Source organism: Lemur catta, chromosome 6, assembly GCF_020740605.2.
Source record: "Lemur catta isolate mLemCat1 chromosome 6, mLemCat1.pri, whole genome shotgun sequence".
Taxonomy (NCBI): Eukaryota; Metazoa; Chordata; class Mammalia; order Primates; family Lemuridae; genus Lemur; species Lemur catta.
This window is the reverse complement of record NC_059133.1, coordinates 37,681,898-37,742,845: the sequence shown is the minus strand read 5'-3', so window position 1 is coordinate 37,742,845 and position 60,948 is coordinate 37,681,898. Positions and strand designations below refer to the sequence as shown.

At 39.6% G+C, this 60,948-nt stretch overlaps 1 protein-coding gene across 4 annotated transcripts; it reads right to left on the bottom strand.

Annotated features, from left to right (window-relative positions):
* Positions 1–277: 277 nt before the first annotated feature.
* Positions 278–54,230, bottom strand: CSRP2 (cysteine and glycine rich protein 2). Of its 4 annotated transcripts, XM_045553324.1 has the most exons (7): positions 54,118–54,230; positions 52,384–52,572; positions 10,915–11,027; positions 8,008–8,176; positions 2,856–2,985; positions 1,078–1,171; positions 278–591 (listed from the first exon to the last, which is right to left on the bottom strand). In XM_045553324.1, exons 2-7 carry the CDS (start codon positions 52,392–52,394, stop codon positions 515–517), a joined length of 594 nt encoding a protein of 197 aa, XP_045409280.1. In that variant the 5' UTR covers positions 52,395–52,572; positions 54,118–54,230; the 3' UTR covers positions 278–514. The 4 variants fall into 4 exon arrangements, with proteins under 4 accessions (XP_045409280.1, XP_045409282.1, XP_045409279.1 ...); XM_045553326.1 differs by lacking the exon at positions 52,384–52,572; XM_045553323.1 differs by lacking the exons at positions 52,384–52,572; positions 54,118–54,230 and adding an exon at positions 25,304–25,381.
* Positions 54,231–60,948: the final 6,718 nt, after the last annotated feature.

Below are 60,948 nucleotides of genomic sequence, written 5' to 3'. Positions count from 1 at the left end.
TGCAGTGGGGCAGGAAGGAAAGAGATCCTGTACTGCTGAACACCAGCTCTGAGCAGAAATGGGGATGCCTGTTACCTACTAACCCTCCCTCTCTCTTGAGGCGTACTTGCCAGCTTAAGAGAGACATCCTTTTCAACACCTGTTATGCAGACATTAACCTAGTGAGTCACTGGGTTGAGGGGGTTGATTCTCTTTAACAAAGTGGAGGCCTAAATGATTTTCTACTAACTGAAGACACAGGCTCCTCCGAAAGGTTAATTAAAAGACAACACACACATCAAGCTGAAGTTTTATTTAAAATGTAAAAGAAATGGTTCTTGAAAATGCTGGTGAATAAAGCAAAGGGATACAAATGTGCTCTTTTCCTACAAGTTAAGCAGCCTATCCAAGTAGAGGGTAATATACAGTACTTAATGCTGGTAGAATTTCACAGTAGTTTAGTGTTAGAAGATTATCTGTGCCTAGATTATGAAGAGATTCTCAGTGTGTGATGCTTAGTTCTGGGTTTACACCTTTACTGGGCATGAACAAGAGCTCCTGCTCCTTGGCCATAGCCAAATCCCTTTGGCCCAAAGTTCTTTGCGTAGCATCCTACAAAAGAAAAGGGAGAGTTAGTGCAAGTCCGTTAAGCTTTGCTGTCATTGCTTAAGACCCACTCAACAAACTACTGGCAATGTCAAAGAATTTAAATCATTTAAGATGTAGAATGTGCCATGTAGCAAGTATCTTCAAGCCATGAAGGCAAGTGCCAGCATTCTAGTTCCAGTCAGATCAGTTACGTATTTGTCCATTACTTTCATACAGTCATATGCTTTGCTTAAAACATGAAGTTGAAAGATAACTATATGGTGTTTTTGCTTATTTGTGGGGGAGTTTTAACTGATTAGGAAGTTAAGATTATCTGTGGTTCTCTGTCATCTGTAAGCATCTCTGGATCTTTATTTTCCAATAGCCAGTGACACCTCCTTGTCCCTATTTTCAGAGTATTTTTTTGTTTTTTTATGCTGGTGACATTTCATTAAACAATAACCAGTGTAGGATATTCATATAGATAGCAATAAATGAAACTAATTTTACCTTTACAATAGATTTCACCTTCTTTTTCAGTCAGAGTTGTTGATTCAAGACTCTTCCCACACTTGGCACATCGAAAACAGTTTTTGTGCCAGGGCTAGAAGAGACAAATGTGTTAGCACAGTGGAGAAGCCTGTTTCCTGAAGTATAATTTAGATGTGTGGCAAACAGTGGCTCAGGAAGAGCAGCCCAGAGCAAGCTTCTGACTTCTGTGGTTCAACTCCAACTTGAAGAAACTAGCCCTCCTCACTATCTACGTTCTTGGTCACCTACAAAAGGGCTATTGCCACAAGCCCAGTCTGCTCCTTTAAAGACTGCCTGCTTTCCGGCTGAGAATACTGCAGCTCAAAGAGGTTAAGTGGTAACTTCTCCAAATCCATGCACCTAACTTAGCATCAGGTATCTTGACTCTGTTTACTGCTTTTTTCACTACACTGAATAAGTGGCAAATTCCAGGGTTTTTTTTTTTTATTTCAGCATATTACAGAGGTACAAAAATTTAGGTTATGTATATTGCCCATTCCCCACCCCACCCCGTCAGCGCTTCAAGCGTGTCCATTCCCCTGACTGTGCGCAGCGCACTCATTGTGTAGGTATACACCCATCCCTTCTCCCCCCACATCTGCCTGACAGCCAGTTGGTGTTGTTCCCAAATGTGCACTTAGGTGATGATCAGGGAAACCAATTTGCTGGTGAGTACATGTGGTGCTTATTTTTCCATTCTTGGGATACTTCACTTAGTAGAATGGGTTCCAGCTCTATCCAAGAGAACATAAGAGATTCTATGTCACTGTTATTTCTTATAGCTGAGTAATACTCCATGGTATACATATACTACATTTTACTAATCCACTCATGTATTGATGGGCATTTTGGTTGTTTCTACATCTTTGCAATTGTGAATTGTGCTGCTATAAACATTCGGGTGCAGGTGTCTTTATAGAATGTCTTTTGTTCTTTTGGGTAGATGCCCAATAATGGGATTGCTGGATCAAATGGTTGGTCTATTTGTATCTGTTTAAGGTATCTCCATATTGCTTTCCACAGAGGTTGCACTAGTTTGCAGTCCCACCAGCAGTGTATGAGTGTTCCTGCCTCTCTGCATCCACACCAACATTTATCGTTTTGGGACTTTTTGATAAAGGCCATTCTCACTGGAGTTAAGTGATATCTCATTGTGGTTTTGATTTGCATTTCCCTGATGATCAGAGATGTTGAGCATTTTTTCATATGTTTGTTGGCCATTCTTCTATCTTCTTTTGAAAAATTTCTATTCATGTCCTTTGCCCACTTTTTGATAGGGTTGTTTGATTTTTTCTTGCTGATTTTCCTGAGTTCTAAATAGATTCTAGTTATCAGTCCTTTATCGGATGTGTAACATGCAAAAATTTTTTCCCATTCTGTAGGTTGTCTATTTACTCTCGTGACTGTTTCCTTGGCTGTGCAGAAGCTTTTTAATTTAATCAGGTCCCATTTATTTATTTTTGTTGTTGCTGTGATTGCCTTTGGGGTTAAATTCTAGGTTTTTAATAGTCTGGCCTTTTAAAGTTAATGTTTAGGAGCACTCCCAATGAAAACAAGTTTCTTTTTATACATAAAAGTAATTTGTCAAATAAGGACATTGCTTCAAAAAATTAATGATTCTGATGGAAATTCATTTAAAAGTTTGAGACAAGGCATTTATAACACATAGCATACCTGAGTGAGTGATGTGGCAGGGTTAGAGGGAAAAAGATGAGAGAGGAGTCATTCACTGTTACTAAGTCAAAATAACACTTTACCTTTCCAGCTCCAATTATCTTCTCAGCAGCATATACGGAGTCCCCACATCTGGAACACTTCTCAGCACCTCCGTATTTCTGGGCAAATTTAGAAGTGTTTGGATTTGTTGTAGGCCTGTGAGGTTGAACACTTGTGGAAAGAGAAAAAAAAAATAGGCAAGATATTCTACAGGGTGCTCACAAGTCCACATGCAAGGAACAATAGCACTCTGGGACTTGGCTACTGTACTGTCTCAGGCCAGAGCCCTCTGCAGGCCAGTATAGAGGAAAGAATAAAGAAGAAACTAATCTCAGGTGTCAGCCACAGTTATTACTTTAATCAATTTATGGGTTCATTATTACTACAAAAAGAAAGGCCCCAAACTTAACTATCTGTTTCTCTAAGTCTACATAGAATTTTCATCCCCAGTGCTAGCCTCTCCAATAAGCAATTGTTAGCTTTATAAAAACCTACCAGAGCACATGTTTTTATTCCAGATTCATATTATTAATCACATCTAGCTTTTTTACTTCACAGGAGACTGAAAAATCAATGTTAAGCAGTTAAGAAATTCTGCAAATAGGTCAGTTGCCTGACATAGTCTATAAGAAAGTTCAGCATGTTTTACAGATTACTTAATTTCCTAATATATCTTAAAGAGAGAAAAATGTGAATAAATTACTTTCTTCATGGGAAAATATTTTAGAAAATTTGCCTATTACTATGTGATCTGTTTACTTTTTCTCTGGATAGAGTGGTATTTTTGTCACTGTTTACACTGGGTCACTGGGTAAACCATACTCCCTGCTCTCAGGAATTTTTTCCATTTAGTAAAGTAGGTGTACCTGCTATTTCAGAACACCCACTGGGCTTATGAGAAGACGTAAAAGCCCTTTTAGATCTTATAAATTAATTGAGCTTATCAACAGCACTCAGCAAGTGGCAAGTAAGTGTCAGTTTTTCCTATTGGAAAAACAATGTTTTGCAATTCTGAGATCAGCAAGAAGGTGAGTCTGGCTGCAGTGGAGGGAGGGAGGGAGAGAGCAGTGGGCAATAAGGCCAACTAGTAACAAGGTGCAGGGGGTTAGATTATCTGGGGCTTTGAAGACCTTTGCAAAGACTTTGGCTTTTACTATGAGGAAAAGGGGAAGCCATTCAAAGGTTTTGAGGAGTGAAGTGCTATGAATTGATGTAGGTATTACCAAGATCATTCTGTTGCTCCATTGAGGGAAGACTGAAGGGGGAGGCCAAAGAGAGAAGCACAAGCCTCAGAGATCAGTTAGAAGTCTGTTGCCATAAACCAAATGAAAAATTGTATTCACTTGGACTAATCTGGATTCTAGATAGGTTTTGAAATGTAGCTGTAAGACCTGATGAATCCAATCCTTTTAGACTTCATTGGCTGTAAGATGTGGGAAAGAATGATCAAAAATTTTATTCTGAGTAACTGAGATTGGAGCTGCCATTTGCTGAGAGGGGCATGACTGGGTAGAGCAGTCTGGCGGCGGGTGGGGGGGTGTATCAGCAGCTCAGGTTCGGATGTACAAGTCTAGGAAGCTCATTAGCCTTTCCCAGTGGAGATATCCAGTAGGCAGCTGGATATGAGAGTCTCGGGTTCAAATCTGAGAATCACAAGCAGACAAACCTTGAGACTGGAGGTGCTCCTGAGAGAATAAATAGAGAGAAGGTACAAGGACTAAGCAAGCTACTTTCCTCTGCCACTTTTCTATCACAGACCCTTGGCAAATCTAGATAAAAGTAACTACCTTATTTCTCCATGAAATCACCATTTTTGAGGTCTCAACTGTCTGAAAAATCTGGTCTTGTCACTTTCCCACTTCACACCTCCTGCCACCCAACCACTCCCCCCAGTAAAATTTTCCTAGTTATATGCATATTTAAAATCAAATAAAATGTTAATTTAGAAATACTGCCTTTTCATAAAACAATTTTTTCAAACATTTGACATGTACCTTCAATATCTTCATCTCCATTATATCTGCTTTTTGTTGTTATTTAACAGTTTTCTGCACTTCCACCTAAGCTGTTTAATATACAGCATTTTTTTAATCACATTTGATGTGGCCACTGGAAATTTTATTCTGAGCAACAAATACCAATTCAAAGTACTAATTCACAGTATAGTTTTCTCCAATTTTCCTTAATGTAGATGTATTTTCAAAGAATCTTCACAACCTGCTGATACACTGTAGTTTTAAAAATGATTAAGAGCATATCAATGATAACTGCAAGTGCTGGAGATGAGATTCCTGAGGAAATTTTCCAAATCTGCCAATCATCACATTAATAAGAACTTCACATGGATTATTACCTCCCATCTGCCTTCTAACAACTTCATAGGATAATTGTTACGTCATATTACAGATGACAAAATGGGAGCTCGATCTTCAATAACTTACTGAAGGACTAGAGCTTTAGTGAATGGCGAGCCTGAACTGAAAAATGCAGGTTGGCTTCAGTGAAAGGTTCTTGAGCACAATGCTGCCTCTCTGGGAGATCCTCGTGAAGACGTTTATTACCATTACACATGCCACAAGGGCAGTCCAGGCCACAGGCGTTCAGTCATTAAGAAAGGCTTCTTGGTCTGGGCAATGATTTTTTTTGGATAGGACCTCAAAAGCACAGGTAATAAAAGCGAAGACAGACAAATAAGATTACAGCAAACTAAAAAGTTTCTGCACATTAAAGGAAACAAAAGTAAAGAGACTACCTACAGAATGGGAGAAAATATTTATAAATTATTCATCTGATAAGGGGTTAATAACCAAAATATATAAGGAATTCAACTCAATAGTAAGAAAGCAAATACACCAATTAAAAATAGGCAAAAGGCCTAAACAGACACTTCTCAAAAGACATACGATAAGCAACAGGTATATGAAAACACACTCAACATCACTAATCAGGGAAATGCAATTCAAAACCACAATGAAATATTACCTCACTCCTGTTAGAATGGCTACTATCAAAAAGACAAAAGGCAACAACTATTGGTGAGGATGTGGAGAAAAAGGAACCCTTGCACACTTAGTGGTGATGTAAATTAGCACAGCCACTACAGAAAACAGTATGGAGGTTCCTTCAAAAGTTAAAAATAGAGCTACCATATGATCCAGCAATCCTACTACTGGGTATACACTCAGAGGAAATAAAATCATTATATCAAAGAGATCTGCACTCCGGTGTTCCCTGCAGCACTATTGACAATAGCCAAGGTATGGAATCAACCTAAGGGTCCATCAACAGATAAATAGATAAAGAAAATGTGCTATATATACAAAATGGAATACTATTCAGCCATAAAGAGAGAATGAAATCCTGTCACTTTTGACAACACAGATGAACCTGGAAGACATTGTGTTAAGTGAAATAAGCCAGGCACAGAAAGACAAATACTATATGATCTCTCTCATATGTGCAATCTAGAAAAGTTGATCTCGTATTAATAGAAGTGGAGAATAGAATGGTGGTTACCAGAGGCTGAGGTTGTTAGGGGAGAGGGGTCAAAGGATATATAATTACATTTAGATAGGAAAAATAAGTTAATAAGATCTATTGCATGGCAGGGTGACTACAGTTATTAACTGTATACCTGACCCTTTGTGTCCTCATCTATTAAATGGGGACAAAATATCTACACCTCAGAGTTACTGTGAGGATTATACAGAATGAAGATAAATGTTCAGCAGACAATAGGCACTCAATACATATTATTATTTCAGCCCAGTCAAGCACCATGTTTCAGATCATAAACTTTGGAGTTAGAGTAGGTTAAGTTCCAAGCTCTACAATTAACTAACAGTGTGACTTTAGGCAAATTACTTGTTACTGTCTCAATTTGTTCTTGAGTAAGACAGAAAATCCTAACTTTGCAGGATTTTTTGTGAGGATTACAAGAGTTAACATATGTTAACATTCTATAAAGTCTGGCACAATTAATGGTCTTGTCCAAGGAAAGGCTGTTTTATTGGAGTATTATACCAATTTTGACCTCTTCAATATAAAATGGATATGAAAAATATGAAGTTCAAATAGGGAAATTAACAGGTTAAAAATAGGACTTAAGAGGAAATTCCAAATGAAGTTAGTCAGCCTGAGTATGAAATACTAAGTGAACATTAACAGCACCTTGACACATTGACTTTGATACCAGAGCCTTTAAAGTTTAACACTAGTTTCTCAAAGAATCAAAAACAGAAAATAATTTCAATTTTTAGAGACAAGGTCTTGCTACATTGCCCAGACTGGTCTCTAACTCCTGGCCTGAAGCAATCCTCTGCCTCCGCCTCCCAAACTGCGGGGATTACAGGAGTGAACCACCACACCCAGCCTAAGTAAGAATTTTAAGTTAGAGAAAAGTAATTTTTTTTTTTTTTTTTTTTTTGAGACAGAGTCTCGCTTTGTTGCCCAGGTGCCGTGGCGTCAGCCTAGCTCACAGCAACCTCAGACTCCTCGGCTTAAGGTGATCCTACTGCCTCAGCCTCCCGAGTAGCTGGGACTACAGGCATGCGCCACTATGCCCGGCTAATTTTTTCTATATATATTTTTAGCTGTCTATATAATTTCTTTCTATTTTTAGTAGAGACGGGGTCTCGCTCTTGCTCAGGCTGGTCTCGAACTCCTGACCTTGAGCAATCCACCCGCCTCGGCCTCCCAGAGTGCTAGGATTACAGGCGTGAGCCACCACACCCGGCCGAAAAGTAATTTTTTGATGAGGAAAATTCTTACATGGAAAGAGTAACAGGAATTTTCATTGACTGTTTAACTGTACATGAGAAATGCCTCTCATAATTCAGATACTACACTGTCACTACTAAATGACAGATTTCTCTATCATTTAATTTCATGACATCTGGTCTCTGAAGTGCTGTGAAATGGAAGTAAATTTAAATAAACTGCTTTTTAAGAACATGACTCCTAGATATGCCTTGGAATGCTATAAAACCAGAACTAAAAATAATAATTTTGTTAGGTACAAAACTGTCAATATTTTGAACTTAAAGAATAGTCACTAGTTTACATTGGAAAATTAGTCACTTTGTATTTGCTTAGTTTAAACTAAAAATCTGGAAACTCCCAGGTTCCTGTTCGCCCTGCAACATTAATTGTTGTAACTCATTCTTAAAGGTACCAAACAATCTCCTCTCTCACCTCTCTGGCTTGATGCCCAGCCTTTCACCACGGTCCATGTTGAGCGTGCCAGCGCCCTGGCCATAACCATAGCCTTTCGGCCCATACTTCTTTCCATAGCAGGATTTGCAGTAGATCTCTTCATCGTGAATTGCCACCGTTGTGCTATCTAAATTCTTCCTGCAAACCACTGGGGCGGGAGGAGGAGGAAAAGTTAGACTTTAAACATGTTCCAAAGATGCCTTTTTCCTTAAAATTGGTGGCACAGACACATGGTCTACACATGGTAACAGCTGAGGCACTCTCACATTCCTAGTTTATCCCGTGGTTTCCCAAAAGCCATGAGACAGCCAGCATCTGGACTGGTCAGCTACAGTTGAGGATTATTGGCCTTTCTCCATGGATATGATAAGTTGTTTCTGAATCTTAATATCCAGAAGCCTCAAACTTTTAATATGATCTGCCTCTGTCTCAGAGATGGCTATAATTACAGGAACAAAAGGAATAAACTAACAAGGACTTGCTGGCAACCCTCACTCTTAATCTTTCAGCCTCTCCATAACCAGATCTTGTTAAATCACAACGTCACAAAGAACAAAAGCGTAGCTCAGTGCCTTGGGGGAGTTGCCTGTGGAGCGCTTCATCCCCAAAAAGCATCCTCTGGGATAAAAACAGCTTTAAATCCAGAATTCTAGTTTTCATCACTCATCTAGAATGGGAAAAATATTCTTCTCTCAACTCCCCACCAGTTTCTCTAGCAGTGATAAGTATGTCTGAAAATTGTCAAGTGGTTTAAAGTCTGCGTTTGTTTTCCCTTCTGTCCCAAAGGAGAATACATTCTTTCTTGATGGATTTCTTGCCACAAGACATTTCCACATATCCCACTTCATAAAACTGCCAAACATCATCACGTTTTATCCAGACATTATTTCACGTTCTAAAACTTCAATTAAGCTCTAGGAAAAGAAGTAAATTATGAGGGAACTCATTGGTAGCACATTCTGCAGCCAGAAAGCAAAGATTAGAATAGTTGAAAAGGGGATCTTTATTTATTTAAAAGAGAGAGGGAGAAACAAAAGGAGGGAGAGAAGGACAAACGGAAAGACAGAAGGTGTTGGGGGGAAGATGACAAGCTGGCTCGTTTTAAAATAAAGTTAAATTGGGAAGGTTCTACTATCTTAAAGTCGTCTGTGGTAGAATAAAATGACACCTACTCTGGAACCTATCTGTGGAGGCTCAAGTGCTGAAAGATTTGACTAAAGCTATAGTTAACCTAAAAACATACACTGCTGAGGGACAAATACCCTTAACAGACAGAATAAATATAAACAAATATTAATGTAAGAACTGTTTTGAAAAAAACCTGTATTAACCAAAGCAAGTTTACATACATGAAAATGATACTATATAACTACTCCTCTCTTCCCAGTCCTCATCCGTATTCTCTGCAGTAAAATTCTCACAGGTCTGCAATCTACTCTGCATTATTTCCTTAAAAGCTTTAGTCAGCAGAGACAAATATTAGGAAGGGTTAGTAAAAATGACCATTAAAGACCTTGACATTTAGTAAAACACTGACTTTATTATGGTGTAGACATCATGGCTCAACCTAGATAGATAAAACTGAGAGCAATTCCTAAAGTCTTGCATTTTCTCTGTTTCCATCCTTTCTTGGTTACAAACCTGCCTGTTGAAAAATAGACTCCTTTAGGAAAAAAAAAGTAACTTCTGAAAGTAATGGTTAAACCAGATCTTTTAAGGAATAGTAGCTATTATGAGGAATACATAGCAAACATTCATATCTAGTATTTCTATAATATTTTTTGTAACTACAACTTTCTGTTATCTGTTTCTACTTGTCTGTGAAGCAGTTACACTATTAAAGAGGTCCAGACACCTTGAATGCTGGCTCCTCGAGGGAAGAGAATGATTCAAATTTGGGGGATTTTTCTGAAGATTTTTTTCTTACAGTAACCAAATTTATTTTTAATATATGGTTTCTTACAGCAGTTTTCACTGTACAGTACTACAGATAAGGCAAATATCTGCATGTAGGGATGGGTTCCTCCAATGTAACAAATCCTTCAATAAAGAAAATTCTGTCATTTGAATCAGATGACTCATGAAGAGCTTTCTTAAGCTGCTACTATACTGTTTCAAAACTAAAGACAAAGTTGTCATTAGAGGGAATTTGTGGGTGTTGGGGCTTCTCTCTTGTTCTGTTTCTCTCATTATCAGGTATTTACTGTCTTTGGAGCACACAGGCATGTGTTGTTTTATGTCCTACTTCCTGTCTACACCAGACACTGGTCATTTTCCATCTATAAACAACTCCTAATTTGCCTCTATGGGACTTTCATATCCTCTGCTTCTTTCCCTCAAATTTAGAATATCAATAACCAGGAATAACCCTGAACATTTCACTACCAGAGAAAACAGAATTTGAGCTCCTAAGTACCTGAATTTTAGTTATCAGTGTGGCAAGAAATAAGCAAGAAGGTTTCAAAGAGAAGGAACCCAGCCTGAAAGAGAAAGCTGGGGTGGAAGAGGAACGATTCATTTATTCAAAAACTGGCACCAAGACTTACAGCGCGCCAGCAAGTGTGCTCCACTACGTAAACGACACTGCGTAAACGACACTGCGTTCTCAGGGAGGCCGGGGAGACGGACGCGGCCCCAAGGAAAAGCCAAAAGGTGAAACAGAAGCCACGCGCTGTGGGGACGCGCAGGGAGGCCGCGTGTCCTGGGCCACCCCTGCTGGCCTTGCCTGCGAGGCTCCGTGCTCACAGCGACAGAGGACAGACAGGGAAATCCACTCGTGCTTCCATAGTAATCTTTGCTAGCAAAACCTCCATTTTTCCTTAATTAGGTAAAAATAGTGTACTGACGCTTTTTACACTCAAAGGCCGAGCACAGGGAGCTACTTACTGCACAGAAAGCAGCAGCGGTGGAAGCTCCGGCCGTCGCACTGCACCTCCTCCGCGTGGTACACGGTCCTCCCGCAGGCCCCACACTTGTTTCCACCTCCCCAGACAGGCATTCTGAAGAAATAAAGCATTTGTTAGAATGTCCCTGTGCTGGTCTTACAGCTCCCTAGAGGGCTGTTTAAACCCAGGGACAGCTGCAGATTTTGTTTCTTTAGGAACTGCTCTAACCACATCTTTAAAGGCCTGAGTTCCTCCAAAATAACCTCATCTCTTCCCCCAAATTACAGCTCTTTGATTAGGAAACTCTGGCTTGTCATGCACAAAAATTTTTTTTTTCCAAGACAAAGGACCTGCATTCAATAGAACAGTACAGGTCACCAGGCACAAAACCAACTATGCCACTAGAATCCACAGGAGTTAAGAAAGAAGTGTGGGGAGTGGAAAGGCAAACTTGCCCCCCTCCCCAACAACCCCAGTCTTTAATGAACTTTTTAAAAAAAACTCAGCTGAAGATCTTACTCTTGGGTGGAAGTTTTTATTGCACGTTTAATTCACTGTAACAACACTAAATTCTTAACATTTAACATACACAAGCTATGACATACTTTCTAGGGAAGAAGAAAGTGTGTTGCCCCCAAAGAACAAGTTTTACATTTGTCTGCTAGAGTTATGCACAATTATAACATAAATAGTTGTGTCTGTGACTAGCACGACAGCATGCACGGAGCCTGGCTGTAACCACAACAAACGTTCATCCAGATGGCTCCGATTTAGTTTCTGTGCTTCTCTAATCCCAAGGCCCAGCAGTCCAGCCAACAGTCACTGTTCCCTCTCTGGCAGGTCTGTCAGGCCATGCAGACTCTGCTACCAAGCAATGTGAATTGTCTGCCGAGCGTGTAGGAATCAGTTTGAACAACGTGGCCTGATGTGATGGGCAAGGTGGAAGTTTAAATCCTGGGCCATCTCATTATGATACGAGGCAAAATTTTCTCATCACCCTTCTCAACAAATTGGTCTGCCTGGACACAGCTGAGAATGCCTAGTTTTGAATGGCAGCTTCCTCAAGTGCCCTAACCAGTACAGAAAGTTGTCCTGCTACGGAGGCATGTTATGTCTGCCCTGCCCTGAGTGGTAACTAAGAACAGCAGAACAATTCCGCTTTCCCCACTGCCCTTTTCAGACTTCTGTGGAGTGGTGCTTGCAGGCCTTGCCTGTCTCCTCCGATGAGCTGTTTGCCTCTCTAGGAAACAGCTGGGTAAGAAAGCGGAGACCTCAACACTCACTCAAACCTGGCTAGAAAAACAAGGGAAAAGGAATGTTGCTCAGTAGAAAAGATCGAAGAATCTGCAATCTTTAAAATAAAAAGGGGGGTGGTAAATTCTCCCCTTACCCCATTAAAATGATCCATAACCCAACAATTTCCTGGACGCTAAGTTGAGGCCTTTCCAAAAGACAGATCTGTAGAATTAATGACGGTGGCGGGCATCCTTCCGGCACACAGTATTCTCTTCCCTCGTCCCCAGATTTTCTCCCAAGGAAGCAACCATCTCTATCTTAGTCCATGTGGTTTAGAGAAGTGTTTACTAAAATGTGGTCTCCTGGCTATGCTCCACCTTGCTTACTACCAATACAAGACCAAATTCAGGTGACTTAGAAACTTCTATACAATCTTATGCAACAAACAAAAATCATGATCAGTGAACTCATCTTGTTGGACAGAGTCAGAGAGTCAGTCTGTACTTCGAAATTATAACAAAAATAATAGTCCTTTACCACAGACAGTTTGAAAAGCACTGATTTAGATGGTATTGTCTTAGTCTGTTTTGTGCTGCTATAATAGAATAGCTCCAACTGGGTAATTTATAAGTAACAGAAATTTATTTCTCATAGTTCTGCTGGCTGAGAAGTCCAAGATCAAGGCAGTAGAGGTTTGGTGTCTGGTGAGGACCCAGTATCCACTTGTAGGATGGTGCCTGCATCCCCTCTGGAGGATGTTCCTCACATGGCAGAAGAGCAGCAGAGAGTGAACCCACTCTCACAAGCCCTTTCCATACTGGTATTAATCCATTCATGAGGGTGGATCCTTCATGACCTGAACACCTCCAGTTAGGTCCCACCACCCAACACTGTTGCATTGGGAATTAAGTTTCCAACACATGTACTTTGGGAGACAAATTCAAACCATAGTATTCTTCCCCTGGCACTGCAAAATTCATGTCTTCATGCTCAAAATACATTCATTCCATCCCAGTAGCCCAGTAGCCCCCAAAGTCTTAACTCATTCCAGCATCAACTCAAAAGTCTAAAATCCAGAATCTCATCTAATCAGATATGGGTGAGACTCAAAGCATCATTCATCCTGAGACAAATCTCCCTGCAACTGTGAGTCTGTGAAATCTAAGAAGTCACATGCTTCTAAAATACAATGGTGGGACAGGCATAGGATAGACATTCTTATTCCAAAAGGGAGAAATAGGCAAGATGAAACGGATAACAGGTCTCAAGTCAGTCCAACACCCAACAGGGCAAACAACATTAGATCCTAAGGCTTGAGAATAAACTTCTTTGACACCATATCTGCTGTCTGTGCACACTGGGGTAGGGGTTGAGCCCTCAAGGCTCCGGGTGGCCCCACCCCCACAGCCTTGCTGGGTGCAGCCCACTGGGCTCTCACAGGTTGGAGTCAGGTGCCTGGAGCTCTCCCAGGCTGGTGCTGAATGCTGGTGGCTCCACTGTTAGGAGCTTTCAGAGACACCCCTGCCCCATGGCTCCACTAAGCACTGCCCTAGTGAGTGCTCTCCGTGGGGGCTGCGCCCCTATGGCGCTAGTATCATCAAGGCACTTATAGAACTACAGATGGAATTGACTGAGCTCTCAGTAGATGGCCTTTTAAAGTCATTGTTTGATGCTAAGAAAGATCCAACTGAAATATGGAAAAATGTAGAATTCACACACCTTCAGAAACATGCCCGAAAAATGCTTTCTTGCTTTTCCACCACTTATTGCTGCCAATCTACATTCTGCTACCTAACCCAAATCAAGATGCCCTTAAGGTCACAAATGACCGATACCCATTCTAGAGGCTCAACTGAAACTGCAGACCTCCATGCTGCAACCAAATATTCAAAGGCTTTCCAACAAAAAGCAGACACAACAAAGTCTTTAAAATGTTAGTTAACTTTAAAATTAACAAATAGTTTTCATTTTTTAATTATTAAGTACATAGTTAGATTTTTTATAAAATAATGTACATTTTTAAGTATCTCTAATTGACATTTCTTGAATGTGGCCTTATTTGATTATAGCTAAATTAAAGTGGCCTTCCAACATGAAAAGGTTCCCCACCCCTGGTTTAGCTCTTTTGAGCCCCTGAATTCAACTGTGCTTCATCTTAGCCTGCATACCTCAGTTAGGTGAGCCAATAAATTTCCTTTTTAAGTCATTTGGAATTGCTCCTTGAAACAAACAACAATACACACACACAAAGAGATATGATTGGTATTACTCGTTATTACTAAACTGTTGATTGGAATTTGCAAACAGTCTACTTCTCTTATCCAGACGGGAACAAGGTAATTTCAAGGGTCCACAAAAGTTACCAGGCTTACTGAGAAGCCATCTACATAGGATCGATATCTTGCAACAATGGGACAGATTATCAAGCTTTCCTTCTGTACTTGTATAAATCTTATATTACCTTCCCAGGAGACAGGTGCTCCATTGTTTAAATCCAGAATGAAACTTGACTGTCACTGTAAAACCTAAGACACAAAGGCTTAGGTCCAGTAGCCTGCAATGACTTGAATTTGGAATGCCATTAGTGATACTGACTTTGCCCCTGGCCTCCAAAGTTACCTGCATTATGGAATGCTCATGGATGTAACAGACATCTGCTGTAAGTTCCCAAAAGGCCAAATGTAGGCCTATAGGAATGACACTACAATTACTTATACTGCACCCCAAGTATCAGCTGGCTCTTGAAATACTTTGTTGTTGAGGCATTTCTATTATTGAGGCATTTCTCGTCATACTGCTAGATTAACCAGGAACAGAAGAGAAAGGATCTAAATAAGCTCAATCAGAAATGAGAAAGGAGATATTACAATTGGCACCACAGAAATACAAAACATCATCCGTAAATACTATGAAAATCTCTACACACATAAACTGGAAAACACAGAGGAAATGGACAAATTCCTGGAAACACACAACCTCCCAAGACTCAATCAAAAAGAAACAGAACTCCTGAACAGACCAATAATGAGCAGCAAGATCAAAGCAGGAATAAAAAAATCTGCCAACCAAAAAAAAAAACCCCAGACCAGAGGGATTCACAGCCGAATTCTACCAGACTTACAAAGAACTGGTGTCCATACTGCAGAAATTATTTCATAACATCAAGGAGGAAATCATCCCCAACTCATTCATGAAGCCAGTAGCACCTTATACCAAAGCCAGGAAAGGACAAAACAAAAAAACAAAACTACAGACCAATATCCCTTATGAATATAGATACAAAAATCCTCAATAAAATACTGGCAAACTGAATTCAACAGCACATCAAAAAAATAATCCACCATGATCAAGTGGGCTTCGTCCCAGGGATGCAAGGATGATTCAACATACGTAAATCAATAAACGTGATTCATATAAACAAAAGCAAAAACAAAGACCGTATGATCATCTCAACAGGTGCAGAAAAAGCATGACAACATCCAGCATCCTTTCATGATTAAAAACCCTCAACAAACTAGGCATAGAAGGAACATATCTCAAAATTGTAAAAGTCATATATGACAAACCCACAGGCAGCATTATACTGAATGGGGCAAAGTTGAAAGCATTCCACCTAAGAACTGGAACAAGACAAGGGTGCCCAGTGTCACCACTTCTATTTAACATGGTACTGGAAGTCCTAGCCAGAGCAATCAGACAACAGAAAGGAATAAAGGTATCCAAATTGGGAAAAAGGAGGTCAAACTACCACTTTTCACTGACAATATGATCTTCTACGTAGAAAATCCCAAAGACTCTACCAAGAGACTCCTGAAATTGATAAATAAATTCAGCAAAGTCTCAGGTTACAAAAATCAATGTACCCAAATCAGTAGAATTTCTATATACCAATAATTTCTATATACCAATAACACTCAAGCTGAGAGTCAATCAAATCAAAGACTGAATACCATTCACAATAGATACAAAGAAAATAAAATATTAAGGAATATACTTAACCAAGGAGGTAAAAGATCTCTACAAGGAAAACTATGAAACACTGAGAAAGAAATTACAGATGACACAAATGGAAAAACATATCATGTTCATAGATTGGTAGAATCAAAATTGTTAAAATGTCCATACAGCCCAAAGTGATTTATAGATTCAATGCAATCCCCATCAAAATACCAACATATTTCACAGATCTAGAAAAAATAGTTTTGTGCTTCGTATGGAACCAGAAAAGAGTCCAAATAGCCAATGCAGTCTTAAGCAAAAAGAACAAATCTGGAGGCACCACATTACCAGGCTTCAAACTATATATACTGCAAAGCTATAGTAACCGAAACAGCATGGTATTGGTACAAAAATAGACACATAGACCAATGGAACAGAACAGAGAACTCAGACGTAAAATCATCTACCTACAACCAACTGATCTTCAACAAAGCAGACAACAAAATACACTGGGGAAAAGAAGCCCTATTCAATAAATAGTGCTGGGAAAATTGGATAGCCACATTTAGAAGAATGAAACGGTATCCCTCTCTCTCTCACCACTTACAAAAATTAATTCAAGACGGATAAAAGACTTAAATGTAAGGCATGAAACCATAAAAATTCTAGAAGAAAATGTAGGAAAATGTCTTTTCTAGACATCAGCCTAGGCAAAGAACTTATGACTAAGACCCCAATGACAGTTACAGCAACAACAAAGGTACATAAATGGCACTTGATTAAATTAAAAAGTTTCTGCACAGCAAAGCAAGTAATCAACAGAACAAATAGACAACATACAGAATGGGAGAAAATATTTTCAAACTATATCCAATAAAGGACTAATATCCAGAATCTACAAAAGCCTCAAATCGGCAAGAAAAAAAATAAACAAAACTTAAAAACTGGGCAAAAGATATGAACAGAAGCTATTCAAAAAAGATATATAAATGGCCAACAAACACATGAAAAAATGCTCAACATCACTAATCATCAGGGAAATGCAAATTAAAACCACAATGAGATATCACCTTACCCCTGACAGAATGGTGTGGATGCAGAGAGAAAGGAACACTTACACATTGTTGGTGGGACTGCAAATTAGTACAACCTCTATGGCAAAGAGTATGGAGATTTCTTAAAGAACCAAAAGTAGACCTACCATTCAATCCAGCCGTCCCTCTACTGGGTATCTTAAAGGAAAAGAAGTCACCTGCACTCAAATGTTTATTGCAGCACAATTCACAATTGCAAAGATGTGGAGTCAACCTAAGTGCCCATAAACTTACGAGAGGAATAACAACATGTGGTATATATATACCATGGAGTACTACTCAGCCATAAAAAGAAATAAATTAATGTCTTTTGCAGCAATTTGGATGGAACTAGAGACCATTATCCTGAGTGAAGTATCTCAAGAATGGAAAAACAAACACCACATGTACTCTCTAATAATTTGGAACTAAATGATGGACACACATGGCACAGAGAGAAGTAAAAGTCATTGGCAATCAAGAAGCGGGGAAGGGGCAAGAGGGAAAGGGTAAAAGCCTACGCAACAGGTACAATGAGCACTATTTGGGTTATGGGCACACTTATAGCCCTGACTTAAGCATTATGAAAGCTATCTATCTAACAAAAACCTTTGTACCTCTTAAATATTTTGAAAGGAACAAAAAAAAGTAGACTGTTAATATTAACCTGGTATTTTCCATTTTCACACATACTTACTTTGGAGCAATGATCAATAAGGAACCAGATTATTCACAAGACTAAGGTTAGACTAGATTGCCTTTGAATTACATTTAAAAATGCATTTTTAAAAACCTAACTAATTACTTTGTTATTTTCTTCTGTGTCATTGAAGAGCAGCATGGATTTTTTTTTTTAAAAAAAAGGGGGATCAGCTGGGTATGGTGGCTCATACCTGTAATCCTAGCACTCTGGGAGCCCGATGCGGGAGCATTGTTTGAGGGAGCATTGTTTGAGCTCGGGAGTTCGAGACCAGCCTGAGCAAGAGCAAGACCCCAAGAAAGAAATTAGCCAGACAACTAAAAATATATAGAAAAAATTCACTGGGCATGGTGGCGCATGCCTGTAGTCCCAGTTACTCGGGAGGCTGAGGCAGGAGGATTGCTTGAACACAGGAGTTTGAGGTTGCTGTGAGTGAGGCTGATGCCATGGCACTCTAGCCCGGGCAACAGAGCGAGACTCTGTCTCCAAAAAAAGGGGGGGGGATCTCTTCCTTTTCTTTAAGGGTAATTCAGGGTTACTTCAAATTCACTTATTCTAAGTTACATGTAATTTCTATTGTACAAGCTATACCAACCAATGACAATGTGTTAGCTTTTCAGGAAATACCTATCAGACTTCCATAACATTCAACTTACTATGCTACAAGCTTCTTCCCCTCTAAAGTGAGGGCCACATTTCTGCATTCCCCATACCATGTACTAGAGTAGTTGGCATATATCAAAATATTTAAAGTTCTATTCAGTTTAAGGGCTTTCCTAAGGATTTCTGAATCATCTTTTCTGTGATACAGGGAAGGTTCTATTATAGCTAATATCTTTCTAATATCTAATGATAGAAGGAGCATCCTCAGAAAGCTTCAACTGGATTTATGTTTTCTTTTTTAAGATGGATAGTGGGTAGCCGGGCTTTCTTTGTGTTTTTCTCTATTTTGTATGTCTGAAATATTTCATAATGGAAGGAAGGAAGGAGGGTAGGCAGGTTGAATGGGCTAGACGGACCTGGGTTAACTCTACTATTATAATAGGTGTACAACTTTGGGCTTAGTTTTCTTATCTTGTAAATGGGGAAAGGTAGCTCTCTTTACCCACAGAGAGACTGTAAAGATAAAACAAGGTAAACAATGTCTTGGCAGTTCCTTGCCAGTAAAAGCTAGCTTGGAGATGGAGAGGACAGCTCATGCCCTCCATCCTGCTATAAGTACTCCAGTAGGAAAACCCACTGACCAGCGCCTAGAATATAGCTGCAGAACAACAAACAGTGTAAAGAAAAAAACTTAGCTGATTAGGTGCTCACAAACCTTCCTTTTCTGGGCCATTAAAATGTACTGCAAGTACAACAACAGTTCTACTTATGGTGGTGACTGTCTAAGAAATGAAGTTCAAATTTACACTTTTAGGCTGAACCCCTATGGACGTTTTCTGAATTTGGCAGAAAGAAGTGTAATCTTCCATTTCTGTCACTCTTGGCATTGCTGTGCATATAAAAAAAATGAAAAGCTTCATTTTTCTTACAAGCCTTTGGCTGCACTACTCCGCAACAGCTGCCATTAATCACAGCAAACTGGATTTGCATGAGCAGTCTGGGCTGCATGCCTTTCCCAAATCCTGTGCGTTAATTTACAGAATGGTAAGAGCAAATACAAGATCCCACTTCATACATATCTTAAAAATAGGGCAAATTCTGCTTTTTAGTTTTGTTCTTTGTTTTTCAATGTCTGAAAGAGTTACATCACTAGGATTTATCCACTGCATTCAATTAAAAAGCTTGGTTTATATCTGAACACCTAAGTGCAATTTCTCCTTGCTGCTTCTCCCCAGTCTAAGATACCACCCAAAATTCATAAGACTTTAAATCTAAGTCATCTTGTGGTACAGATATCTCATTCTCTAGATAACCAACTGAGAGCAGCAAAATGACCGCATGGATCATTCTCACACCACTAGTGCTGCATTTACTGTCTTACTTTAGAATCTGAATGACCTGAATCCATGAATTTCAAGTCTACATGTTGCCACAAACAGTTTATCTGCTCTGATACTAAAGGTTTGGAGTGAATCTATCTATAAACCCAGATTCTAAATGCTTCCAGAAGCTTTGACATTTTATTACTACATATAGAGCTTTGTTATTACTCTAGAACCTGGCTGTAATCCAATTTCCCAAAAGGGAGAATTTATTATAAACCAGTCTCATCTTGAGCCACATCCAGGGAGGAGTTACTTGTTAAAGAATGTAAATTAGTAGCACTGTGCCCAATTACAATGATTTTTAGCAAGGCCAGGATTTGAGACCTGTAGTTAATTGGAAATTAAGATTTACTTGACACCTGTTCTAAAAATTTTTTCTTCTGCTACCCAAATTACCTGCTTAGTCATCTTCTCCTACTGAAGTGAATGCCGCTGCATCAAGGACGGACTCTTCATGTCGTGGTGATCAGCTACATATTCCACTAACTTCTCCTACTGAAGCCAAATCCTCAACCTGGCCTTTAAGACAGCTCAGCGTAAGGGTAAACTAAGAGTATAGGTTTTGGAGTCAATGTAGTAGTTCCCTTATATGTAAGATAAGGATAAGAGTACCTTCCTTACAGAGTTAAGAAAATTTGATGAGATAAAGCTTGTAAAGTAAGACTCAATAAATGATAGTGTTTGTCATCAATATGTAGCAATGTTCAACCTTTGTTATCTGTACTCATCTTTCCCTACTCATCTCATATATCCATTCCTTCGTTATGCCCCTAATCCTTCCCCATCAAGGCAACTGACTTACCTCCTTCCCTCATCCAGCTAACTTCTGACTTAATTTCTGTATCTCATGTAATTCTTCTAGCGTGGAGGCAGCTTATAAGCACTGTATAATGTTTACTGTTTATGAAGCTCTCCTATAAATGTATTAACTCAACATCTTATAAGCCTTATACTGGGTTAGGAGCAGAGGATAAAAGGGATATAAGGAAGGGCGACTTTCTCAGGGAGTTCTACTCTAGTGATAAAAATATGTGGACAAATAATGGCAATATAACCAATGACACAGAGGCATGCAGAAAGGGCTTTCAGAAGTGTGCACAGTTTACTTTTAGAGGCGTGGCAAAACAGTTTCATCGTGCAGATCCACTGGTAGATTCCTGGAAGTATGTTGAGAAAGATACTAAAGTTTAGCCCAGGTTCTTCGTTAAAGAGTATTGTGATTAATAATGTTTGCCATGGAACCTACAGTACACATGCCACCTCTTAGACATTCCTGGTATAACAGAAAGAGTGTGGAGCTTAGAATCAGACAGACATAAGTTTGAAAGTCAGTTATCAGCTCTGTGATCTTGGCCAAGTTCCTTAATCTCTGAGTCTCAACTTCCTCAACTGTAACTTGGAAATGGATGAGAACTATCTCACAGGTGGTTGCAAGGATTTAATGAGGTAACAGCTGTAAAGTACCTGGCAAAGCCAGTACTCCACAAACACCGGCTTCCTTTTCCTTCAGAAGCACTACTCAGCATGAATGTGGCCACCAAGTTCAGTTGTTAAGTGACTCACTGAGGTCACCGATCTCCAAAAAAGCAAATCAGGCTTACATTTTGACTCCAGAGCCACAAACTGTCCCCAAAACGCACATATCTGATTTTCTGCAAATACCAAGGGTTGAGACTATTCAAGTCACCTGAGAATTGTCTGTCCTTGAGTTATCGAATTACATGCACAGGACAGCATTCCTCTCTGCTCAGTCTTTATCCATCCGACTAGCAGTCAGTAAGTGGCCTCTATGTGCCAATCTCACACCCAAACTGCTGCTTTCAACCAAAACACTCTCTACCACTCCTCTCTGCTAACTTAAATCTAACCTCACTACAGACGGAAACCTCCCTTCTATCTAGTAAACTTTCCTGTGTCTACCTCTGCCTCACCATTCTGACTAATTCTATATCCTGTTACCACTTATATCTTCAACTTGGAGTACAGCAAACCCCTTCACACAGATTTGGATCACTGCCTAGCAAGCCCACATTGTAATTAAAATGCAACTACACTTTACACTTGGGAACCCTGATCCTGGGCATCTGCCACTGCAATCCACAGTCTGTGCAAACTACAAGACATTTAATTCTTCAAACAATTTAACATTTGTATGATTTTTATATGGAGTCAGACCTAGACTTCTATGCCAAGACTACTGTTCATTTGCCAAATGATCATAGGTTGGTTTTTGATCTGCTAGTTCTCATTTTTAAAATGAAGATACTGCCTTATGATATAAATAAGCATTTCTGAGATTAAACACTACATTCAAAACACTTAGAATAGTGTCAGCTACATGACAGGTAATAATTACAAATACTTCCATGAAGCTTAATACATGCTTTACTTATGTTAAGTAGTTTGTTTATATTAACTCACTTAATCTTCGTAACACCTGAGATAGGCATTATCACTATTCCCATTTTCTGAGTGGGGAAGCTGAGGCATAGAGATATGAAGAGACTCAAAACTATGAAACCAAAACAAAATTACCAATTCAACTTAAAAATGAATTTCAATAAAATTCAAAATTATTTGACTGACCTTTTGCTAAAACTAAACCACTGCTAGATTTACAAATATAGTAAGTACTGACCTGTATGGCTATGACACAAGTTCTTTTTAGGTTAAGTACTTCCTGGATGGCTGTGTGCTGGATGAGGATTCAATTCTCACTTCAGTTTTCTGTTAGAAGTACTGTGAAACCACCATGAAACTTTCTTTCCTATAGTGAACTGGGAAGTCATTTGGCACTAATATATTACATGGTGTCTGTTCTTATTAGCCAAAGACAATTAGTAGTACTGTTGGCACAATGAGACTGTAAACAAAAAAGCAAGAAACCTAATATCCTTTGCAAATGATTCACAATATACTTCTATTGGTTCTTCCTCTATGACTGACAACAATAAAATTTTTAACAATCAGAAACTGTGCTTTGCTCCTCCACAATCCAGATTAAGAAAAACTCTCCTAAATCAAGATTATTAATCCAGAATCCACAGATTCCTTTTAATTCTGGGGATCGGTAAACTCAGTGCCATGTACTTTACGTAAGGTCCTTAAAAACATTTAGAAAAGGGGTCCAGAGCCTTCCAAAGAGGTCCGTGACACAGTAATAGAAACCCCCACGTAGGTAATCAAGACCCTAAGGGAGTCTGGGGATCCGAACCCAAGAGATGACAGGTGAATACCAGCTCGGGTAGAGTGCTTTGAGGAAACCTGTGGATATTAGCAAAGGGAAGAAAGCTGGCCTCCAGGCAAGGCCTAGGAGATACTGCTCAGCTCTCCTGCAGAAGAGACTTTCACTGATAGCCATTTCCCCATATATTCAACAAAGTGCACAACTTTGTCTAATTACAAGGAACCTCCCCCAGGCTGGACTGGGCTTTGTACAAGCATCAGCATGCCTTACCGACAACTATGCAAGGTATGTTCTGTTACACCCATTTTACAAGATGAAATACTGAGGCCAGAGAATACACTTAACTTGCCCAAGGGCATCAAACCAATGGGGTGCTGGGGCTGAGATGGGAATTTGGGCCCTTCTTGCCATGCTATGCCTCCTCTCCCATAGGGGGCTCTCTCTCCCAGGCTCATTTGATTCATTTCATTTTTGACACAAGAAAAATTAGAAACGCAGATCTACACAGCTATTTAGTGGCAGAGTTGCATCTGAACCCAGGCTTTTAAAACTCATTTATTTTTGTCCCCCCTGTCTCGTCTCTACACCAACATTCTTGTTGTCATAGAATAAAATAGAATTTCCCCCAAATCCAAGAGATTTTGGAATTTCATCAGTACTGCTTTCAGCATAGTATTTACCATTTACCAGCCAGTATTTGGTGAATACATTTGGAGGAATTCATTAAAAATTTGGAATGACAGAAACGTTAGATCAAATCTGCTAATAAATATCTATTGCTTGAGTCAAATTACATTTTTGTTTCCTACAATTGCAACCTTATTCGCTGCTTTCTTCCTGCATTCAATTCACTGATATTGGCTCTCGTCCAACCACGCCCAAGGCACCCAAGCAAGCACTGCGAGTTCCAAAGACTCACGGGATGTAGATCCTGCCTCAACGGTAACAATGGCACCAAAAGAGCAAAGGAAACCAGAATGCAGAGAAAGAACGCTGAGAAACTGATAAAGTACCGTAGCAATCATAAAGAGCGATGACCCAGGAGGTATGGGGTGGGGGGGTCAGACCAAGGAATACTTCACAAAATCGGTTGAAGTTTAGTATGCAGTTTTGAAACTACATGCGATTACCCCCTTTCAAACTCTATCACCCAACTCTTTCTTCAAAAATTTGAGTCAAAGTATAACCAACTTTGCGGTTGTTGGCATTTTATAAGTAGACCTTTAAAAGAGATTAATTCGAAATGTCAAGAATTAAACAAACTATTTTCAATGTCCGGGTTAAAAAAATTATTACCCAAAATAAAAAGATTTTCTGTATCGCAAAGCATTCATAAAGTGAAAATATGCTTGGTCTGCAGACTGCAAATAAAACAGGTTAAACATTTCGGGTAACCATGTAAACAAATTTCATTCAACAAACGTTCTGGCTCAGAAGCGGTCGGGGATCCGCCGGCTTGGAAACCCCCCGCCCCCTCCCTCGGTGGGTGCCTACGTGGAGCTCTCGAGTCCGGTCCTGGAACCCAGCATGGGATTTTCGGGACCTGTCGCAGAAATTCACAACCGGGCATTCTTGCATCCCCCTTTGTACCTGAATGGTAGAAAGTTCCAGAAAAAGCTAGGGGTGACCGATTGACGTTTCACTGCGGCTCCTTCCACACGAAGGCTCGGTGCTTGGTGGGCAGAGACCACCCAGCAATGGTGATGCCAGGAGCACTGCACGGCGGCAGGGGAAGGACTGCGGGCTCGGCGGGCGTCGGAGTCCCCACCTCAGCCCCGGCCCCCGAACCTGGGAAGTCGCCCTCTGCGCGCACCACAGAGGGGACCCCGGAACTCGCACACCCCCTCTCCCAGCGGAGAGAGAACCGGCCGCCGGAGGAGGGGACCCCGGCTTCCAAAAGGCGGATTAGCGGCAACGCGACACTCACGACCCCGCCTCTCCCCCAGAGAAACCGGTATTGAGAAATTTAAAGGTCACTCAGGATTATTTACCTGCCTCGCGGGTCTGGGATCCGAGGCCGGGGCCTGGGCTGCCTCGGGGAGAAGGGCAGGTGTGTTGGGGGGGACTGTGGGGGGAAACCGGGGCGCAGGGGTGGGGAGGCTGGCTGGGGGCACACATGGGGACCGGGATGGGGATGCCGGGGGAGACAGGGGCGCACCGGCTGGACCGCCCGGGGAGCCCGGGAAGCGGTGGGAGACCCCCTCCCCCGGCACCGGCGGGGACGCCCCACCGGCCTACTCACTCGGGTCGGAGGCGGGAGCACGCACCGCGGGCGGAGCTGGCGACGCCGGGCCGAGCGAGGGCGCGAGCAGTCCGAAAGCTGCCGCGGGGCGCGCGCCCCGCGCCTTTTAAATAGCCCCTGTGGGCGTGGCCTGCGCCCGCGCCTTTTAAATAGCCCCCTGTGGGCGTGGCCTGATCCCGCCCCGCCGCCCGCCCCGCCGCGCCCCTCGGATTCCCGGACCGCTAAGCGGCTGGGGCGTCGGGCGGGAGGGGGAGTCGCGGCCGGGCCGGGGACCTGGAGACAAAAGACAGGACTCCCGCCTCTTCCTATTGCTTCCCGCCCGCCCGGCATCTTCCCACGTCCCGGGACCTCTCCCGCCGGCCTCACCCCTCCCCGCCGGCGGGACCCTGCGGTTTCCAGAGACTTGGAGAGGGGACTGCCTCACCCACCGGCGACGCCGGGCGGCGGGGCGGCCCGCTGGGAAGCAGCCCCGCAGCCCCGCCCCGGACCTGCCCTCCGCGGGCGCCGGCCCCCTGTCGGGGAGGCTCCGGCAGAAAACTGGCCGAACGGGGATTTCCACCCCCTCCCCCCTTGCCTTGTCCTTATAAGTAAACTCAACCTGATTAACCTCCCTAGCGGACAAATATCCTCTGGTCGGATTTCCAGTTTCTGGGAATCTGCAACTTTCCTGTTCTTAAATAGCAAATTCCTCATCTAGACTAAATAAATGACGTTACGAAAACGCTCTTCCCACCACCAGGGCAGGGCACACGTTGCTGAGGGGAAAGAAACGGAAACCTGCGCGCCAAAGGGCCCTGGGTTTCCTTTGCTGATGTCAGAAAAGCCTGGGATGCCAGGGACATCCGAAGGGACTAATAACTAAGCTACAGGGTGATTTACTGTTTTAGATGAGAAAGAAAATAAACAGTGCAAACTGGATCTGGTTCTAGGCCTCCTGATGACCTCTCCTGCCAGGAGCGATGGTCCCTGAGAACTCATACCTGGGGACTGGGGAGCTGGAAAAGGCGGTACCCAAAATGCCCCCATGCCACAAATGCACGAGCTCCGGTCCAAAGCTTCTCAACCCCCACACTATTGACGTCTTGAGCTGGATAATTCTTTGTTGTGGGAGGCCGTCCTTGCCTTGTAGGACGCCTCCACTCACTAGATGCCAGTAGTACCCTTCCCCCCACGTTGTGACAATCAGAAATGTCTAGACATTGCCAAATGCCCTCTGGGGAGGGAGGGCAGGAAGCATATATCTGCATGACAAAGTGCAGACCTGGCTTATAATATTTGTTTTATTTTATATGCTGGGGCCAATCCAGGATAAACTCATTATAATAGCAGCCTTATTCTCTCCACCAAGTCCTGTAGGAAAACACATAGTGATGATTGACACCTCCTGATATTGTGGCAGGAGTCTGGAAGTATTCTTGCCTGCTGTGAGCTTTCCTAATATGGGCAATAGTTATTTCCATGATATCAGCTAATGTAAGTGACTTAACTCCTGAGCCAACATGAAAATTCTGTTCCTCAGATTGCACATTTTTTTAGCTCAGCTACTTATTTTTTCTTGCACAGGTTTGTGTAGTGCTTCTACTAAGTGAAACTAAATCAGTGAATTTCACTGCAGCACTGGCTTTGAGCAAACCATTGTCCTTTCTCTCCTACCCTTGAGTTCTTCTCAATGCCTCTCTGTGGAAGGGGCCTCCCAGACCTGACCTGTTTTGCTTTCTGTAGGGCTCACGTTGTCCCTGAATTCCACAGCTGCATCTTATCATTTGAACTTGGGCTTGCTTCTGACCTAGAAGTTATTTCTGCTATATGTCCCCGTATGTATTTGTCTCGGCATCTCACAGCAAGTCTGGGGACGACATATACAACATTGGATTTTGAATAAATCTGTTTGTATTTAGTTACCAACACTTTAAAAATATTTTTATTTCCCTCTTCTTTAAACATTTCTTTAAACTGTTGACTCATTTACTTATGAACATGAGAAATTCTTTAAGTTTTTTTAGACAGAGTGTGGGCTTTGGAATCAAACAGACATGGTTTCAGCATACAGCTCTAGCACCTGCTAGCTCTGTGAACTTGGGCTAAGTACTTGACCTCTTTACACCTGTTTCTCTATTTGTAAAATGGTGATACTATACACTTGTAGATTCGTTACGAGGATTAAATCAGACGATGTATGTAAAATGCCAAGCATAGGGCCTGGCACGTGGTAAATACTGAACAAGTGATGTTTCTTATGTTAAGCAAGGATATCTTGATGTCCTTTTCTGACTCTTGAGAAAGAAACAGAAATTGTGCTTTGCTAAGCACTCATCTTGTGTTACCTTCTCGAGGGTTTGGTAATAAGAAGGTGTGCAGTGTTTTCCAAAACAATTAAGAGCCTTCAGTACAAAGCATTTTTGTGCCTGGGGAAGGGTTACTGGGAGAAATTTGTCCTCCTGTAGAAGCATACACCCTTCTTAATTCCATAAGGTTCTAGTCTGTTTGACACCTTCAGCATTGTAACAGGCAAAATTGCAGGTTAAATGTGTCCAGCAGGTCGATTCTTTTTCCCACTCACAATGCACATTATACCTGTAACAACTTCATTCTCTGGAACCCATCAACCAATTTCCAGTCAAGGTCACTGTCCAAAGGCAAGTTGAACCAAGGCTGCCTTTCTCCCTGACCTTGTACTGCAAGCTTAGATTTCTCAAATATTTTTATTATTTTTATTTCATGCCACTTTTTCTTCACAAAACTCTGAATCAAATGAGTGTGACTACAACCATAAGGCCTCTTTATTTTATTTTAGGGCAATAATTTCTTCCCAGAAGCCAGCTGGGTTTGGTGACGAATTTTTTAGTCTAAAAATTTTACTATGAAATAAAAGGAAAAAATAAGTTCTCATTTTGCTAATCTATACACTTAATACAAAAAGAAGCAGCTGTTCTACTTTAGCTCTTAGCTAAGATTTAGCCTCAGTGGCAGGAATTAAAAATTATTCATACTCAATACTCTGTGATACATTATCTGACGGAGAAAAGAGATTACTTATGCTTACATTTTGAAAGGTAAATTAGATTGTTCTTGGTATTTGTCATAGTTGCTTTGTTAAACTTGCCATAAACTGTACTTCTTCATACTTGCTCCATTTCCTAACTCACTTTCTCGAGAAGGTACGATTTTCCTTCAGTGCTGTTACCTTTTATGACGGTGTTATTTGTGGGTTCTTGTCAGGCAGAGCTTTCTAGCTTTTTGAGCTCTACTTATGCTTTTGATTATAGCAGAGGTGTTCTAGCACTGCTAGTATAAAAAACACTGTTAACTTTAATCTCCTAGACAGCCCATTCTATCTACCTTATTTTATTCCCTTAAATGCCCTATTTCACTTTTCTCTCTTATATTCAGCTGGTGACATTGCCTTCTTTTCTCATTGGCGTTCACAGCCACCAGGCCACGTTTGCTCACCCTTCTTCCACTCTGCCTGGAAGCATCCAGGTTTTCTCCCGTGTTTATATTTGCTGTCCCTGAGCCTGGAGGAGAAGGTGATGCTCCCACTCCTTACCAAAAATAGTCACTCTGCTTGGGGTTTTTGATCCATTTCTTGGGCATTCTTTACAGTTGTGCATCGCTTAACAAATGGGGACACATTATGAGAAACGTCTCATTAGGTGATTTTATTGCTGTGTGAACATAATAGAGTGTACCAGCATAAATCTAGGTGATACGGCCTACCACACACCTCGGCTACACGGTACATTCTGTTGCTCCTGGGCTGCGAACATGTACACCATGTTACTGTACTCAATACTGTAGGCAACTGCGCAGTGGTAAGTATTTCTGTATCTAAACGTAGAGAAGGTTCAGTAAAAACATAGCATTATACTCCTATGGGACCAGCGTTGTATAAGCAGTCCATTGCTGACTGAAAGTCTTCATGCTGTGCATGGCAGTACTCCCTTGCTCTTCAATTTCTATGTCTCTACTGTTTCCTTTCAGGTGACAAAAATGCTCTTTTCCCCACATTTTAAAAAACTGACAAAATTCTGGGAGTGAGGGGAAACACATGACCTAAGCCCATTAAATCAGAGTGAATCTCAGGACTCTGCTGGGGTGCTGAGACGGAACCATGCTCACTTGTTCTGGAAGGTGTTACGTGTACAGAAGAGGCCTAGAGTTACTGCCAACATTTTTGCTAGTTGAAAGCGGCCGACGATGATTTGGCACAGAGAGGACAGAGAAATGGAAGCAGAGCTCTAAACAAACTACTTACCAAGTTTACCTCCCTGAGGGATCCTTTCATTGGCGGAACAAATGAGTTTCCATTGTTGTTTGATCCATTTTGAGACAGATTTTCTGTTACCTGCAGTTAGGACTACCAATGGATTGTGGTGGTTTGAAACTATATCCACGAGTTCTTTGATAGTCCTCCTTTTAACAGGTAGAATTTAATTCATTCCCCTCCCCTTGGGTGTGGGCTATTTAGTGACTTGCTTCTAGAAAATATTACTAGAATAAGGTGTATGATTATGATTCTGAGACTAAATCAGAAAATGTTTTGTGACTTCCTCCTCATTCTTCCCCCTACCTTCCTCTCTTATCCCCTGCCCATCTCTCTCTCTGTCTCTTTCTCTCCCCAGCCCCTACCCCTCACTTGCCGCAGGGGAAGCCAGCTGCCATGTCTGGAGGACACTCAAGCAGCCTATGGAGGGCTCACATGCTTTGGCCAAAAGTCCCAGGGGAGCTGAACCCTTCTGCCAACAAAAATATGAATGAGCTTGGAAAGAGATATTACCATCCTGTCCAGCCTGGAACTGATTCCAGCCTTGGCTGACACTTTGACTGCAACCTCGCAAGAGGTCCTGAGACTCTCGCTGCCGTCATCAGAGAGTTCCTAATTGCCTAACCAATTACCATTTTTTGGTCCTTACCCTACTTGACCTCTTGGTTATTGGACAACATTGAATAAACATATGATTGCGTAAACATTCACAGAATGAGATATTTTAGTAGAGTTACACTTCTGAAATTTCACACAAATGTTAACTTCTGTCTTTCAGTACTGTTCTAATGAGAAATGGTAATAAATTCTCAAAGCCACAACCACTAGGAAGCATAGTTTTTCCCCTAAAAAACTGTACTGTGAGGACCAGAGGATATTAGAGGATGCATTAAATGATTTTTTTCATTAAATGATTTTTTAATTTCACTTATGATAGGAAACACTAGACACTTCAGAAAATTTAAAGTGTACATATATTTACTTTCCAACTTTTACACAGATTTTTTATTCTTGCTGAAGATTATATAAAAATAAATGTATATTTTATCCACCAAATTTCAAGAAAGATTTTAAAAATTTGCAGTAGTGCTTATCCAAAAATTTTGGGTTTTCCGCCTGTTCAGGAAAAGACTAACTGGAAAATAACTCTAATTTAGGATTTAAAAATTAACATTTAAGTGTATATTTCATTTTAAATGTAGTTAATGAGATTCCCACATGTATCTTGATCTTTGAGCAAAGCTCTAGAGAAAACCTCATAAAAATTTCCACTTAAAACTCTATGTGTGTGTGTACGTGTATGTCTCTGGGAAATGATGTAAGGAAGGTTAACTAGATTTTGGAAACAATACACACTGCTATAATTGATAGGCACTTAATTATTTATGGCATATGCCTGCCAGGATTTTTGTGTAATCCTCACATGTGGGATTAAAAGTCATTTGTAAAATGAAACTTTTCTTGTAAAAGAAAATAAAAACTGTCATGTTTCTATAGCTCTCACCTCATAAGAAAAGTGTTGAGCTATAGGAAAAAGGTTAATGCTTTTTTAAAAAAAAAAAGTTTGCATAAATTCTATATTTATATCTTTATAAGGAGTGCTGGCTTAGATTTTACTTTAAACATTATTGCCTTACACTGTACCAAAAACAGTTCGGGAATACCTAATTCCCATTCCTAATTCTTAAATAATGTCATATGTTGAAAGACTCAGCTTTTGATTTATTTGTCCCTATGTTCACTTCAATTATAAGATTTGGAGCACTGTTGCAGAACTAAACTCCAGTGACCTGTTAATGGCTGGATATGAGCTCAAATATATACACTATATATAAATATATCTATACACACACATGCACACATGCATGGACCTGTAAAACATCTAGGTTCTCTGGGAAAAAGCATTGGGCTATCTTGGAGTGATCATCCTCCCAAAATCAGCTGAAAAATCATAAATGAGGAAGAGCCAAAGTTCATGCCACTGGCTGTTCTTCAAGCCAACAACATGTGTTTCAACCAAATAACTAACTATTTATTGAATGTTCCTCACATGTCAAACATTGTAGAAATATTTTTGTGGTCCATACGACAGCCTTGTAAGGTTGTTATCTTTCTTTCCATTTTACCTATAGGAAAAGTGGGACTTGTGAAAAGTGAATAACTTGTCCAAAGCCACAGAACTAGCAAGTGGCAGAATTAGAATTCAAGTCCAGCCTGGATTCAAATCTCGCACTCTTTCCACTACTGAATGGGGGCTTTTAACAATGATTCTATCCGGTTATACGAGAGGAGTGAAGAAAAGTACCTCTACTTGAAGACACAAAAGACTTCTAGCTCCTTGGGAGCAAGTCTTTGGGCAAACCAAACATAAACCTTTCCAGTGTGAGGAGACCCCCACAGCATAGCTGATTGAAGTGAAGGCTAGGACAAGTCGTGCCCTACTTGCACAATCCTAGCTGGTCTTCACCTGGGGAGTGGGTCTGGGGACAGGGCCTCTGCTGAAGGGAGGTGGGGGTGGGGGACAAGAAGGGAACATGAAGAGGAAGCAAACACATTAAAAAGGCATTACACTTTGACTATCCTCATGGGGTGAAAGCCTGCCAGATGATGGATGAGCTTGTCACATTATGCTAACATAAAAATACCAAAGTCTAACTCAGAGCATAGCCATTCTGTCCCACCTCCTTTTTTGGGCATAAGGGTGGCATAAATTCCTTATACAAAACAGGAATGAGGAGACCTGCATGTGGTCTTGCCTCTGCCACTACCTATCTGTGGAAGCTTGGGTGAGTTATTTAACTTCCTGAGCTTAAATTTCCTAAGTCTAGCTAGTTATTCAGGTCCCATTTAGCTCTAGAAGTCTACAATTCTAATAGTAGCAGCTATATGGTATTGTAGGCATGTATTTTTTGACAAGGAAAGGTGTTCACATGCATCCATCAGGGTTCTTAGTTTCAGATAACAGAATTTCTGAGAGGGTCAAAGAGCCAAATGATGCTATAGAGTCAGCATCACTGCCTGACCCCAGCATGGCACAGTTTTAAAGGAGTCCCCATTGCTGCCTGTGTCTGGCTCTCAACACCTGCTGTGCTGGAGCCTGGGAGTAGACCTCCTGCTTCAGCTGCTAGAAGATCTGCTGTCACTGACTATGGCCAAACCCTTGTGTTGCCCATTGGCCTCCCAAATCTGGCTCAGGGATCTTCCATCAGGGCGTGGTGGAAACTAGGTTATATGTGGAACCCAAGCTGCAAGGGAGTCTTGGAAATGTGTAGCTTTCTATCCTTTGGAGAACAGGAAGCTAAGTTCAAAGTGTGAGTGGTTGTTAAGTGAGTCTGTGCGCAGTGTCTGTCACGTCATGTTATTAACACATTGCTGTGCAAAAAGTTGGGGGAAAATAGTGTGCACACTATGTGTCCATTTTTTATATGTAAAAAATGTACTCTATAAAAAAGTCTGAAAGGGTATACACGAAAATTTTAATAGTGCTTTGTTTTGATCAGAAGGATTAGTGTTTTTTTCTTCTTTTTGATTCTCTGTATTGACCAATTTTTCTACCATGAATATTACTTGTATAATTTCTTAAAAGAATGATATTTACTATTTATGTGCCTATGATTCTACCTGACATAGAGGTAGTGTCCCCGCCTTTTTGTGTCTTGCTGATGTCTGCCTTCAATGTACAGAATTAGACCTTGAAAATAACTTTAAAGGGCATGTAAACCATTATTCCAATTCAGCTCATGTTATCAAACTTCTAGATATTAGAACTAATTTCTTAATGGAGACTCAGACAATATATTAATAATAATGTCAGGGAATTATCTGAGGAGTCTCTTTTTTTCTTCCTCGGAGTATCTTTTTTCACCCTTATATCGTATCTCTTGTTGCTTATATTAAAACAATGATAATTTTTTATGAAGTTCATAGTGGTATTATGCAGTTTTGTTAATAAGCAAAGATAAATTTGAATTAAAGATAATTTGCATGATGATCACACAGTCTCATCCACAGGAATGGTGGAAAGAGTGAAAGATGAATGAAAGAAAAAGCTGGAAACGGAGGGGAGGACTAGACAATATGGGTCTTTGAACTATGATCAGGAATATGGACTCAATCAAAATCATGTTCCCTCAAATCTGTTCATGGGTGCTGATATTTTTTCTAACTAGAAAATGCTAAAATATATTCAACCTGTTGCTTAAACTTGAAGCCTTATTTTGAACTTGGAACAGTACCTTATGAGATTTCTAAATTGATACATAATTATAATTCATAAAACTTGGCTTAAAATAATTTGATTTATTTAGTGCCACAGAGAATGCTATGAACTATTTATCTAGGTGTTAGATTTCTATAGTGTCTTTATTCTGCAAATTCTCAATTTGATTAAATCTAGTTTTCCCAAGCACCTGCTGTGTGCACGGTATATTGCTAGGCTCTGAGGGATACAGCAATTAAAGAAAGTTTCTGCTCTCAAACAGTTTACGGTTTAGTTAGGAGAGCCAAGACATTCACAAAACCCTCCAATACATAGTCTAATGAAGACATATTATAACACAGGAATAAAGGAGCTCAGAAGGGGATATGACCTTGATACAAGGATGCAAGAGCAGGTATGAGAGTGGGTAAGTGAGACAGTAAGAGAAAGTGGCTGATAGAGGATACAGTATCAAGCCAGTCACCAGTGTGGCTGCGTGGAGCTTAATCTCCTGGGGAAACTGGGAAAGGACATTGACACAAACTTAGCGTTACTCTACAAAAGGAGCAAAGAGGCTGAGGTGCTTACTTGCCAAATTCCATCAGTCTTGAAGCAGGGGCTTTTCTGGAGGGAGTTACTTTTAGCATTTCTGATCTGCCAAATAAGCGAGCAGAGTGGCTTCCTCCAGGTTGGGAGGAAATCCTCAGTCAGATAAATACATACTGTGAGCACTGATGGCAAAATTGGAGTCATGTGGGTGGGAATTAGCAACATATGCTGTAGAAGGAGGTCAATTCTTAGGATATAGGGACGTGGAAATCTAGATACTTCAGGAAGGATGTGGTTCTTCAACTGAGGCTTAAAGAAGTAGGACAACAGATACAAGGAATAGTTGGAGCAAAGACCCAGAGAAGGCAAAGTTCAGGACACTGTAGATAACTAACATAATTGGTACAACTATCTTGTTTATTTTTCCCCCTATGTCATTCTTATTTTTATTACCGCCTAGCATTTCATTGTGTTAACTCACTCTTTGCTTAACCATTCCCCAGTATCTAAACATCTAGCTTGTTTTCAAACTTATTATCAAAAATGTTCATTTAATCGATAAATATGCATTGCCCAGAGACAAAGGTGAGCAAGACAGATCCAATACCTACTCTTCTGGAGCTGACGTTTCAGTAGGGGACACTGTTGAAACATGAAGATCAGTCAGGCTACAGTAGTTCACAAGTGGTACACAGTAGTTCTCCCTTGGGAGAACAGGCGAGTGAATCCGGTGGCTGCTGTGAGCTCCTGGCAGGCAGCGCACCAGCTTCTTTACATTTAAAACCCCTATAAATATCACATTATCTTGCACGTAGTAGATGCTGGGTGAAATTTATTAATTATAGGAGAGGATCCCTAAGTAAAATGTGAAAGGGGTATAGAACTTTAGATTCTGATAAAAGAATCATTGTAATTTGCAGCACTTTTTGCCCTCTATAACTTTCTGCATGTCCTGAGACATAAAATCTATTTCTCAGATATTTCCTTCTGTGGGGTCTTTAGCTTGGGTGGAAACACTTCCTGGGAATATGGCCAGCCAAGTCTGCATCTCCCTTGCTAACATCATAATACATAACGAAAGCTCTTCTTTAAATTCTAGAAGCCAACTTTATTTACTGCATGACTGTCTTCACCACCTGTGACTTCACAGAAACACCTGCCCAGGCTTCTGGCTTTCTCTTGAATTATATCTCAGAAAGCAGTTGCATATATAATATTTTATCTTGGTAAGTTTTCTCTCTCACCAGAACAGTTCATGAATCACATTTTATGGTTTTCGTGTACACTACAGGATAAACTTATTGTCATATAGATCCAATTCCCTGCCAGACTTAGGAGGTCACTTTTAAAATTTATCCCCAAACTCCTATTTCCTTGCTAAGACCCACTTTTCAAGATCTCCTCCCAACCCCCTGTTTTCCTCTTCTTTCTTTTTCTCCCCTTTCTCCTTTTCCTCTTCTTCTAATTTCTATCACCAAAACCAACAGCTTAAATTTCTTTCAAAGCCATTTTCACAAATCAAATAAATTTTTATTACTAGAAAAAATGAGTGATGAGCAGCAAACTAGGAAAGCCATATTGGGGTGTGCATTGTGGGCAGTGGTGGGTTCATTCTTCATCAGCTGAGTGGCTCCATCCCCTAGTGTGCCACCTTGTCCCATCAGAGTCACCAATTACGACAGCAATGGAGCTGCTTCTGATAAATAGCTAACATTGAAAATAGTAAATTTACAAATGCTAAGGGAGTCTCCTCTAGTATTTCCCAAACTGGCTTCAGAGGAGCAGAAGAGTTTCTCAAGTTGCCAACAGGTGTCTTACAAAATAAAATGGTTCTGTTGTCAAATAAGTTGGGGAGACACTTCAATTTCTATCTTCCCCTTGGAAAGTTCATAAGACACACTAATGTAACAGCTTCCTAACCTTATTTGACTATACAAACCTTTCACAAAGCACCTATTAAAAACCTCATAAAGTACTAAATTTATGAAGAGTATCATTTGTAAAAATTGATATATATGATTTCTGTGGAGTTGATTTCCTTGATTTACCAGAACAGAGAACATGAACAGCATCTTAGTTCTTGTTCTCTGTGTCTGCCAATGGACTCAAACAACAATATATAATAAGTACTTATAATTGTGTTTCTATGACTAACAGATTTTCTCTTAACTATCAATGTGGTTCACACTCTACTGTTGATTTGTAGATGAACATCATCTGGGATATTCGTAATTGACTAGTTTAACACAGTGGTTCTCAAAGCGTGGTCCTGCACCAAAGGCTTCTGAATCCCCTGAGAACTTGTTAGAAATGCAAATTCCCAGGTCCCACACTTACTTAATTAGGAACTCTGTGGGGAGCAGCAATCTGTATTTTAACAAGCCTGCCAGTTAATTCTGATGCATGCTAAAGTTTGAGAACCACTAGTTTAACGCAGTCTAAGACGTTCACTTTCTGCTCAGAAAGGATAACAAGGACCGGATTTACCCCGGTACCAGAAACAACTAAAAAAAGGGACAAAGTATATAAAACAATGGTTCTCAGACATTGGAAATGAGGCAGCAGAAGATATTCATCCCTGAGAAATGGCAAACAAATGAAGTGAGCCCTATGAATGTTTCAGCTTACTGCCTGGAAGGGGTAGGCGAGTTTCCAGGTTGAAGTCAGGGAGAAGGAACCCTGGCAGAGCCTGGCCATCTCTTTGAGTTAAGGAGATGGGTTGAGAGTGCAGGGAGACCAAGGTGACTAAAATTTTGCAGGGCAGATTACGAGACAAGACAGAGCTTCGGAGAAAGGAAAATCCAGAGAGCTGCAGAGGGTCCTCCTTGAGGTTTTAGTTGAGTACTGTTCAGTGTGTGAGTATGAAGAAACTAACTGAGGTTGGGGAAAGAGCCACCCAAATGGAGCAGAGAAAACAATCTCTATAGCTTAAACAGAGATGGGGATAGTCTCTGTTTCCACCAGCCAGAGAGAATGAACCTTCTAATTCACCGAGCAAAGTAGAGTACTCATTAGGTAGAGTATTCAGAGGGCATTGCCTCAGTAGTGGGGAAAAGTTAGCCCTCAACTAAAGGCGTCTCTGATCCTGAATAATAAAGCTTAAAAGCAAGTCTTGAAAGAATCAAACTATTTCAAAATAACATTAACTGCATCCCAGAACAAAGCTCAAGACTATTGATAGCTTACAATGACTGGTATCAAATAAAAATTTACCAAGCATGCAAAGAAACAGGAAAATGTAATTTATAATGAGGTGAAAAAATCAATAAATAGAAACAGATCCAAAAAATAACATGAAAATAGTGATAACTATATTCTGTAAGTTCACATAACAAAGTTGAAAAATGTTTGAGCATGTTAAGAAGACACACAGGATATATTTTTTTAAAGATCCAAATTGAACTTCCAGAGATGGAAATACAATGTCTGGGATTAAAAAAATGTAAAAATGTTTTAGGATCTAGAAAATAAAAAATTAAGTAACTTAAAGACATAGCAACAGAAACTATCCAAAATGAAACACAGAGGGGAAAAAAAGACAGAAAAAAAAAATGAACAGAGCATTATCAAGGTGTAGGACAATTTTACATGACCTAATTCATGTACTTGGGGTCCCCAAGAGTGGGGGGCAGAAAGAATATCTGAAGAAATAATGACCAGAAAATTTCTAGATTGCATGAAAACTATAAATCTACAAATACAAGAAATTCAACAACTCCAAAAACAAACAAAAACATGAAAACTACACAAAGTATGTCATTACCAAATTGCTTAAAATCAGTTATAATGGGAAAATCTTAAAAGCAGCCAGAGGGAAAAACACCACAGTATATACAGAGGGGGAAAAAAATGATATGACAGCAGACTTCTTGTGGGAAACAATGCAAGTCACCAGACAGTGCAGCAATACCCTTAAAGTACTGAAAGAAAAAAAAAAGTATCAACTTAGAATTCAAAAACCAGCAAAAAAAAAAAATCTTTCAAAAATGAAGATGAAATAAAGTATCTTTCAGATATATAAAAGCTGAAAGAAGCCATCACAGCAGACTTGAACCAAATAAAATGTTAAAAAGAAGTCCTTCAGGCAAAAGGAAGATGATGCTAGAAAGAAATCTGTACCTGCAATAGGAACAAAGAGCACTAGACATAGTAAATAGGTAATTATAAAATTTTTTTTAATTTAAAAAATATGTTTAAAATATAATTGACTGTTTAACAAGAACACACTAACAATGTATACAACGTATTATAGAATTTGTAATGTATGTAGAAGTAAAATGTATGACAATAATAGCACAGAGATCTGAAGGTGGGAAAAGGAAGGGTACTGTTGTAAGGTTTTTATACTATATGTGAAGTGACACATTATCGATTGAAGGTAGATCGTAATAGGTTAAGAATGTAAGCTTATAAACCCTAAAGCAATCATTAAAACAAAAAAAAAGTTATAACTAATAAGCCATCAAAGGAAATAAAATGGAATCATAAAAATACTCAATCCAAAGAAAGCAGAAAATATGAAAAGGAGAACAAACAACAGATGGATCAAATAGAAAACAAATTAGCAAGATGGTAGATTTAAACCCAACCATGTAAATAAACCCTTAGACTATTCTCTTAGACAAATAAACAAGTTAACTTTGATCTCCTAACTGCATTAAATTTCTCTCAAAAAGTTGTGTAGTGAAAGATTAGAAACTTGAACGAATCATGGCTGTAACAGCAAATGACCTTGGCAGTGATTCCTTTTTGATTTAAGCATATCACAGAGAGATGTCTGACCAGTTCAGCCAAGAGACACTGTGCTGAAGGCACTTTTCATTTCTTTCTTCGTGGAGCACTTTCATAACTCAGATTGCTGTAGCGTAACCACCCAGGCAGAGTGTTCAAAAGCGATTTCTGCGCTGACCATTCCCTTTCTCACGAGGCTGAGGCTCAGAAACAGCATTAAAATGGCTTTCCTTTGTCCTCCTTAGACTCAAAGACTCTGGACACCTTTTGGGCCACACTCATGTTTTGGTCTTTGGCATCTGCTCTTTTGCAGCTTCTTGCCTGAGGGTTACCTGGGCCTGCCCTGCAGCCTCATCTTGGGTCACACTACCTTTCTCTGAACACACCTCGACCTTCTTCCAGGCTCAGGGTCTTCTTTAATGATGTGGTTTTTTCCCAGAATACTTTGTCACCTGGCCAATCTTGTTCACTTAATGAATTCCTTTTCATCCTTTAGATCTTAATTCAAAAGTCTGCCACTGCCCTCCTCCAGCCCACCCCTATTCCAGATTCTTATCACATTTTGAAATGATATACTGTGGGATATAATTGGATGGCAGAGATGGAAGCAAAGACACTATACATGTGTTTATCACCTCCTCAGATTAAAATAGTCTAATGCAGGGGCCTGGTGGAACCCACCTGCAGTCCCAGCTACTCAGGAGGCTGAGGCAGGAGGATGACTTGAGCCCAGGAGTTTGAACCCAACCTGGGCAACATAGCAAGATACATCCCTTAAAAAAAGAGGTTAAAATAGTCTAATTTTTTGCCACTGGGTTCCTCTCACCCCCACTTTTTAAGGGAATTTCTGAATTTTATTATGCAGTTTGGTTAAATCAGTGGAAGGAAAACTTGAGAAACACATAAGCCTGGAAGACCCACAATGGAGAAGGAAAGTACTAGGAGTGAGGGACAAGTGGATCCAGCACGGAGTTGAGGTACTGTAAATGAGGAAAGGACAGCAGCGATGTGAGCTAGGGCTGGAATTTCGGTAGGGACTGGATGAAAGAGCACACAGAGAGGCACTGGGACAACCACGGGACAGGTGAGATATCGAGAATGAGAGAAAAGGGAAAAGAGGACACGTGTGTCTGTAGGTTACAACTCAAATCCCCTTTGACAGTCTTTGAGAGGCACCAGTAAAGTCAGAAATTGCTTTAGTGGAATTTTGGTTGCTGCATTTGCGTCTAGGAATAGGAGGGCACACAGAGACTGGACCACACACGGCATTGTAGTGGACAGTGGCTAGTTGCTTTGGCTGCTAATGTCTATTTCTCCCCCTTTTGTAAGGCATCCCAGTTTCTTCTGGGGCCTGACCCGTCTTGCCCACTCCCAATCCACAGGCTTCTCCTGGAATTGGCTCCACCCCCAAGTCTAAGGCTGAGCGTGTGGTTTAGGCCTGGCCAAGCAGAGCACCACATTCCGCTGGCCAGGATTAGTTTAGGAATGTGTGTGTGTTCTGTTTTGAATTAATGAGAGTCACGCCCAGAATATTTGTTGGGAGAAAACACTGTTCTTTTATCACTGGGTTTGAAGGTGGAGATGAAACAAAAATGGAGGCGAGCAGTACTTAAAGGAGGAGAGGCACCAGATCCTGGGGACGTTGTTTGAGCCCCTACGCCAAGCCATACCTGCACCTAGCCCTTCAGCCAATAAATACTTTTTTTTTTTTTTTTGGCATTTGCAATTGTGAGTTGGGGTTTTGCCCACTTGAAACTGAAAGAGTTCTAAATTCTACAGCATTCAACTTATATCTGTGTTACATATGATTAAGACCTGTCTGCATGATTAACTTTCCTGAGACGGACTATGCCTTTTTGTTCTCCCCACGACCTAGTATAGTGTCTGGAATATTTGTTAAATAAATAAATTTGTCCTGGATAAATATATTGTTTTGTGACTGGTTATTGTCTGTTTCCATGCTAGACTTTATGCTCTCTGGGTCCCAGGAGTTTTTGTCTCACTAATTTTGAGTGCCCAGACTAATGCACCAAGCTTAGAATATGTTACATACTTCATGAGTGCTGGCGGAATGAATGAACAAATACAGGGGAAAAAATAAGAAATCAAACCAGAGCAAGGGATTATAGTACCCATTACGAAAAGGCCAATTAACTTGGTTTTTATGAATTGGTTGATTTCCCAGATACATATATTTAATGCCTGTAAAGCAAAACCTGGGTTCTTATGACAGATTTAGAAAACTGGAAATGAATTAGACATTTATGATTACTATTCTTTTCTTCTCCATTATTTTATATCCTGAAAAGAGATGATAACTTTTTACAACTAGACTCACACTTCTGTGATCTAAGAAGGCCTAAGGTTAGGTTTAAAATAAGAGGAATGTTAACATATTCTATGTTTATACATCTGCAGTGTCTGAAGAAAAACAATTGAAGCACTACTTACGGTATTTACAATGTCAAAAGTTAAGGCAGAAATTCAAGCTACATAAACCATATTTCTAGATTATTTGAAGTTCTAACTTTTAAAGGTGTAAATATAAATATCCAGTAAAGACCCTAGAAAAACCCACAAGTAATTCCAATGCCTACGCATGGACCCATGCATGAAATGAATCTATTCTGAGAACATTTCCTCTCCCTGTTCAGGTCTTGTATATGATTCAACAAAGAAAATGGAGCTGTCTGGAAAATAACTGGATGGTGTGATTCCCCTAAACCATCTTCAGTAAGGGGAGAAAAAGCTGTGATTCCAGGAAAATGTGTTTTGCCAGGCTACGTTTTTCTGTCAGGGCAGCACTAGTGAGCAGGAAAAGCATCCCTCTTCTCCAGCAAGACCAAACCAAACCCAAACTCAAACCTGAGAAACAAAAAGCAAACAAATAAGGAACAAAACGGGACTTTCCTTTGCTACTTTGTGACATAATCTTCTCTCATTTGTTCTACCTTTTTTTTTTTTTTTCTCTTAAGTGAAATGACCCAGTAAGTTCACCACATTGAGCATGTTATGCACAGGAATCTCAGATTTCCTAGGCTGATTTTAACAGTTAATTAATGCATTATGTTGTTGGAAACGGGGGTCATCTATTCCCATTACAATGAACTCTAGAGAAAATTAAAAATTTGAAAACAAGAAATTTAGTATTAACGGACCCATGGTTAGAAACAGGTCTAAAAGAAACAATTACATTCATTCACTTTGTTGTAACAAGGAGAAAGGATTGAACTCAGAAAGAAGGAAAGTAAGTCTTCCTTTTTTATGTTAACTTCTAGAGGGAGGATTTGAGAATTTATACAACGTAAAAGGAAGTGAGCGTTTCTCTCACATCAGGACAAAAGAAACATGTGGCTTTTAGCTACCATCCAGCTTAACTCTCCCCTCTACAGGAAATAATTAGAACCCAAAGGAGTAATTCTTTAAAGAAAGACATGAAAAACTATCTACAACCGAAAGAATGTGTTGTGATCAGATCAATAGCACACTGATGTGGATACTCTGCTGTGACTTTTCTATATCTGCTATATATAATAAAATCATTCTTTATAATAATATTTACTATAATGATATTTTATTTGTGATATTAAAATGCCATAGTATCAATCATTTGACATTATTTTTATGTAACCTAAATAGTATACTGTGGGTATTTAGTATTTGTTTGTACCAGATATATCATAGGTGCTCATTGACTATTGAATAAAAGGATAAAAGGTTGATTTGTCTCACCAAGTATTTATTTAAAAATTCCTCTAAATTCTCATTTGACTTTTTTTTGGTAAGACAAACCTGATAATTTAAGGTATTTATCTCTTCACAAAGATGTACGTAGAGATCCCACAGATGTCTAGAACCCATTCATCAGCCTTCTCAACATTACGTTTAAACACTATTAAGATTAATTTACATTATAATCTTAGTAACCTTGAATGCCAAAGTTAATTAATGGCTCTTCTCATACTTCACACATAGGAAAGATTGTTTCTCTACATGCCACTTTCTCAGGGTGAGTTTTGCAAATTACAGAGGAAAAAAACCCCAATCAAGCTGTTTTATCATCAACTGATATTTTTAAGTGTTAAACCCTAGGATAAATATACAGGGAATTAGAATAGTTATTCAATTATCAGTTCTTTTTTTACTAAACTGAATCTTTGAGATGTGGTTTTTTTAAGATTTTTTATTTTTTCTTCCTGAGACAGAGTCTCTCTCTGTTGCCCAGGCTGGAGTGCCCTGGCGTCCAGCTAATTTTTTCTATTTTTAGTAGAGACAGGGTCTCAATCTTGCTCAGGCTGTTCTCAACCTCCTGACCTCAAGCGATCCTCCCACGTCAGCCTCCCAGAGTTGTAGGATTACAGGCCTGAGCCACCGCAGCCAGCCTGAGATGTGTTACTTTAGAGAGGCTTGATAGTGATAGGACTTTTCTCTTAAACTTACAGTGGCCCTGGAATTTGGTATTCCTGATTTTAACCATACAGATTAAAGGTGTAAGGAAGTTGAGCTATGTGGCATATTGCATTTCCCACAGATAGTCACCACACTGTACTCCACCCCATATACCTTTACAAGGCGATGCTGAGGCTCTTCCTGTCAAGGGTGGGGATTTACATTTCTTCCCCTCGAATCTGATAGGCTTGAGACCATGATGTAAGTGACCCTATGAGACTTCTGAAGCTAAGTCATAAGAGGCGATATAGCTTCTGCCTCGTGCTTTTGGACACTTGACCTCAAAACCCAACTGGCATGTTGTGAGGAAGCCCAGGCCACAAGGAGAGGCTGTGTGTGGGTGTTCCAGACCACAACTTTGTCTGCCATCCCAGCCAATAGCCAGAATCCGTGGGACCTGGGCATGAGGAAGCCTTCAAGATAACTCTAGCACCAGAAATTGTCAAACTGCACAAGAAAAAAAACCCAAGAGAGAATTGCTCAACTGAGCCAAGTAAAGCTCCCACATAGCAACAAACTATGGAAACGTAAGTCAGGACTGCCAATTATGCAGCAGTAAGTGCTCATCTTGTCTCTTGGTTAAATCAAGACTACTGGGAAAACCATAAAAGCCTGACAAAATTAGGGGGATACTTCAAACAACTAGGACATAGAAAAAGCCAATTACAAACTTTGTGTATACAAAATATAGTGTAATTTTATTTTTAAAAAATGTAATTTTTTGTACATAACTGAGCTCATTTTGGGGCATAGATTTTTGTCTGTTTTATTCATGCTATACCCTCAAGGCCTAGAACAGCACCTGGCACAGGGCTTAATAAAAATATGTTGAATGAATGAATGTATGAATGTTAACACATCTGGCAGAATAAGCACCAAAATTTACTTCCAGCAGATACAATCATGTGTAGTTTTTCTTCTGTCTTTCTTTTTTGTTTTTCCTAACTTCTCTACCATGATCATGGATTACTTGTATAAAATATTTGTAAGAGGCCATAGAGTTTTATAATAATTTTTAAATTAAAATATCTACATATACACAGTATCCAAATCTTTCGAAGCAAAATATCCTGTTTTAAAAAAAGGTACATGACAATAGACCTCAAGAGATGGTTTGTGTAGTGTGGGCAGGGCCAGTAATAAATGGAGATTTTCTTGGCCACCATAAGATTTCTCTACAAAGTATCATGGAAACACAGATTTCTGTCAAGGATCAAATTAATTATTTCACTTGTTTTATTGTCTTATGATCTTTTTATTTTAGCTCAGCTGGGATTCCTTTTGTCTGCCAGATTAAAAACATCAGATCATCACCTTATTCCAAAAAAATGCCCTGTGAGAAAGTCTCTTGCCACTACCACTGCTCAAATTTAGGATGCAAAATAGATTTCACTTTGCATGCCAATTCTGCTTGACCGCACTTACTGGTGATTAAGTAGCATGCTCTGGGGAAGATTCTAAGGGTACAATTATACCTGGTTGATTTGCAATGTCTGCCATGGATCAGGTATAGAGAGCGTGAGTGTGTGACTTGGTCAGTTGCTGTTGTCTTAATCTGTCTTGTATTAGATCTTACTTTGTTAAAAACTCTTGATCCTATTTAGCTTCTTATGATGAGATCAATATATGGTAGGCAGAATAATGGTCCCCAAAGCTGTCCACATTCTAATTCCTGAAACTGGGATAACAGTCAGTCTTGACTGAACTGAGAGAGAAGATGATCTGTTTGCTATGTAATTGGCAGTCTAGTTTGACTTTTCTTTCTATTGTTGTTACTGTGTAAACATGTTATGTCACATGGCAAAGGAGAATTAAGGGAGCAGATGAATTGAGTTTGCCAATCAGCTAAGGAAGTAGGGAGAGAACCCTGGATTATCCAGGTGGGCCCATTGTGCTCACAAGGGCCCCTGAGAGAGGAAGACGTAGGGGAGGAAGAAGTCAGAGGGACTCCTTTTGTGACTATAGAAAAGATAACCAGAGTGTTGGTAGAATGCAGACTGTTTGCTCTTGCTAGCTTTGAAGACAGATACAGGGAGCCAAAAGTTAAAGTGGACTCTAGAAGCTGGAAAAGGCAAGGAAACAGATGCTCCCCCACAGACCCCACAAAGGAATGCACCCTGCTGACACCTTGATCTCAGCCCAGTGGGATCCATGTCAGACTTCTAACACACAGCACTGTAAGATAATAAATTTGTGTATTTAAGCCACCGCTTTTCTGGTAATCTGTTACAGCTGCAATAGAAAACTAATACAAAAAATATGGCTTATTCTACCTTTAAAAAGGAAAGTGCTACTTCACAACCCCCTCCCAACAGCCGATCCATTGGTTTTTTCTGGATATCACTTTATTTTTTTTTATTTTTTTTTTTTAAATTTTATTTTATTTTTTTATTTTATTTTTTTTTTATTTATTTTTTTTTTATATATATTTTTTTTATTTCAGCTCATCATGGGGGTACATAAGTTTAGGTTATATACATTTTCCATGTCCCACCCATCCCCCCGAGTCAGAGTCCCAAGCGCGTCCGTTCTCATTCTCCCAACAGTGCACCTGGCACTCATCATGTAGTCATACCTCCATCCCCTCCCCCCCCCCACCTCCCCGGGTCTGCACCTTCAAGCATGACCATTCCCCAGAGGGTGTGCAACGCACTCATCATGTAGGCATACACCCATCCCCTCCCCCCACCCCCCATCCCAGTCTGATATCCAATTGGTATCCTTCCCTGATGTACATTTAGGTGATGATCAGGGAAACCAGTTTTCTGGTGAGTACATGTGATGCTTGTTTTTCCATTCTTTGGATACTTCACTTAGTATAATGGGTTCCAGCTCTCTCCAGGAGAACCAAAGAGATGTCGTATCATTGTTATTTCTTATAGCTGAGTAGTACTCCATGGTATACATATACCACAGTTTACTAATCCATTCGTGGATTGATGGGCACTTGGGTTGTTTCCACATCCTTGCGATTGTAAATTGTGCTGCTATAAACATTCGGGTACAGGTGTTTTTGTTAAAGAATGACTTTTGTTCTTCTGGGTATATGCCCAATAATGGGATTGCTAGATCAAATGGTAGGTCTACTTGAATCTGTTTAAGGTATCTCCATATTGCTTTCCATAGGGGTTGCACTAGTTTGCATTCCCACCAGCAGTGTATGAGTGTTCCTGTCTCTAAAGGACATGAATAGAAATTTTTCAAAAGAAGACATAAGAATGGCCAAAAAAAATATCAAAAAATGCTCAACATCCCTAATCATCAGGGAAATGCAAATCAAAACCACAATGAGATACCACTTAACTCCGGTGAGAATGGCCTTTATCAAAAAATCCCAAAACAACACATGTTGGCGTGGATGTGGATATCACTTTAAAACTCGTTGCCAGTTCCATCCAACAATTTTAGGATCAAGTCTCTCAACCTAATATATCATAGTAAACTGTATGAGAAGCAAGCAGCTTTTTATCAATGCTGATAAACAGTCTGTTTAATATCCCTTTCTCTCAAACAATTCTTGTCTATCCAGTAAGACCACAATTCTTTGAACGTTATAGCACAATATAAAATAAAGCATTTGAAATTGGAGTGCTGTGCAATACAAGGGAAGAGAAAGATTAATATTAGCTAGAATTATTGGCTACGGCTTTGAGGAAAAACTATAGTCACTGAATATCAGATTTGTAAAAAAAATAGTTACTATTTATTAAGAACCAACTATTGCTTTATATATGTTATCTCATTTAATCTACAGAACAATCTTATAAGGTAGGAATTATTGTCCCTATTTTACAAATGAGGAAATCAAGGTCTAATTCAGGAATTAACTTGGTCAAGTTTAAATAGGACTGTTGAAATTCTTTTGATGGGTCAGATAACATTTTCCTTTAGGGTAAAAAGATTTGCCCTCTGACCCCTTATTCTCTCAAATCCATAGTTTAATGACATGATACACCTTTTGGGGCTTTGGGAACATGTAGATGATTTGCTTTAATCTTAAGAACTAGGATTAGTTTTTTAAGAGGCAATAACCCTAATAATCTTTAATGACAGCCAAATCAGTGTTTATAGCAATGCTGCTCAAATTTTGCCACATTTTAGAAGCACTTGAGGAACTTTCCAAAATCCCAGTGTCCAGGCCACACTCTACACCAATTAAATACAAATCTTTGGAGTGGATTTAGACTCTAGCATTTTTTTAAAGCTTCCAAAGCAATTCTAAGTTTGGGAACTCCTGATCTACAACCAGGGACTGTATTTTCAGCAGTTATATCCTAGGCATTTAATTAGTTTATAGTATGTATTACATGAGTTTACTTTTTTTTTAACCGCCTTATTTTGAGGATTCACCAGAAAGTTAGTTTCTTGAGCTTAGAAGCTTACTGAAATTCAGGTTCTCTTAAAGTAGAGATTCATTTTCAATGGGTTTTAGATTTCTGAGTCAGCTGGTGATATTTCCTAACTTTTTTCTTAATTTGTATATATATTTTTTTCCATTTGCAATTCTTGTAATGCCCTCACTCTTGTACTTTTTCTATTTATATCACTAGTATGCGTTTAAGGAATGTCTGTCTTTCTAGTCTATTCCTATTAAGTCGGTCCTATTATATTGACATTAAGACAACTCAGAAGCAGGAAAACCTTTTAAATTGTACTGTAAATAAAGGAAATCCAAACAAAGACACTACCAGTCTTGTGATCTAACTTCTTACAGAAGAGGTAGTAAAAACTCATGTCCCAATGGGGCCAGTCAGGAAATCTAAATCAATGAAATGCACCAGTGTGTTTGAAGAGAGAATGACAGGGAAAAAGACAAGAAAGATAGAATAGACAGTGTCCATTATTGCCAGACCTTCCAATTTTTAAAGAAAAGCCAGTTAAGAGTCTATATATTTTTTAATGTCCGCTCAAAAAATTTTAAAATGCTGTGTTATTCAAACAAAACATGTCTATGCTTGGGACTCACTCCACTGCCACCCATGTGCAATGTTTTAAGCACACAGTGGCGGATATACGGGGGAGAGTATCCTTAAACAAGTGTCCTTGGAATCCAGCCTTGATTAGAATGATAGCAGATGGCGCAATCCTGATTTTATTTTTTTACTTGAGAGATGAAATCATTGACTCCTTGATATTGGGAATAAAATCAAATATTATTTATGTGAACTACATTATAGCATGGTAAATTACACAATTTCTGAAACATAACTGTTTGATTTATGACTAGGGATACTATCATAAGACTGAACAATTCTTCATTAATTAATATAATTGCCTAAATTACTGTTTTTGTAAGTTTGTATGGCTACTATTTATTCTGTGTTAACAGTATCAGTTAGTACAGAATTAGGGAATTAAGCCTGATCGTAGCTCTGAGAGATTTCACGGAATTGTGGTAACCGTGGTGTTTGAGACTAGAACAATTATTGAGGGACAGGATTTAAAAGTGAGCAAAGGGATTAGAAGCCAGGAAAATGGAGTTCATGTCGGTTTGTGGGCAAGTAGTGAAATTATTTACTTAAAAGAGATTTTGATAATCATGGGCAAATTTAGAACTCCATTTTTACGAATGCTTTTATCTCTTGGTTTATTCCAGTCATTATCTATTAAACTCAAAGCAGACATTCCTTTTTTCTTTGTTGCCTCATTATTAGCAAAACATGTGTAGCTCAAATTCACCATTTCTCTGACATTCTTCCCCTACTACCCTTCAGCTTTCATTTCCTTTGTGCTAGATGCTTTGAATTGCATGTAATAATACACACTGGCTGCAGTTGATTAGTTCTGAAGTTCTAAAGAGTGTTGAGATGAGTTACCTGCAATCTACAGCAGCTAGAAGCATAAAGAATCTTCTTTTTTCTTTTTTTAAATTTGCCTAGCTACCAACTTGCAAAATGCAATTTCCTCAATAAACTTACTGCTACTTTCCTGTCAGCTCCACCCTCTGGTCAGTTTCCCAAAGTATGTTAATGGTAAACTCTTAATTCCATATAGTAAAAGTAATATCCAAAAAGGCCAGTTTCCTTTAGCTCCTTCTCTTGTAAACTTGGCAGCAGCTACCAAAGGTGAAAAGGAAGTGATGATAATCATCCCTCATTTCCTAACATCACAGAATTTGATAGCTGGCAGGGATTCAAAACATATCCTGGTGAGCCCTTCTGTTTACAATGTGGGTAAGCGATTTGGCCAGTGGAGGTGCTGGACCCTAACCCTAAAGTCTTGACTTTCACCTCACTGTAAATCTTCTGACAGTTTTCAAGGCATTTCCATATTTGGTCCTTTTAACAGCACCATACAATAGTCAGGGCGAGAATTATTATCTCATTTTAGAAATGAATAAACTGAGTTTCCAAGGGACAGAAATATATTCAAGGGTCAAATAATTAGAAGCCAGAATTCTCCATCATATTCAGGACCTCTTAGAGGTTGAGAATGTCAAAGCCAGCTCCATTTCCTAAGTTTTCCAATACCTTTAAACATGAAGAAAGGACCCAACAGGATCACATATATTTTCAAATGCTTACATTCAACAAACCATCTCTTTTAACATGACTCCCAGCTTCTAAGGCAACTATAATGGACATAATGTCTAAAGTCTACATTTCAGACTTTAGTGAATACGAGGCCAGGCTAATGGGTCCTTGTGGATGAACCCTTGGAGGAGGAGGGTGTGACCCTTGGTGGGGAAAGTAAGGAGAGAGAGAGAGAGAGAGAGAGAGAGAGAGAGAGGAAGAGACAGATAAATGGAAAGACAGTGAGACCATAGCATCTTCATCTGATACCACAGCACCTGCCAAAAATAAAACACTCAGAACTCTGGTTTTCTCAGGTAGCTCCATAATTTCTACACAGAAGGAGCAACAATGGCTGGAATCTTTGGCTTAAGCTGCATTTGTGTAGTACTTTAAGATTAATAACACTTATCAAAAAGGAAGGTGTGGGTGGGGGTGGTAACTGACAGAGATTATTGGGAATGGGTGAAGGGGTGTGGTCCAATGAGAAATAGATATTTGGTATTTGTCCCCAGGTCTTGGCACACAGCTCCTAAAACCCATGGAATCTCTTAAGTGCTAGGAGTGATTTTTGGATGTTAGTGAGATGACTGGTAGCTGGGGATGGTCCCTCAATAGCTTCAGGATGGAGACTGGTTGCCAAAAAGTCCAAGGCATGACCTTGAGGAGGAGCTTGAGTTCCATCACCAGTGGCCAGTGATTTAATCAATCATGCCTACATAATGAAACCTTCATAAAAACTCTGAAAAACTCTTCGTAAATGGCACTCTTCAGAGAGCTTCTGGATTGGTGAACATATCAAGGTGCTGGGAAGATGGTGTTCCTGGAGAAGGCATGGAAGAGTTGTACTCTTTATATTAATAATATTAATAATAAACCAGTATTAGTCAGTAAAGCACTTTCCTGAGTTCTGTGAGCCATTCTAGCAAGTTATTGGACATGAGGAGGGGGTTATGGGAAACACTGAATTTGTAGCTCCTCAGTCAGAAGTGTAAGTGGCAACCTGAGACTTTGCACTGGTGTCTGAGATGAGGGTGGTCTTGTGGGACTGACCCTTAACCTGGGATGTGTGCACTAATTCTGGGAAGTTAGAGTCAGAATTGAACTGAATTGTAGGACACCCAGTTAGTGTGTGGAGAATTGGAGAATTTGGTGTCAGAAGTATTGTGGATGAACACAGTTCAGGGGGTTGGGCGGAAAAGAGCATCTAATCATCCTTGGCTCCCTCACCTGTTCTTTTGTCAGTGTAGACTGAGCCACCAGCTGACTTCCTTGACAGAGAAGGGAATACAAGCTCAGCTCAGACCTGGGAATCCTTCCTTCTTCCCTTCCTTTCCTCCTCTCTCTTTTCCCTCCCCTTCCATTCCTCCCTCCCTCCCTTCCTTCCCTCCTTCCAAAAATATCTATCAAGAATTCATCATGTTCCAGGCCTTGGGCTATAGAGTTGAACAGGGTTCTGAAGGCCCTACTCATATGGTGCTTAGAATCTAGTAGGGAGAAAAAGAAAAATAAACAAGATAACATAAGGTAAGTAATCAGTGGTGTGATGAAAACAAAAATAGGGCAATGAAATAAAGAGTATTTACCACACTAGAACTGGGCATTCTTCCCTCTAAAAATTTCCCAATTTCCTGGGATACCTCGCTTACCCTTTTTACTCTGATAAAACATTACTAAAGAATTCGTGCTATGGCTGCTGTGTACATACACACAGGTATAGCTATGCACAGCTGAGCACATGAACACAAATACATGAGGCGATGTAACATGACGAACAATGGAACAAAACCAGAACTTGCTGGGTCTCTTTGAGGCCATTACCTTGGGAAGTTAATCAAGTATTATTTAATACATTGAAACTGCCATTGCTAAAACAGTTTAAAAATTCTCTTTTGTGACTACCTGTAATCGAAGACCTTGTGGCACTTTCTTTTGAATAATCCTTAATCCTAGAAAAATGTGTTTTAAAAGACAGATTTAAATTTTGTCAGGAACCAAAAATGTTTGGGGGCCAATTCTGGGTAACATCTTTTTGGTTTACGAAGTGTGTAGCAAATCTAAAAGTGTTTTGAACTGGGGGAGTGGAGAGAAGTGAAGATAGCAGTTGGAATAAATGTGTCTATTTTGAAGACATGGTTATTTTGAGGGAGGCAACATTTTATTTGAATTAAAAAATTCTAATATATTCGCTATAAATCTGTCTCATTTATGCAAAGTAACACTTCTCCGTTTTTTGGCTAGACAGACACAGATTTCTAGAGAACAGAAATAGATTGCTTTAGAGATCATCAGTTCATTATTTTTAGTTCCTTTTTGTCTCATTTCTAGCAAAGCCCACTAAAGGGATTCTGTCCTCTTTTCATTGATTATGGCCTTAGATAAAGAATTCTTTAAATTCTCACCTCGTTACCATCCCTGGCTCTTTCCAGATCAAGCTGCTGAGCCTAGTAGCAGACTGAAAACTGTAGAAATATCTCACTGCGCAGATTCTCACAGTTTTTAAGGCATTTTCTGGTTTGGGCCTTTTAAAGCATCATGCAGCAGGCAGAGTGTTTATTATTGTTCCATTTACAAATGATTAAAATGGTTCTCTGAAAATACTAGAAATATGTACAAGGTTACATAACCGTGACCCAGAATTGGGTAGACTGTTTCCAAAGTCGCATTTTGATTCTACAAACTCTCCAGAACAACACTTTGTTAAGGGCTCGTTGAGAACTTGGGGAAAGCTCATGTCTGATTTTAAAATTCAGGATATTTTTATCATGTTTATCACCATTTATCCAAAATAACTTCAAAAGTTTTATGTGTTTGTGTTTCAGTGTTTACGAAATCATGAAGCTATTTTTAAATGGTTTGGTATTTATTTTGGACTCTAACCCAGATTTTGTTCACTACTGCGGTTTTCCATTGGTCAGCTATTTCTATGTTGGTAGTTGTTTATCAAGATTATGATCAGTTTAGGAGAAATTTGAGGAGGATAGCTCAGTAATTATTGGTGTCTTTGCTGTTCATCATTTGATAGATGGCTTTTTAGGAATATTTAAGAAGATGGAACTTGCTACTGATGAACTCGCCACTGAAATTACAGTCTTTCTTAAATTACAGGAAAACCATTCTTTTTTGACATAAAGCAACTCTTCTAAGTGCTGGAATGTATAATTTAAGGCTCTGACTACTACTTTTTATTTTTTCAAAGAATTTTCACATATGTTATCTCTACCAAGTCCTGCAAGTGGGAAGATAATGTAAATTCCTCCAGTTTTCAGATTAGGAAAAAGAAAGGCTAAATTTGCCTAGTGTCGTGTAGATAATTAGTGGTGGAACAAGAACCCCATCTAACTCCAGTTGCCTTTTGACCATGCTTTCTACATATTGACATAGTGAGAGTAATGATTGTGGACAACCAGCTAGTGTTTTAATATCTGAGAAAAATAACAGTTTGTATCCCTTCCTTTAGTGCCAAGACCCACCTACCAGCTCCTTGCTATCTTTGTCCAAATAAAAAATCTCTTAATCTTAGATCTCATTAGCTCCTCTTTTTTGGTATATATTTAAGGTATACAACATGCTGTTTTGATATTCTTATAGTGAAATGGTAACCGTAGTCAAGCAAATTAACACATCTATCATCCCACACAGTTACTTTTTTTTTTTTTTCCTGGTGAGAGAACCTAAAGCTACTCTTTTAGCAATTATCCTAAACCCAATACTATTATTAACTATTGTACTCATGTTGTATGTTCAAGCTCCAGACTTATTCATTTTACACTTAGGAGCACCTTTTGATTTAAAACATTGGCTACTCTTTTGCCAGAGCCCTCACTATCTGCAATATGTATTCTGCCACTTGGTTTGCATTTACTTTAACTCTCTAGCATGCTATTTAATCTGATTTTTAAAATTCTTCATGTATTCAACCCTAGTCTTGCCAATATAATGAGGTTTTTGTGGCTAGGAACTTACACATTTTTCCATGTGCAATTCAACTACCTATTTTATTTCTTTTTCAAGGTTTCTTGATTTTGGCTTTGGAAAGATCTATATTAAAAGGAAGATTTCCCCCCCTCCCTTTTTCTTTTTCTTTTTTTATCAATTACTTTCCTAAAGTAAAGACAATCAGAAAGGACCATTACCTGGTGCTGGTTTCTTTTTACATGTCACACTTTTTATTTTCTTCCTTGTGTTCTTTTCATTCAAACTGATGTCCAGATTCAAATGGTGAAGTGTCTTTGTCCATTTTGTGCTACTAGAACAGAACCAGAAACCTGGTAATTTATAAAGGAAAAAAATTTCTTTGACTCACCATTCTGGAGGCTGCAAAGTCCAAGGTTGAGGGGCTGACTCTGGTGAGGGCTTTCTTGCTGTGTCATCGCATGTCAGAAGGGTGAAGGGCAAGAGAGCACGTGCCAGAGACTGAGCAAGAGGGGGCAGAACTCACTTTTATAACAATCCTACTCTTGCAATAACGAACCCACTCTGACGATAACATTAACTCATTAAAGTCATTAACGTCTGCCTCCATGGCTCTGCCCTCATCACCTAATCACCTCTCAACACTGTTGCATTGGGGATTAACTGCCCAACATATGAACTTTGGGGAACACATTTAAACCATAGCTTGAAGTTTGCCACATAATTTATGGGGCTCAGTGCAAAATAAAAATCTGAGGCCCTTTTTTCAAAAAGGAGAGAAAAATTGCCATTAAAGGTCCTAAACTATAAAGCTTTCATCTTTAAAAATATTTTGTTACTTATAAAACATAAGAGGGGTAATCATGATATGTGAGTAACAACAAAAACTTAAAAAGGAAAATGTTAAGTTTCAGTCTGAAACTTCCAGTTCTTGGCGTGCTAATGGCTTAAGAACGAAAAGACACGCCAAAGTTAGGCAAGCATGAAAATGAGGTTTACTGAGGAGGGAAAGACAGGATTACAGGGCAAGACTAAGATACAGGTTTACAGAGCATGGTACATACACCATGGATGACGACCGGGCCCATTGTCACAGCAGGGCAGGCAAAAGGAAGGGCAAAGAGAGAGAGCTTGGGCCAGGCGTGGTGGCTCACGCCTATAATCCTAGCACTCTGGGAGGCTGAGGTGGGTGGATCGTTTGAGCTCAGGAGTTTGAGACCAGCCTGAGCAAGAGCGAGACCCCCATCTCTACTAAAAATAGAAAGAAATTAGCCAGACAACTGAAAATATATAGAAAAAATTAGCCGGGCATGGTGGCACATACCTGTAGTCCCAGCTACTCGGGAGGCTGAGGCAGTAGGATTGCTTGAGCCCAGCAGTTTGAGGTTGCTGTGAGCTGGGCTGACGCCACGGCACGCTAGCCAGGGCAACAGAGCAAGGCTCTCTCTCAAAAAAAAAAAAAAAAAAAAAGAGAGAGAGCGAGCTTGGCTGTGGTCTGCGTCCTATTTTATAGTGTCCTGGTAGGAACCTCATTTGTGGTTCAGAGGTCACCATGGAACCACTTTGATTAGACAGGTGGGAGTCACATGACCTGAGCCTTAACTATGCATGTGGGTTCTAGGTCACTTCCAGACTTTATGGTATCCACGTGGCTTTGCCTGTGGGCTAGAGAGTCCTCTGCATTCTTTTGCAGCTGGTGCACCAAGTTCTGATTGGCAGGTTCATAGGGTAGTCCACGAAGATGGGGGCAGCAGCACCTACTTTCGTACCTAGGAGATCCAGAATCCCTCACTATCTACCTAACAAAAATATTTTTGATGTCATAATTTTACATAATAAAATAAAATAATACCACTTTATTATTGTGAAATCTTGATTGATCCTAAGATTTTTCAGGCTCAACTTTTCTGCACATTCATTTATAAGATCATGACAATCTGTACTTTCCCATCAGTATAATTAAAAGCAATGCCAGTCTTGGCAAATGTAAGATGGCAAATAATTTTTGATAATTTGTAATTTTTAGAAGTTTTTTTCTGTTGATGCAACTGTTACTGGAGCTGTTAAGAATATTTTATAGTCTGACAACATTGGCATAAATTTCTGATAAATTATTTTGATACAAAAATTTTAGGATATATATAGGGCTGATGATTCCAGGGGATTAATTTTTCTAAAAAAAAAAAATTAACTCTTCGTACAAGTCGGCTTTGTGTAAGTCTGAATTTAATTTTAAATGCTAAGTTCATACAATGGTATTTTAATTTTTTCTCTGGGGTTTTCTGGAAATTGTGGAGGCCAATACAAGAAACTGAAAGAGGCTTTATGATATGTATATAATTGAAAATGTCCTTTTATGAATTCTATTGCTGTATCTTTAATTACAAGAAAATTAATTTTAAAACTGTTTTCCCTGTTAATAATTGTTTCAGTCAAAGCTTCAGATGAAAATAGAGACCTTTGTCATTGAATGTGAAAATTTTTTAATGTAATTTCCATTTCTAAGCCTGTAGACATTTGCTTTGCAATATTGCAGCAGTTTTCAAAACCAGAGATTGTGAACTCTTTCAAGAATTCTAACAATTCCCTGATATGCTCTATTTCCATGTCCACGTGTACACACTTTTATTTTGTAATAACGCACTGGTCAAGTTTACTGTCTAAGTGCCAGCAATTATAGTCCCTGTTAATATTTCTGCAGACAGCCAGGGGCGGACGCGCCAGCATTTCCACTGCAGGTCGTGGTGCTGGCTGCACACAAAGCCCTTCTTCCTCTCTCCTGTGATTTCTGCCATTTCCACTGCCGCTGCTACTTCTGCTGTTGCTGCCGCCAATCTAAGCCCAGGTTCCAGTCTGGCTGTCCCCTGGGGACTGCCCCACGACACTGCTGTGCGTGCCTGCTGCCCGTCGTGCCCGTGGATCTGAGCCCTTCGCGCGTGGGCTGCTGCCGCACCACAGCCGCTTGCCCGCACTGCAAGCATCTTCCCTCTGCTCATGCGCACTCACCATTGTCCATCAGACCTCACTACAAAACACAAACTCAAAGGTAAAATATTAGCAATTTTAAGACACTAGAGCAGAGCATTAAACTAAGTTCGGGTCCTGTGCAAATGCAGATTACACGCTCATGAAGCCCATTCCGACCATTATGCCTTTCTGAGCAATTGCTTCATCCCGAAATCAGAGATTACGCGGCAAAGTTAGAACTCACCAGTTTCCATTGCTCTGCTTGGCTTTGTGACACTGTCCAACATCAACCCCACCCGTGCGTTTCTCCATCCTTGCCCCCGCGAGGTTTATTGTCCTCACTCTTGGATACCACCTACCCTTGCTTACCTACTAACACTGCTTGCTTTGTGGGTACTGCCCCCTTTCTCGGTTGGTCCTGCTTATTGCCTTTCTTGTCCATTTCACTAACTCTTGTTTATTTCACTCCTCTTTGTCCCTCATTTCTGCCTCATTCCTAGTGCCTGGGATCACTTTGCAAATAAACTACCTGCATGCATACCTTTGTCTCAGATTCTCCTCTTAAGAGAACCCAGATTCTAACAGTTAGTACAGTGCTTGGCGATAGGATTTTGGATGGCATTAATTTTACTCAGGATATGATTAATCATGGCCACTAACCATGGCTGTCGCCCCATTTTCAGATACCAACATTTGCTCATTAAGTCATTCAGCAAACATTAATTGAGCACTTACTCTGTGCCAGGCACAATAAGTAGGAAACAAAATACAAAAATCTCAGCTTTTGTGGTGGTCACATGATAAGTGTTATGGAGAGAAATAAAGAAGGGGTGGGGGTTTGCAATTTTAAATAGGGTATCAGGAATGACCTCACTGAACAAAGATTTCAAAAATGTAGGGGGCCATGTATTAATAGTAGCCTGAGAGAAGAGGGTTCTAATCAAAGGCAAGGACAGCTGCAAAAGCCCTGAGGGGATAGAGTGCCTGGCTGTGCTCCAAAAGCCCCAGGGAGGACAACATAGCTGGAGGGCAGGGGTCCACGGTGGAATTGTAGGAGCTGAGGTAGAAAAGGAGGCAAATGGAGCAGGACCTTGAAGGCTTTTGTGTTTACAAGGGAAATATTAACTTTTTTTTTCTTTTGGTAAAACTTGGCATCAATTCTGCTTTACAATCCAGATGCAAGAGAGTCTTACATATGGAAAGCCATCCCAACTGAGTACCACAAACTCAACTAACTTTCCAACTTATTTTCTCTTGGGTTTCAAAAAAAATTTTAAGCAGACCTTTCTAAATGTTGTATTTGGTAAGATGTTCAAACTTTTCTCCTCACATTAGAATGACACTCTTTGATTTCTTAATTAAAAAGTACTTTTTGAAACATTTATTTTTATTCTGCAACAAATGTAAATTACATTCACTATTGTCTTTATTCTAAAGAGAACTTTTGTCTACTGGTAGGAATACTTGACATCAATCGCTGCCTACATTCTTTGAAGACCAGCTTATGATGTTGTACACATAATTATTCTCCTTGTTTGAAAATACATAGTTTCCACTCATTTGAATTTGCATTTTGATTTTCTTTCTTTTGTTTTGCAATCAGATATTTTCTTGTTAGCCAAGTATGTAAGAGAAATCTAAACTGAACTGTTTTGCTGAGAGGTATGACATGAATATAACATGAAATTTTATATGGCGTCAATTATTCTCTGCCATAATTAAGTCAGGATGGCATGAAATTAGTTTTCTGGGTCTTTAGTCAATAGTGTTTTTGTTCCAAAGTTTTGAAGATCATTTGAAATAGTCATTGAATCATTCAAAGGAGGCATCTTTCCCAGGACTCATTTAGAGTCCTGGGAAAGATGCTGACAACAAGTAATAGACAAATATTTATCCGTGTCCTGGGAGGCATAATTTAACCTGTATCACCTACTCTTTTTTTTTTTTTCCTCCACCCACCTTTCCTACCTTGTTTCTCTTTTTATGCTTCTGGCCCTTTCTTTGTTCTTTATACTCAACTCCCTTCCTCCAAGCCACCCACCCTTAAAAGTCCACCAAAGTGCAATTGGGAGGGGGATAAGGTCTAGATTGCAGGCTGGACAAATTATTCCAGTTCCACTTGTCCTTCCATCAAAAGCTCTGGATACATACTAGTGACAATGTTCCCCAGTGACCAGAGAACTTTCCCACAAGAACAAAATGTTCTCCTCACTTGGCCAGATTAATGACCTGTGAAATCTGCAGTGCAAAATGCTTTAATAAGGGTGTAGAAATAACTCATGCACTTCAACAGTTGAAAATTTATTCCACTTGTAGGCTCAGTGCTGTCAACTCCATGAGGGCAGGGGTTGGGGTCTTTGTGGTTTGCTTTTATTTCCCCACCAGTAAATGAAATGCTTGGAAGATAGTCAGCACTCAATGAATATTTCTTGAGTAAATGAACAAAGAACAAACTTTATACAGAGTATTGTGCGGCTCTTAAGTAAAAATAATTCTGTTTATTAAAGACCTAGCTGAAAAGGGCAAAGCGATTTAGGAACTGACCTTGAGAAGTTACTGAATCTGTTGGCAAATACCTGTTGAAAAGAACAAATCAGTATCAATTTTGCCCAAACCCAAATAGTGACTTCTGGCAAATGGCCTCTTCCTTTAAGTGGACTAGATTGTATTGAATCATTTCATGCAACAGACCAAATTTATTTTGTTATGTAGGGCGACATTTGGCAATTAATTCCTCTTGGTGCGATTGTAAGGTTGGAGGCCTATTTAAAATAAAACATTTGACTGAAGTCATGGTGAAATGCACATCTGATATTTGTGCCCTACAGCAGGCATTCACCACTCTCTAACTGCACCTTGATTTTGGTTAATGTGCTGCCAGTTGTGTTGACTCTGTTCCCTGCTCCAGCAGAGACACGTGATTCAAACTCAGTCAAGCAGAGCATCACATTCCCTGGGCCACAGTGACTGGATTAGGGATGGACTCACCAGCCAATTAGAGTCAATAAAACACAATGATACATTTACTGAGACACTGTTCCTTTTGTTCCAGATTGTAGTTATGAAGATACTGGCTTTAGCTCTGTTATCCTACAGGGTGAGAATCTGTTTTACAATAACAGAACTAATACAGCAGAGAGTAGATTTGTAGACTTGGGAGACTGAGAGCAACAGGTTTGCATTTGGCTCATGGGAATATAAACTCTTGATTAGTCTGTGCCTAAAGCTATGCCTATCTCTGGACTCTTTCAGAATATGAGTTAATACTTTCAATATTTATTTAAGCTGGTTTGTGTTGGTTTTTTGATCCTTTATGATCAAAAGAGTTAAAATTAACGTATGTGATTAAAAGAAAAAGTCTACTGATCCCTTTTTTATTCCTAATATATTTGTACTGCCTTTTTTTGTGCCCCGGATCAAACTTGCCAGGATTTTTTGTTTGTTTATTTCTGTTTTATTAGCTTTACAAAAATTGTCAGCTTTTGGTTCTTGTGATCCTCTAGTGTTTTTTTTGTTTTCTATTTCAATAATTTCTATTCTTATCTGTATTATTTCTTTTCTTGTACTTCCTTTGGCTATACTGTTTTGTGTTTTTTTTTCACTTCCTGTGTTAAAAGCATTTATTTCCAGTCATTTGTCTTTTCTAATTTATGCATTTAAGAGTGTAGATATCTTTTTAAGGGCTACTTTGGCTGCACCCAACAGGTTTTAGTATAGTATAATATTTTCATGTTGTTCGGGTTTTAAATATTTTGCTATTTCTACTTTGGTTTATTCCTTGGTCCATGAACTCCTTACAATTGCATTTTAAAATTTCCAAGTGTGGGTATTTGGGGAAGTTATCTTTTTGTTAACATATTCTATTTTTAATTAATTATGAATCGACAATGTAGTGAGTATGATGTCGATTTTTTGGTAATTCTAAGATTTGCTTTATGACTTAGTATAAGGTGAGGTTTTATAAATATTTCATGTGTTTGAAAATTGTAGCATTCAGGATTCATATATATTCATATGTCATTATGTAATATTTTTGTCTGAAAATCACATTTATATGATATTAATATAGCTGCGCCAGCTTTTTG

Excerpts from the sequence above, each read along its gene's own strand:
- CSRP2 (XM_045553324.1), bottom strand. Across the intron at positions 8,177-10,914 it reads CCGCTGCTGCTTTCTGTGCA|TGGTTTGCAGGAAGAATTTA; the intron begins GTAAGTAGCTCC and ends CTCCCGCCCCAG. Across the intron at positions 592-1,077 it reads AGGTGAAATCTATTGTAAAG|GATGCTACGCAAAGAACTTT; the intron begins GTAAAATTAGTT and ends TTTCTTTTGTAG.